The sequence below is a fragment of the Vigna umbellata genome, chromosome 11, assembly GCF_029865625.1.
Source record: "Vigna umbellata cultivar VRB3 chromosome 11, Vumbellata_1.0, whole genome shotgun sequence".
NCBI lineage: Eukaryota > Viridiplantae > Streptophyta > Magnoliopsida > Fabales > Fabaceae > Vigna > Vigna umbellata.
In genome coordinates, this window is record NC_142175.1 from 16641487 (window position 1) to 16713575 (window position 72089).

At 38.9% G+C, this 72089-nt stretch overlaps 2 protein-coding genes, 1 non-coding gene and 1 pseudogene across 4 annotated transcripts; 3 read left to right on the forward strand and 1 right to left on the reverse strand.

Annotated features, from left to right (window-relative positions):
- Positions 1-19184: 19184 nt before the first annotated feature.
- Positions 19185-22385, forward strand: LOC148191043 (uncharacterized). Of its 2 annotated transcripts, XM_088102350.1 has the most exons (2): positions 19197-19603; positions 19910-22385. In XM_088102350.1, the coding sequence occupies exons 1-2, from the start codon at positions 19197-19199 to the stop codon at positions 22383-22385; spliced, it is 2883 nt and encodes a 960-aa protein (XP_087958476.1). The 2 variants fall into 2 exon arrangements, with proteins under 2 accessions (XP_087958477.1, XP_087958476.1); XM_088102351.1 differs by having other exon boundaries at positions 19185-22385.
- A 1849-nt stretch (positions 22386-24234) lies between these two features.
- On the forward strand, positions 24235-27449 carry LOC148191044 (uncharacterized). The gene is made up of 11 exons (XM_088101266.1): positions 24235-24530; positions 24606-24812; positions 24902-25144; positions 25245-25680; positions 25873-26067; positions 26152-26386; positions 26469-26636; positions 26711-26818; positions 26899-26974; positions 27171-27266; positions 27342-27449. Exons 1-11 carry the CDS (start codon positions 24240-24242, stop codon positions 27447-27449), a joined length of 2163 nt encoding a protein of 720 aa, XP_087957392.1. The 5' UTR covers positions 24235-24239.
- A 13432-nt stretch (positions 27450-40881) lies between these two features.
- Positions 40882-42703, reverse strand: LOC148191045 (uncharacterized; annotated as a pseudogene).
- On the forward strand, positions 41984-42091 carry LOC148191046 (small nucleolar RNA R71). The gene has a single exon (XR_015783135.1). It is a non-coding gene; the product is annotated as a small nucleolar RNA R71 (small nucleolar RNA).
- Positions 42704-72089: the final 29386 nt, after the last annotated feature.

Consider the following 72089-nt stretch of genomic DNA (forward strand, 5'->3'; position numbering starts at 1 on the left):
GAAATTGATAACCCCAACAACATACTCATCCATCTAATTCGTTCAAGTGTTTATGTTCATCTTGTCCATTGATCAAAACCCATGCATACATGTTTACTTATTGTCTTTTGCATTTAGAACCTATAATCAATTGTTCACAAGTCTCAAATAATCAACAAATCATATAACTAACTAGGCCGTGAGTCCTTTGGGAAAACGATACTTGGTCTTACCTAGTTTTATTACTTGATACGATTCGGTCACACTTGCCGATTGTTACACAAGTTTGTGGTGCTGTTTTTCGGTGTTCATAAATTTGTCATCTTGGACGAAGTTGACAAAGCGGATGAAGTGGACGAAGTTGGCGAAGTGGGGAAAGTGTAGGAAGTGGAAGAAATGAGTAAGTGCAGGAAGTGAACGAAGTTGACGAAGTGGAGGAAGTGGAGGAAGTCGAGGAAGTGGAGGAAGAGGAGGAAATGGATGAAGTGAACGAAGTCGACGAAGTGGACGAAGTTGACGAAGTGGACGAAGTTGACGAAGTGGAGGAAGTGGAGAAAGTGAACGAAGTGGACGATGTGGAGGAAGTGGAGGAAGTGGACGAAGTGGAGCAAGTGGACGAAGTTGACAAAGTGGACGAAGTTGACGAAATGGGGAAAATGGAGGAAGTGGACGAAGTTTAGGAAGTTGAAGAATTAGAGTAAGTGGAGGAAGTGGACGAAGTTGATGAAGTGGAGGAAGTGGAGGAAGTGGAGGAAGTGAACGAAGTGGGGGAGTGGAGGAAGTGGACGAAGTGGATGAAGTTGACGAAGTGGACAAAGTGGACGAAATGGAGGAAGTGGATGAAGTGGAGCAAGTGGATGAAATTGACGAAGTGCGAAGTGGGGAAAGTGGACGTAGTGGAGGAAGTATAGGAAGTGTAGGAAGTTGAAGAATTGGAGTAAGTGAAGGAAATGGATGAAGTTGACGAAGTGGACGAAGTGAAGGAAGTGGAGGAAGAAGAGGAAGTGGAGGAAGTGGAGAAAGTGAACGAAGTGGATGAAGTTGACGAAGTGGACGAAGTTGACGAAGTGAACGAAGTTGACGAAGTGGACGAAGTTAACGAAGTGGAGGAAGTGGAGAAAGTGGAGGAAGTGGAGGAAGGGGACAAAGCTGACGATGTGGACAAAGTTGCCTAAGTGGACGAAGTTAACGAAGTGGAGGAAGTTGACAAAGTGGAGGAAGTGGAGAAAGTGGAGGAAGTATAGGAAGTCGACGAAGTGGACGAAGTGGATGATGGACAAATTTATGAACACCAAATTATGATGTCACAAACTTGTTTTTCAATCGGCAAGTATGACCGAATCGTTCAAGTAATAAACTTGGTAAGACCAAGTATCGTTCTTCCCAAACGACTCACGGCCTACTTTAGTTGTGTGGGTTACTGATTAGTTAAGACTTAAAGACAAAATATTTGGATTTTTATATATGCAAAAGACGAAAATTAAATATGTATGCATGAAGTTTTTGATCAATGGCAAAAAGCAAAAGATAAACACTTTCAATGAAATAGATATATGAATATGTTGTTGGGGGTCAATTTCATCTTATCCACTCTCATATATTTTAGGAATCCAACATTCAAATCATCATTGTTAATGCCACTCTCTAAAGTACCTTTCAAGAAGGCTTCTCCCTAATCACGAGTTCATACAATTCCTAGCATTCCTAATGATCAGTTCATAAGTGCAGGAGCTTAACGACAACCAATATCATATTGGGAGAAATTCCCCGGATCTAGACTTCCCCGTACGTGCCCATATCGACAAAACCAATAATCATGCATCGAATGAGTTAAACAATGCAAGCATTAAGCAAAGAGGAAAAACCCTAACTAATGATGAAAGAAAGCATAAGTCTTAATTAAAAGATGTAAAAACAGATTCCATATATGAGAGCTTCACAAGATTACATTGATTCCCCAACAAACATACAGAGTTTAGTTCACCATATTCATGGTGAACCTAGATGAATTACAATGAAAGAATGAAAGAATAAACCCTAAAAAGGTGAAGAGGAAGCCTCAGCATCCAAGATCCTCCTTCAAAGGGGTGGAAGAGAGAGTGTTTGCTTCGTTCCAGCCAAAGATACCTAACCCTAGGAAACCCTAAAGCTTAAATACCATTCGTAAATTACAAAAAATTAGGTCCAAGCCCATTAAAGTGCCGCTCAGCGGTAAGTGCGTGTCTTGTTTTCTCCCCTCAGCGGCCATTTTGCCCCTCAGCGGATCTCCCTTGAGTGCCTAAGTGCCGCTCAGCGGTAAACTGCCGTTGAGCGGTGACTTCGGCTTCTCCTTTTGCACTTTTTGATGTCTTTTCTGATTACATCTCTCTCCTTCTTCACTTCTTTCACCAAATTCACCTTAAAACCTGCACAAAAACACTGAAATCAAGCATAAACCTGTCCAGCTCTCTTATTTCTAAAAATATGAAGAAAAGCATGATTTCAAGCTAGTTTCTAAGTGTAAAGGTTGCTTTTAGTGTCAATTTTAATCATAAAAATAACAGTTTTTCAACTGTTATCAGTGGACAAAGCGGACGAAGTGGACAAAGTGGACGAAGTGGACGAAGTTGACGAAGTGGACGTAGTGGACGAAGTGGAGGAATTGGAGGAACTGGAGGAAGTGGAGGAAGTGGAGGAAGTTGAGGAAGTGAACGAATTGGACGAAGTGGACGAAGTTGACGAAATGGAGGCTGTGGAGGATGTGGAGGAATTTGACGAAGTGGAGGAAGTGGAGGAAGTGGATGAAGTGGAGGAAGTAGGGGAGTGGACGAAGTGGACGAAGTGGAGGAAGTTGTCGAAGTGGACGAAGTGGAGGAAGTGCACGAACTGGACGAAGTGGATGAAGTGGAGCAAGTGGACAAAGTTGACGAAGTGCGAGGTGGGGAAAGTGGACGAAGTGGAGGAAGTATAGGAAGTGTGGGAAGTTGAAGAATTGGAGTAAGTGGAGGAAGTGAAGGAAGTGGAGAAAGTGAACAAAGTTGACGAAGTTGACGAAGTGGATGAAGTTGACGACGTTAACGAAGTTGACGAAGTGGAGGAAGTGGAGAAAGTGGAGGAAGTGGAGCAAGTGGAGGAAGTGGAGGAAGTGGAGGAAGTGGAGGAAGTGGACGAGGTGGACGAAGTGGACGAGGTGGACGAAGTGGCCGAAATGGACGAAGTGGAGGAAGTGGAGGAAGTGAACGAAGTGGACAAAGTTGACTAAGTGGAGGAAGGGGAGGAAGTGGAGGAAGTGGAGGAAATTGACGAAGCTGACAAACTAGAGGAAGTGGAGGAAGTGGACGAAGTGGACGAAGTGGTTGGAAGTGGAGAAAGTGAACGAAGTAGACAAAGTGGACGAAGTTGACGAAGTGGATGAAGTTGACGAAGTAGACCAAGTTGACGATGCAGACGAAGTTGACGAACTAGACGAAGTGGAGGAAGTGGAGGAAGTGGACGAAGTGGACGAAGTGGACGAAGTGGACGAAGTGGACGAAGTGGAGAAGTGGACGAAGTTGACGAAGTTGACGAAGTGGACGAAGTTCACGAAGTTGACGAAGTGGACGAAGTGGAGCAAGTGGAGGAAGTGGAGCAAGTGGACAAAAGTGACGAAGTGGACGAAGATGACGAAGTGGGGAAAATGGACGAAGTGGAGGAAGTCTAGGAAGTTGAAGAATTGGAGTAAGTGGAGGAAGTGAAGGAAGTGGACGAAGTTGACGAAGTTGATGAAGTGGAGGAACTGGAGGAAGTGGAGAAAGTGAACAAAAGGGATGAAGTGGACGAACTTGAGGAAGTGGACGAAATTGACGAAGTGGACGAAGTGGAGGAAGTGGACGAAATTGACGAAGTGGACGAAGTGGAGGAAGTGGACGAAGTTGTCGAACTAAACGAAGTGGTGAAAGTAGACGAAGTTGAGCAAGTGGACGAAGTTGACGAAGCGGATGAAGTGGACGAAGTTGACGAAGTGGGGAAACTGGAGGAAGTGGAGGAAGTTTAGGAAGTGGAAGAAATGGATTAAGTGGAGGAAGTGGACGAAGTTGACGAAGTGGAGGAAGTGGAGGAAGAGGAGGAACTGGAGGAAGTGAACGAAGTGGATGAAGTGGATGAAGTGGACGAAGTTGACGAAGTGGACGAAGTTGAGGAAGTGGAGAAAGTGGACGAAGTGGAGGAAGTGGACGAAGTTGACGAAGTGGAGGAAGTGGACGAAGTGGAGGAAGTGGAGGAAGTGGGGGAGTGGACGAAATGGAAGAAGTGGAGGAAGTGGAGGAAGTGGAGGAAGTTGACGAAGTGGACAAAGTTGACGAAGTTAACGAAATTGCCAAAGTGGACGAAATGGACGAAATGGAGGTAGTGGATGAAGTGGAGCAAGTGGGTGAAACTGTCGAAGTGCGAAGTGGAGGAAGTGGAGGAAGTGCACGAAGTGGACGAAGAGGAGGAAGTGGACGAAGTGGAGGAAGTGGACAAAGTCAAGGAAGTGGACGAAGTTGACGAAGTGCGAGGTGGGGAAAGTGGACGAAGTGGAGGAAGTATAGGAAGTGTGGGAAGTTGAAGAATTGGAGTAAGTGGAGGAAGTGAAGGAAGTGCAGAAAGTGAACAAAGTTGACGAAGTTGACGAAGTGGATGAAGTTGACGACGTTAACGAAGTTGACGAAGTGGAGGAAGTGGAGAAAGTGGAGGAAGTGGAGCAAGTGGAGGAAGTGGAGGAAGTGGAGGAAGTGGAGGAAGTGGACGAGGTGGACGAAGTGGACGAGGTGGACGAAGTGGCCGAAATGGACGAAGTGGAGGAAGTGGAGGAAGTGAACGAAGTGGACAAAGTTGACTAAGTGGAGGAAGGGGAGGAAGTGGAGGAAGTGGAGGAAGTTGACGAAGCTGACAAACTAGAGGAAGTGGACGAAGTGGACGAAGTGGACGAAGTGGTTGGAAGTGGAGAAAGTGAACGAAGTAGACAAAGTGGACGAAGTTGACGACGTGATGAAGTTGACGAAGTAGACCAAGTTGACGACGCAGACGAAGTTGACGAAGTAGACGAAGTGGAGGAAGTGAAGGAAGTGGAGGAAGTGGACGAAGTGGACGAAGTTGACGAAGTTGACGAAGTTGACGAAGTGGACGCAGTGGAGCAAGTGGACGAAGTGGAGCAAGTGGACAAAAGTGACGAAGTGGACGAAGATGACGAAGTGGGGAAAATGGACGAAGTGGAGGAAGTCTAGGAAGTTGAAGAATTGGAGTAAGTGGAGGAAGTGAAGGAAGTGAAGGAAGTGGACGAAGTTGACGAAGTTGATGAAGTGGAGGAACTGGAGGAAGTGGAGAAAGTGAACAAAAGGGATGAAGTGGACGAAGTTGAGGAAGTGGACGAAATTGACGAAGTGGACGAAGTGGAGGAAGTGGACGAAATTGACGAAGTGGACGAAGTGGAGGAAGTGGACGAAGTTGTCGAACTGAACGAAGTGGAGAAAGTAGACGAAGTTGAGCAAGTGGACGAAGTTGACGAAGCGGATGAAGTGGACGAAGTTGACGAAGTGGGGACACTGGAGGAAGTGGAGGAAGTTTAGGAAGTGGAAGAAATGGATTAAGTGGAGGAAGTGGACGAAGTTGACGAAGTGGATGAAGTGGAGGAAGTGGAGGAAGTGGAGGAAGTGGAGGAAGTGGAGGAAGTGAACGAAGTGGATGAAGTGGACGAAGTTGACGATGTGGACGAAGTTGAGGAAGTGCAGAAAGTAGACGAAGTGGAGGAAGTGGAGGAAGTGGAGGAAGTGGACGAAGTTGACGAAGTGGAGGAAGTGGACGAAGTGGACGAAGTGGAGGAAGTGGAGGAAGTGGGGGAGTGGACGAAATGGAAGAAGTGGAGGAAATTGACGAAGTTGACGAAGTGGACAAAGTTGACGAAGTTAACGAAATTGCCAAAGTGGACGAAATGGACGAAATGGAGGAAGTGGATGAAGTGGAGCAAGTGGGTGAAATTGTCGAAGTGCGAAGTGGAGGAAGTGGAGGAAGTGGACGAAGTGGAGGAAGTTGACGAAGTGGAGGAAGTGGACAAAGTCAAGGAAGTGGACGAAGTTGACGAAGTGCGAGGTGGGGAAAGTGGACGAAGTGGAGGAAGTATAGGAAGTGTGGGAAGTTGAAGAATTGGTGTATGTGGAGGAAGTGAAGGAAGTGAAGAAAGTGAACGAAGTGGATGAAGTGGACGAAGTTGACGAATTGGACGAAGTTGACGAAGTGGACGAAGTTGACGAAGTGAACGAAGTTAACGAAGTGGGCGAAGTTGACGAAGTGGAGGAAGTGGAGAAAGTGGAGGAAGTGGACGAAGTGGACGAAGTGGACGAGGTGGACGAAGTGGACGAGGTGGACGAAGTGGACGAAATGGACGAATTGGAGGAAGTGGAGGAAGTGAAGGAAGTGGACAAAGTTGACTAAGTGGAGGAAGTGGAGGAAGTGGAGGAAGTGGAGGAAGTGGAGGAAGTGGGGGAAGTGAAGGAAGTTGACAAAGAGGACGAAGGGGACGAAGTGGACGAAGTTGACGAAGTGGACGAAGTTGACGAAGTGGAGGAAGTGGAGGAAGTGGAGGATGTGGAGGAAGTGGAGGAAGCTGACAAACTAGAGGAAGTGGAGGAAGTGGACAAATGGACGAAGTGGAGGAAGTGGTTGGAAGTGGAGGAAGTGAACGAAGTAGACAAAGTGGACGAAGTTGACGAAGTGGACGAAGTTGACGAAGTAGACGAAGTTGACGAAGTAGACGAAGTTGACGAAGTAGACGAAGTTGTAGAAGTAGACGAAGTTGACGAAGTAGACGAAGTTGACGAAGTGGAGGAAGTGGAGCAAGTGGAGGAAGTGGAGGAAGTGGACGAAGTTCACGAAGTGGACGAAGTGGAGGAAGTGGACGAAGTGGAGCAAGTGGACGAAAGTAACGAAGTGGACGAAGATGACGAAGTGGGGATAATGGACGAAGTGGAGGAAGTGTAGGAAGTTGAAGAATTGGAGTAAGTGGAGGAAGTGGACGAAGTTGACGAAGTTGATGAAGTGGAGGAAGTGGAGGAAGTGGAGAAAGTGAACGAAAGGGACGAAGTAGACGAAGTTGACGATGTGGACGAAATTGACGAAGTGGACGAAGTGGAGGAAGTGGACGAAGTTGACGAACTGGACGAAGTGGAGAAAGTAGACGAAGTGGAGTAAGTGGACGAAGTTGACGAAGCGGATGAAGTGGACGAAGTGGGGAAAGTGGAGGAAGTGGAGGAAGTGGAGGAAGTGTAGGAAGTGGAAGAGATGGAGTAAGTGGAGGAAGTGTGATGTGGGCTCTCGCAACCCATACAAATTAGATTGCATATAAGGAATGCAGTATAGCTAGGAATTGACTCCTAGGTCGTCTCTCAAGGACCAATTTTGCGGTTCGAAAATCGAGTCTAACACAAAAAAAGGGGGGGGTTTGAAAAGGTTTTGCAAAAAGTAAAGAACTCAATAAAGACACAGATGCAAACAAACTAATTTAAGCTAGCATGGTAATTAAACTAGCACTATTAAAAGCCTTAGACAACATTCAAACATCAAACACTGTTACAAACTGATTAACAAACACAGTTAAAAATAATTAAATGCAACACTAACTCAAACACATAAACTCAACCTATTAATTAAATTAATTAAAAACCAAAGAAACCAACAAGCCTAATTTAGTCGTAGCAAATTACTTGTCATAATGGCAATTAACAAATGAATTTAAAAGTCCAATTGGCCAAAGAAAGAGCACATGGCCGTGAGTCACCATGCACCCAAGTCAAACTTCAATTTCACCTTAAATAAGCCACAAAATGTGTTGACTTCTTCTCCCATGTGCACCAGTTTTCAAGAAATTAAGCATGTGCCTTCCACACTCTCCAAGACCGTCCCCTCTCTCCTTCCATGCAGCAAAGAAATGATTTTATAACCCAAAGCACACAATTTACGTGAACCACCAAGTGGAAATGCCAAAGAATGCTTCAAAGACAAATGTGCAAATGGAAGATACCATGGGTGCTCCTACCAATGTGCCAAGTAAGCTAAATCAAATGAAAACAAACTCCAAAAACCTCCATGTCTCATTGCAATTCACGGCTGGAACAAGCAAAGGCCAAATCTCAAAGTGGAAACATTCCTTGGGTCAAAACAAGCATCTTTTGTGTTGGTCCAAAAGTGGTAAAAATTAAATGAAGCAATTTCCTCTCTCCTACAAACTCCAAACGGTTTTTCTTCAAGAATTATGCATCCAAAAGCTTTCTTCCACTCTTCAATACAGAGAACAACTTCAAGAAACCAAAGTTAAAGTTGCAAATGAACACAAGAACAATAAACCCAAACTTCTACTCATCAACCCATCTTCAACACTACCATTTCTTCAAGTTTCTTTGCAAAAACGAAAATAATACTTAGACCATCAATTCCAGTTCTGTCCAGCCTCCATAACATCACCAAGATCGGATCCCAACCTAGTCTCAAGCATCAAAACCGAAAAATGCAAGGAAAGAGTTAAACCCACAACACCCACACATCATCTTAAGCTCTCTTCAACCTAAAACTACATAGAACTTCATTTTTATCATCCAACCATATAGAATGAGATAAAAAATGAGAGGAACAACAGCAAAGGGAGAAGAAACCGAAATATAAAGTTACTCAAACCCAACATCCACCATGGAAATGCAAAGACAAGCTCCAAAACTCAAACTCCAAGCATCAAGAACAAGCAAATGGAAGTGGAAATGAATAGTTTTTCACCCCCAATAAACTAAGACAACCAAGAGTAAATTAAGAGAAGAAGAAAATCTGCATCTTGCTCATTGAAATGGCAAAAAACGAGACACCCAAGTCAAGCTCTCCATAAGAGTGTTCATACAAGAAACCCTAAGAGAGAAAAGCTCAAAACATGAAAAAAATGAAGTGTGTAAGAGTTTTTTTTTGTGTGGTTGGCTAAGGCTCTCTAAAATGTCGAGAGTTTTCTTCCAAATGGGGTCCACAATCAATTAAAAACCCTAACCAAAAAGGCACATGTCCTATGATGGACAAATTTGTAAGCACCAAAATATGATGTCACAAACTTGTTTCACAATCGGCAAGTATGACCGAATCGTTTCAAGTAATAAACTTGGTAAGACCAAGTATCGTTCTCCCAAAGGACTCACGGCCTAGTTTAGTTATGTGATTTGTTGATTAGCTAAGACTTAAGAACACAATAATTGAAGTTTAATATGCAAAGACGAAAATTAAATATGTATGCATGAATTGATCAATGACAAAGACAAAAGATAAACACTTTCAAGGAAATATATGAATGAATATGTTGTTGGGGGTCAATTTCATCTCATCCACTCTCATATATTTTAGGAATTCAACATTCAAATCATCACTGTTAATGCCACTCTCTAATGTACCATTCTAGATGGCTTCTCCCTAATCAAATAGTTCATACAATTCCTAGCATTCCTAATGATTAGTTCATGAGTGCAGGAGCTTAAAGGCAACCAATATAATATTGTCAGTATAATATTGGGAGAAATTCCCCGGATCTAGATTTCCCCGTACGTGTCCGTATCAACAAAACCAATAATCATGCATTAGAATGAGTTAAACAATGCAAGCATTGAGCAAAGAGGAAAAACCCTAACTAATGATGAAAGAAAGCATATGTCTTAATTCAAAGATGTACTCAACAAATCCATATATGAGAGCTTCAAGAGATTACTTTGATTCCCCAACAAACATACAAGGTTTAGTTCACCATATTCATGGTGAACCTAGATGAATTACAATGAAAGTATGAAAGAATAAACCCAATAAAGGTGAAGAGGTAGCCTGAGCATCCAAGATCCTCCTTCAAAGGGGTGAAAGAGAGAGTGTTTGCCTCGTTTCTGCCAAAGATGCCTAACTATAGGACGTGCAAGCCCTTATATACTAATCTAGAGTTACAAAAGATTACAAAAGTCCAAGCCCAAAAAGTGCCGCTCAGCGGTATTTACCGCTCAGCGGTGATTGCGCGTCTTCTTTCTTCCCCTCAGCGGCCATTTTGCCCCTCAGCGGTTCCAACGTCACCTCTTGAGTGCCGCTCAGCGGTAGTTTGCCGCTGAGCGGTGCCTTCGACTTCTCCTTTTTGCACTCTTTCTTGTCTTTTCTAATGTCCTCTCTCTTATTCTTCACTTCTTTCACCAAATTCACCTCAAAACCTGCACAAAAACACTTAAATCAAGCATAAACCTGTCCAGCTCTCTTATTTCTGAAAATATAAACAAAAGGCATGATTTCAAGCTAGTTTCTAAGTCTAAAGGTTGCTTTTAGTATCAACTTTAAGCATGAAAATAACAGTTTTTCAACTGTTATCACAACCCCAAACTTAGAACTTTGCTTGTCCTCAAGCAAATAAAATGTAACTCCATCTTCAACCAATTCATATGATGGTTCACTCATTCAAAATCCTCTTTTCAAGATAAGTAATAACTTCACTCAAACTTAAGACCAAGAGTTCAATCAAGATGTGCACATGCTTTAGTGTTCACAAAGTCATTTAAATTCCAACAAATGCTATTTTTCATGAATGATCAATCAATTAAGCATGGATGTTTATGTGCTTATGGAATATTTCCTCACTAGGTAAAGTGTTTCACTCAACACACAAGTGTATAAGAGGTAAAGTGTTTCACTCATTCACTCCACTATCACAATGTCACATGAATCAACTTTGCCTTTCATTTAACCACAATCAAATACATTCACAAGCATGCATCATCACAAGGACTTTTCAATGGCTTATAATGTGGCTGGGCTAACAAGAAAATTGGTTTTTCTGAATCACAAAATCCTTGAGTTAAGAGAATCATAACAACACAATCTTCTTATTCATTCCCAACTTTCTTTTGCCTTTGCTTTTGCATTTGCATTGAGCTTTGCTTCTTTTTCTTTTCTTTTCTTTGCATATTCTTACTTTTTAGCTCTTAGCTCAATGCTTTTTCCTTTTTCATGTTTCCCCAATAACCCCAAACTTGAACATTTAACAATACCACACAAGATCTTCTACTTAACTCAAGGTAAAGATTTTCAATCAAGGGTGTTCAGTGTATATTTAAGGCTAAGGGTTCAAAGGATAGAACACAACGTGTTCTCTTTTAGAAGGCTAACTTTATGAATTTGGCCAATAAAAAGGGTTTCAAAAACACGGCCTTTGATCATATGATGCAAAACAAGCAATTGATTCAATCATAGAAAACCTGGGCAAAGTCATTCATGCTTTCAAAGTAATAGCATTCAACAATAACAACTCTGGAGCTCAAAACCTCACATATAAGCTCATTCACATTTGACATGCACATCCTGCTTAATTTCACAATCACAATCATGATATTACACATTTGTTCACAAAGCTTGTGAATCACCTATATAAGCATTTTTAATGTGCACATCATCTCAACATCAATTAATCATAAGCATCATTCAGCATTACTTATCACACAATCACAGTTAATAGCAAACCATCACAAGAAACCAGGTTTCAAATAGAGTACATCAAACCCTAATCTAAAAACAAAAACAAATAAGTTCAGAAAACTTAAACCACAAAAGCATAATCATATGATAGCATTCATCAGTAAATGCTATCTCAGCTCCTCATCAGTCTGAGCTGTCCTCTGTATCTTCCTCTTCTTCCTCTTCATCATCTTCATCAAATGCATCCTCCTCCTCAGCTTCATCTTCATCCATGTCTCGGGCTGAAGCTTCAGCTGCTTCAGCTCCTCCATGCCATGGTTCTTCTGGCCAAGCTACCACATTATGGAATTCATCCATAGTCCACCTGTGTGCTGGAGAGGTATCATACATCCCCACTATCATCTCAGCCGTGGCCACCTGCCCTCTGTGGATGGACTGCAACTGAGCACCTATAAGAGACATATACATGTCCCTCATCTGGAATGGTTCTGCCTCATGAGTATCAGCAGAAGTCCTGCTCTGTGCTGGCCTTCTCTCTCTACGAGCCTGGCGTGGTGGCACTGGCTGGGCTGCCTCCTCACCTCCACAGTACTGTCTGTAATAGGCCTCATCTATAGCTTTTCTTGGCCTCTCAAATGGTGGAACAGAAGTATCCACCCCAGCTAGCTTGCAAAGGTGAGTAATCAAGGAGGGATGTCCTAATGGTGCTTTGTTGTTTGAGGTGTTGGCGCACATACTAATTTCATCAGCTATCACCTGCCCAATATTAACATTTAAGCTTCTGATAGCACAGTAGATGAATAGTGCCCTGCTGAGAGTAATATCTGACACATGTGAACATGGCTGAATGTTGGCATGAGAAAACGCCATCCAATACTTTGCAAGAGGAGTCAAATCTGTCCTCCTAATATTAACCACTGAGCCAGATCTATTCCTTTGGAAGTGTCCTCCAGGTATGCACAATACTCTCTCAACATCCTCAAAGTCAGCACCTTCCTCCATGCTAAGAGCAAACTGACATTGCTCACCAGCCCACACAGTATCCAGAAAGTTATTGATGGAGTCAGGATCATACCTGATAGCATGGCCTCTAACATAGCCCAAATAATTCTCAGCTGGATAATCACCAATCTTCTTTGCATTGGTGTAGAATTCTTTCACCACAGCTATGTTGGCAGGTGATGGATAAGTGGCTAGCTTCCCCCAATCATTCCCTAACACTTGCTCCCCAAATTGAGGAGCAAAGTTAGGTATCATTCCAACCTTTCTCTCCATTAAAAGTCTCCTGTCCTGAACCACCCTAAAGTGCTTCTCATGTTTCCTAGAGAGGAACCTGCCATTATGGGGCTGCTCTGGTTCCTTTTCCTTTCTCTTGGTTGCCATGGTTTTCAATCTCTTTCCTGAAGAAGATGCCATTCCTGCATTCAATCATAAATCCAAAACCACAGAACATGATGTTAATCATTAGTAAACACAAAACAAAACTCCTTTTGAAGCTAAACCACCGCTGAGGGCCAGAATTTCCCCTCAGCGCCACCAGTGCCACATTCAAACACGCAACAAACCAGAAAAAGCAAATCTGGCAGAGTGCCGCTCAGCGGTAAATGCCGCTCAGCGGTAAATGCCGCTCAGCGGTGATCTGCAGATTTTTGCAAATCTCGTTTTTAAACTGTCCTAACTCCACCCAAATGCAATTTTCAGTTTTCCAGTTCATAATCAAGCAGTTTAATCGGTTCAAACATCAAATATATCATCAAATCATGCATAGAAATCAAAACCCCTAAATATTCATGCTTTGACAATCACATTCAATTTCAAGAACCCTAGAATGAACAAAATGCATTTTACTTACTTGGGTGGAGATGCTAGATGATATGAGAATGCTTCCAAACTAGAATGCTCTCTTCCAACCCCAAACTTTGATAGCACACTAGTGAAAAAGTGAATAGAAGAGAGATTTTCTTAAGAGGGAAGAGTGAAAAGATGTGGAAAACCTAGGAGAAGGTGTGTGGAAGTGTTTGTGCAGAGAGAAGTCTGGAAATAAACCCTAAAACGCAGCTTGGGGTATAAAAATACCCTAATGGGCTCGGGTCCCGCTAAGGGGAACTAAAGCCCAGTCTGCGAGAGTACCGCTCAGCGGTAAAATACCGCTCAGCGGCACTTTCGTGATGTGCTCCTCTCCTTCTTTTCTTGACCTACGTGCCTTCCCTACATGTCCCTCATAGGTTCCCTGCAATTCAATGTTAAAAATGCTTATGCAAACCCTAACTAAAATAAACAAACAAAAACAATCAATCAACTGGGTTGCCTCCCAGGTAGCGCTTGTTTAACGTCACGAGCCTGACCCAAATTCCACCAGCGCCCATCAGTAGATGCAAAATTTTCTTACCAACACCCATCAGCAGGTGTTACAAACCTAGCATCCTTCAGTAGATGCTTAACCACCTAGCATCCTTCAGTAGATGCTGGATCCAACAAAAATATTTACAAAACTAATGTTCACAAATTAAAAATTACAAAACCAAATCAAAAGTTTTTAAATTCACTGGGTTGCCTCCCAGCAAGCGCTCTTTTAATGTCATTAGCTTGACCCAGTAAAGCTCAAGTTCCTTCTTCTTTTTCTTCTTCTTACTGAACTTCTTCAGAAATTTGATCAAACCAGGAACCTGTTGCAATGTCTCAATCATAGGAACTTTAATCTCCAATTTCTTGAAGATTTCCATAAAGCACTTAAATTTCTTTTCCTTCCTATGATTCTTCTTTAGATGAGGATGTGATTTTTCATGTGATTTCTTCTTCTTTCCTCTCATCTTCTTTTTCTTCCTTTTTCTCTCCCTAAATTTTCTCTTTTTCTCTTCTTTTATTTTTTTCTTCCTTTCTCTTTTTCTCCTCAACTTCTTTATCTTCACACAAATTTTCTTTCTCTCTTCTCTCTCAACCAATTCTTTTTCTTTTTCTTCATCTTTATCTTTCTCACTCAACTCTTCTTTCTCTTTTCTCTCTACCCTTTCCTCATCTCCCTCTAATTTTTCCTCATCAAGAATCTTGTCACTTTCAGTGATAATGACTTGCCCTTCCTCCTTAAGGTTAACATCAGTATTAACATCATCATTTAATATCTGACTAATGTGACGAAGTTGCATCTCCATTCTTTTACATGATTCTTCAATGCTTTTCTGAGTAGAGTCGGAATTTTTCAAAAATCGTTGAAGGGTGTCCTCCAACCTATCCAAACTTCCTGATAGAAAGGGTTGTTGCTGCCATTGTTGTTGTGGTTGGTTCTCAAATTGTCCAGCAGCTTGCCAAAATTGGCTTTGATCCATGCTTGAGTGAGGTTCCCACCATTGGTTGAGATTACTTTGGTAGAATTGAGTGCCCCTATAGTTAAACTCTTGACCAAATTGCATTCTGCAGACATTAGGCACAAAACCCTAAAAACAATTGTTAGCACAAAAAGATAGAGAAAAGAAAAAAAATCAAAGGATATAATTGAAAAGATAAGAAGATAGGAAATAAAAACAGAAAAATAAAAACATAAAATAAAATAAAATAAAATAAAATACAAACAGAAAATAAAATAAAATAAAATAAAATATAATCTAATCAAATAAAATAAAATCAAATAAAAACCGAAAAATAAAAAACAAAAAATAAAAACAGAAAACAGAAAAACAGAAAACAGAAAAAATAAAATAAAATCAAATAAAATACAAACTGAAAAATATAAACAGAAAAATAAAATAAAATAAAAATTCGAAATTTAAAATAAAATAAAAAAAATAAGTCAAAGATAATCAATAATCACACAAATTAACCAGTTAAACCACGAGTCCCCGGCAACGGCGCCAAAAACTTGATGGCTCTAATTTGTAAGCACCAAAATATGATGTCACAAACTTGTTTCACAATCGGCAAGTATGACCGAATCGTTTCAAGTAATAAACTTGGTAAGACCAAGTATCGTTCTCCCAAAGGACTCACGGCCTAGTTTAGTTATGTGATTTGTTGATTAGCTAAGACTTAAGAACACAATAATTGAAGTTTAATATGCAAAGACGAAAATTAAATATGTATGCATGAATTGATCAATGACAAAGACAAAAGATAAACACTTTCAAGGAAATATATGAATGAATATGTTGTTGGGGGTCAATTTCATCTCATCCACTCTCATATATTTTAGGAATTCAACATTCAAATCATCACTGTTAATGCCACTCTCTAATGTACCATTCTAGATGGCTTCTCCCTAATCAAATAGTCACTAGTAGAAAAATGACATTTTATAACAAACCTATTATAACGGACAAAAATTATCCATCATAATAGGGAGATATTATAACGTAGTTTTTTAAATCAGTTATAATATGAGACGCGGTGGCAAATTTGTAAATAAGTTTAAGACATATTATAACGTAGTTCTGAAAATCAGTTATAATATGAAAAGCGGTGGCAAACTTGTAAATAAGTTGAAAACCTATTATTGATGTATTATAACGGACTTTTAGAAATCAGTTATAATATCTCAGGATCCCTCTCACTCTCGTTCCTCTTTTCACGCTCCCTCTCACTCTCATTCCTCTTTTCACGTTCCCTCTCACTCTCATTCCTCTCTTCCTCTTCGTCTCATTTCTCTCTTTACGTTTTCTCTCAGTCTCATTGCGTTCGTCTCATTCCTCTCTTCACGTTCCCTCTCACTCTCATTCCTCTCACGCTCCGCTGCCTCTTTCCGCTCACGCAGCTCCGCTGCCTCTTTCCGCTCACGCAGCTCCGCTGCCTCTTTCCGCTCACGTAGCTCCGCTGCCTCTTCCTCGAATTCTCTGAAGTCTAACCAAGTAGGTTTTATGTTTTTCCCTAATTTGTTATGTTTTTCTTCTATTAATTTCACTAATTTCTCAGATTGGTGGGGATTGTGTTTCGTTTGGTGGAGAAATTAGCGGCGTTAACACGAGAGAGAGGTGGAGGAGGGAGCCTTATCCACAGCGGGGATTGGAGAATTTTGAAGGTAATTATAGTTCACATTCTTCTCTGTAACACTTTTCCCCTCTTTTTATCCTGTTAATTTAGTTTTCATTGATTCTTGAAGAACAAAAAATCGTGTTTTAAGTCTCGTGTGTATTGGGCATAGTAATGTTGAACTGTATTCTTCCATTATCTCTGCTACTCTTTCTCTCAACTGCCCATGCTTAAATCAATTTGCTCACTCCATATTGATTTGTATTAAATTTTATACACTCTCCATTTACTGTTATAATAATTTGTACGTATTTTTATTTGATGAGCTTTGTCTTCACGATTTTCTTAAACCTTAGAACAATTTGACATAATAATTTGTTCAAGAAAGGTTGTCTCTGGAGAAGGATGTGAGCAGTTTGTATCAAGAAAAATCGAAGAAAATATAATTATTGAAAAAAACCAAGATACAAAAAAAAATTAATAAAAGAAAAGTTTGAGAAATAAATAAAGAGATTTCTACTTTTATGAAGAAATGAAAGGAAGTGGGAAATATTACTTTGAAATAAAAATAAAAAAGGTTTTCTACTGTTGTTGGAGTATAAGTTCTTTCTTTCTTTTCCTACTTAGCTATTTATTCTTCATAGTTGAGGGGACATTAAAGTTGAGACGAAGCTATGTACGTTTAATGTAGGAAACACAACAAAGCAACTCAATGTGTAGCTTTCACAAATCTGAACTTACAACCACTGCATTGGCATATGCTTGGATATATTAAGCTGTTGTCTCTCCACCTTTACTTTCATCCCCTTTCCTACAACACTCTCCAATTAAATCAGATTTGGGTCAATTAGCTCTTCAACATGATGTTATCATGTCCATATCCCTCCACACCTTACGAATATTCGTCAAATATATACATTGTACCTGTGATTCATCCACTAACGTAAGTGTGTAATATTAATTTAAGAGTAATAATTGTGTTTAAGCTTAATAATATATTAAAGCAAGATTAAAAGAAGAGTTAGGTAAGATGTTTAAGATTCCAATAGATAAGGTATATATCATTACTGTATTATCAAACAATTCTTCTTCTTTTTAAGCTAGTTGATAAAATAAAAAATACTATAGTAAGTTAGTTTCTAAGTTGATATAGTAACTAAGATTTTTGTTATCAAAATAATTGATGGTTCCTTTCAAATAACTATTTCAGACAAAAAGGGTTGTATAGTAGACTGCTTAGATACATATGCACGATATTACTATAGCATCCTCAATCCCATGGGAAGCTGATTTTTTCAGTTTGTATTTGTTGTGACTTATAATGTGAGATGATATTTCAGTTCTAATTTAAATTTTATGCTTTGTTCTCTACAGGAAGACAATCAAGTTGTTCAGTGATTTCCACACCTTTGCCATTATTATTGCTTCAACTTGGTTAATGTAAGATTTTTATTTCAGTTTATTTTAGCCTTTTTTTATTCATATATGACTCTAGAGATTTCTTTTGCTCCCTTTAGATTAAATTTATCAGGAAAACTTCTTTTCGTATGTGTGTCCTTTCACAAAATTCTCTGTGATTAATTTAATAACTAATGTGTTTGATAAGTTAGGTGAGATGTGACAGTGGTTTAGTTTAACACCAATGGTGCCTATAATATACACAAAAGTAATGGAACAAATTGCACAGAGCTTTCCTTTGAATTTGTTCCTTTGAAGAAGAATGGGAAAACAGAGGAGTCTATATATATATAGGTTGTGTGATGATACTTTGAAGTAAAGTCTGTTGGGAGTGTTATTGCAGGGCACACTGAGTAGTAGTAGTAGTCTTCAAGTATATTTTTCTTGCTGCCTTTACATCAAAGCATAATACTAAGTCATATGCCTTTGATTATTAATATATAAATGTGGCATAAGATTGTGTATGGAAGAGTTCCTTTTACAGGAGCAGGAGAACCTTCACATGTAGAATGATTTTTTATACGCCAAGAATACTTTTATTTTCATGAAGATAGCTAAAGTGATTGCATATTATTTACTTATAACTAATATTTATTATATGAAAAGTCGGCTTCAAGTATGGTAGTCTTGGATTTTGCTTTGAGCAGAAACTTGGTTATGATAAGCTTCTTTATTATGTAAAAATATACTTTTACCCACATAATTCTTTTTTATTTATTTGATTTTTTATATATTTCACTTTTTTTAAAAAAAATAATTACAAAAATTCACTCTTTATAATTTTTTTACTCTTATTAAATATAAATGTGTGATAATCTATTATTATTTTTATTTTTTAAGACTCATAACGGTTATGATGTTAAACTTGTTCGATACAATTTGATCATTCTTCAAAGTAATGGAACAAATTTTAAAATATCTTTTTAGAAAATAAAATAAATCTTTTAGTATTTTCGAAATTTAGAATATAGTATTTAAAAGCTAAAAGCATGCTTTTATTCAAATTTAAAGAATAAAATATATTTTAACATTTAGAAGATAAAATATGTGGTGATGGTTAATGATTGATGTGTGAATAATAGGAGGTAGGTGGTATGTATGATTATGTGCGTATGATAGCATTCCTATATATTGTCTTTAATTTATTGTCTTTTAGGAATAAGAGTAGTATGAGGGTCATTGAGAATGAACACAACACAAAAAAATAATCTTAGAGGTTTTCATAAACGTTATTAAATAACATTTATAGTGTTTTTGAGTTGTAGCGGTCTACAAAGCCTAACGTTGTTAAATAAACGTTAAAGTGTCACCACTTTCTTGGTTTCAGTTCATTGGCACAGAACGTTAGTATGGACCGAAGTTGGATAAAATCTAAACGAACAACCGAAGAATATGAGAGAGGAGTGGAACAATTTATTGAGTTTGCTACGAGGAATGTAGCAAATAATAATGGAAGATTTTATTGTCCATGTGTGAATTGCTTGAACGAGCGGAGACTACCCATTGCAGTAATACGAGAGCATGTTTTGTGTGATGGGTTCCTAAGGAGCTACACCAAGTGGACATGGCATGGTGAATTAGTAGAAGTGCCAATAGCACATGTGTCTCAAACTGAAGCAGAAGAAGTGGATTTGGTTATGGAAGATGGTTTGGAGCAAATGATTCGTGATGTTGGAGATGATGTCTTTGCACGATCACATATGTATGAAACTTTGTGTAGTGATGCAAAAATGCCTTTGTATTCAGGGTGCATTAAGTACACTAAATTGTCGGCAATATTAAAACTATTTAATGTGAAGGCAAGAAATGGGTGGAGTGATAAGAGTTTCACCGAATTGCTTGAGTTAGTGAGTGACATTCTTCCTGAAGGTAATACGATGCCAACATCTAATTATGATGCGAAGAAGATATTATGTCCAATGGGTATGGAGTATAAAAAGATTCATGCTTGTCCGAACGATTGTGTGTTGTACAGGAAGGAATATGAAAAGTTACATCAGTGTCCACATTGTGGGTTATCAAGATACAAGCAAAAAGATGGTGACTTCGAAGATGATGTGAGGAAGGGTGTTCCAGCAAAGGTGTTGTGGTATCTTCCCATAATTCCAAGGTTTAAAAGATTATTTGCTAATGTCAAAGATGCAAAACTCATTAGATGGCATGTAGATGAACGTAAAAGAGATGGTCAAATAAGACATCCAGCTGATTGTAGTCAATGGCAGACAATAGATTCAATGTTTCCATATTTTGGAAATGATCCAAGAAACCTTAGACTTGGACTTGCTACAGATGGAATGAACCCGTACGGTAACTTGAGTAGTAGACATAGCTCATGGCCTGTCATGTTAGTGATCTACAACTTACCGCCTTGGTTGTGCATGAAACGTAAATACGTCATGTTATCTTTAATGGTTTCTGGTCCACGACAACCAGGAAACGACATTGATGTTTATTTAAGCCCGCTAGTTGAAGATTTGAAAATGTTGTGGGAGGAAGGCGTTGATGTGTTCGACGGGTACGCAGGCTCCACTTTTAAGTTGCATGCCATGTTATTTTGTACAATCAATGACTTTCCAGCATATGGTAATTTGAGTGGGTATAGCACAAAGGGTCACAAAGCATGCCCTATATGTGAAGAAGGCACATGTCACCATCAACTTAAGCATGGAAAGAAAACGGTTTACATTGGACATCGAAGATTTCTTAGTGCAAACCATCCTTTTCGTAAATTAAAAAAAGCATTTAATGGATGTCAAGAAAATGAAATAGCTCCAACGCCTTTAAGTGGATTAGAAGTATATGAACGTGTAAAGGACATAAATGTTGTGCTTGGCAAGACAAAAAAGCAAGCCACAACTACAAACATATGGAAGAAAAGATCAATCTTCTTTGATCTCCCATATTGGAGGATGCTTGATGTGAGACATTGTATAGATGTCATGCATGTAGAGAAAAATGTGTGTGACAGTATTATTGGAACACTCCTTAATATTCAAGGCAAGACAAAAGATGGTATGAAGAGTCGCTTGGACTTGGTTGAAATGGGAATAAGAGAACAATTAGCTCCACAATCTCATGGCAAACGAACATACTTGCCTCCAGCATGTCACACATTATCTAAACAAGAAAAGAGAAGTTTCTGTGAGTTTTTACATGGTGTGAAAGTTCCGCATGGTTACTCTTCCAATGTGAAACGACTTGTATCTATGAAGGATTTAAAATTACTTGGGTTAAAATCTCATGATTGTCATGTTTTAATGCAACAACTCCTACCAGTGGCGATTCGAGGAATATTGCCTAAGAATATTAGATATGCATTAACTAGATTATGCTTCTTTTTTAATGCCATTTGTAGTAAAGTTTTTGAGCCTGCATGGTTGGACTATTTGGAGAATGAGGCTAAAGTTATATTATGTGAGTTGGAAATGTATTTCCCTCCATCATTTTTTGATATCATGGTTCACTTGATTGTACATTTAGTAAGGGAAATTAGACTTTGTGGACCTGTGTTCTTGCGATGGATGTACCCAATTGAGCGATACATGAAGATATTGAAAGGGTACGTCAAGAACCAATATCGTCCTGAAGCATCAATTGTTGAAAGATATATTGCAGAGGAAGCTATTGAGTTTTGTACAGAATACATATCAGAAATTGAAGCTATAGGGGTACCTAAAACTCGCCACCATGGAAGAATTGCTGGTAAAGGTACTCGAAGTGCAAAAGTGGTGACATTGGCACGACATGAAGTTATCCAAGCACATTTTTATATCTTGAATAACACTGACATTGTCCAACCCTACCTAAGTGCTCACAAAGACATTGTAAAGAGAGATAATCCACGGATGCCTGAGAAGTGGTTGATTAATGAGCATAACAAGACTTTCTTAAGGTGGTTCAAAGAAAAAGTTCAAATTGATAATACAAGTTGTGATACATTGAAATGGTTAGCATGTGAGCCAAACTTTGATGTCATATGTTGGAGTGGATATGATATTAATAATTGTTCATTTTATACAAAATCTGAAGATGATAAAAGTACTATGCAAAATAGTGGAGTTATGGTTGTGGCTGAATCAATGCATTTTTCTAGCTCAAAGGATAAACATCCTATTATGGCTTCAATGTGTTACTTTGGTGTAATTGAAGATATATGGATGATTGATTATACAAGTTTTAGAGTTCCTGTTTTTAAATGTAAATGGGTTGATAGTAATAATGGTGTTAAAACTGATGATTTGGGTTTTACCTTAGTTGATTTACATAAGGCCAAATATACTGATGAGCCATTCATCATGGCATCTCAAGCAAAACAAGTTTTTTATGTCAATGATCCTTCTAACAAAAGATGGTCAATTGTGCTCCAAGGAAGAACTACACATGGTAGTCATCCAAATGACGGTTCAACACTTGATATTTATGAGACACCATCTTTCTCCACAAATATACCAACATTGGATGTTGATACCGAAGTTGATGATGTCCATGCCACACGTGATGACCATCATGAAGGGTTATGGGAGAATATTCCAACATAGTGGAGAAGGTTTTTGCTTTCTTTCCCTTGCTTTGTTGTCTCACCAGCTTTTGTCAATTTTGTTACTTCTTTCTCTGTTGGAAACAAGGAATTATCCAACTTTCTATTTCTTTTTACTGTTTATGTTGTCACCAATTTATAAATGATTCATTGTATATAATTACCCCATAGCTTTATTAATTTTTCATGATTAATTGTATATAATGTGGTTAAAGGCTTTATCAGTTGTCATTTTCTGGATCAAGATTTAGTTATATCTTCCTCAGTAGTTTGCTTAATCTTTATCCCAACATCATTAAAAAATTGCTAAATTTCTTTATTTTGAGTATGATAGGCCTTCCAAATTAACAAGTATTATGTTCAAACCTGAGATATAGATAAAATCAGAATTTCTATTTGTGCTTCAATATATTCAACTTTATTCACAAATCCAGGTCACCTAGTAAAGGATTGAACCTTTCACATCTTCTCTCACAAATCCAGGTCTTACTATTTGAGATGCTGCCATTGTTGATGCTGCCATTACGAGACTTGAAGAAACGTGTACCTTGTTGATGCTGCCATTGTTGTTGCAAGAAATCTGTGACCTTTTTGAAATTTAACACCAGTTTTTAATAGGTGAGTTCAATGCTCTTTTGTCAACGTTTTTCTACAACTTCTACAACTTCACTGCTCATATAATATAGGACACATTTCTGGTCTTTCACTTTCAGATTGGGAACGAAACTCGCCATTATTTACTTGATAATATTATGTTCAAAAGAGAGAAAGTAAGAGGGTTGATGCTTGTCTATTAATCTGTGCTGATCTAGTCAATAATCTGGACTTTAGGTTGTTTGTCTACTTTTCTTACTTCACTATGTTTGTTTGTTTCTTTTGTTGTTTGAGATCCTAGATGGAGTGCTAATGTTAACTAAATGGCTTCAACAACTCAAAAGGGGGATTAATTTGGTTGTGAAGCCAAGATTATTTGAAAAATCTTCCTCTTTTGAAAGTGTTTTATATATACATACTGGATTGGAGGTGATATTAAGGGCTGCCTATAGTACAATTTCACCTTCTTAAATCACAAATTTATAATTCTTGAAGGAGTTGTTTAATTCATACAAGTTTACAAGTGTCTAAAGCCATTGATCTATATTCAAATTCTGCTCTGGAACATGATATCTTCTGCTGGATCTTCTGTCAATGAAGTAACTAAGAATGCAATAAATAACTAATTGGGTATGTGAGAGACCAATACTGTGAAGTTACTTTCGAGGGCAAGCTACTTTGTGTGGAGAAGGGAATGAATTAGAAATGCTAAGTAAATTTTCCTGTTGCTGGTTTAGTATAAAAAACGAAAGATGATTTTTAAGTTCTATTAGATGTGTAAATAATAGAAGGGAAACGTCGCTGTGATAGACTATGTTTTAGAACCCAGTCCACAACAAGCTTACGGTTGCAAGCAACAGAAGCATGCAAAAGTGCCTGCACAAAAGGACAAAGAACGTAAGCCTCATATCAAATTCACTTGAATGAGGAAATTCAATACATACCCAAAGTCATTGGCTTATCCTCACAAATACTACATCCTTTTTAGATTGAAAAGAATGGGATTGCACAAGAAAAAATAACATGAAAAAGCAATTCAATATATTTTGCGTTTGTAAGTCATAATTTATCACTAGTGATGTTATAACTCCCTATAAATTCTGAAAAACCAATGCTTCGTTTTAGCCATTTTTCTTACTTTTCCTTATTTTCTTAAGGTTCTGTTGCTTTGCCTTAGTATACCAAATCCAGGTTTCCATGCATCAGAATCCTTGGTGTATTCAATTAAATTTTATTTTCAATTTTTTGTTAAAACAGGTTTATGGCTGATCCATCTACACCTACACCACCACAAAGTGAGGACCAAAGTCAATCGTCTACCCAACCCAAGTGTAGACGTGCGACTAGGCTAAAAGACTTGACTGTTAGTCGTAATGCTGATCAGAAATTGCCCATTCAATTTGATATGAGTACAGGAAAAGTTATTGGAGACAACCGTGCAAGATTCACTAGCTTTGTGGCCTTACTTGGTAGAAGTAAGGTTAGTATTCTTATTGACAAATGGGACCATGTTCCTGAAGAAGTGAAGAACCAAATATGGCAAACTATCATGGTATGAAAGTCTTAACTTAACTTCCACAATTATTAAAAAATTTGTAAATATAACATTCATGTACTTATTATTTAGCTAACATATGACGTCCCAAACAACAACTTATTGAGAAGTAAATGGATATCATATGCTGGGCAGCGGTGGAGGGGTTTTAAGACTGACCTTACTAGTCGGTATATTTATGGTAAGTTAAGTCACAAGAATCCTTGTGAGATATATCAGTTCCTTGATGAGGAAACGTGGCAGGCTTTTCGGGACAAACGATTAGAACATGTCTTTCAGGTAAATTTAATGTTTTATTTATAATTTGAGATTCATTTTTTCTGTTTCATAATTTGTTATTAATTGTTTATGTCACATGTTTGAAATAGGAAAAGAGAAAAGTTGCACAAGACCTTCAAAAAAATAATCTCCACCCACACAGATTGTCTCGTGGGGGATACGATAGGTTAGAGGAGATTATGATCCATGAGGCCTCTTCCTTAGCTACCGATGATGGGTCAGATTTGAGTAAGATTTCTCCACCTCCACGTCATGAGAAATGGAAGAGAGCTCGCACTAAGCCATCAGGAGAATACACTTCTGAAGAAACTCGACTTGTAGCGGAGAAGATTGTTAGAAACTCATAATAAGCCTAATTTTAATTTTAATGTCTTTAGATATCTTTTTTGGCATATATTCTGTAATAGATGAACTAAAACACTATTTTTTCAGGATGACTTAGTGGAGAAAAGGTCTCAAGGGTCATTCACTCAAGAAGGCCGAGATGACATATTAGCGGTTGCCATTGGACGTCCGGAGCATCCAGGATATATCCGTGGTGTTGGACGAGGGGTAGGACTCAAGCAATTCTTTGGTGGTCCTACTCGAAAGGTTACTTTAGCACAACTTAGTGAATCCGATAAAAAGGTGTTAAGAAATGAGTTTAAGAAAGAATTGTTCCCAGAATTGAGAGATGAGTTATTATCAGAAATCAAATCAGAGATAGCATCCTTAGGATTGACTATTCAAGGTCCACCAAAGGGGGCTTCCCATGTTGCTAGCACAAAGGGGAGTTGTCCTCTTCCTGAGGAATCAGGGGATGGTGTTGATGTCCCTGTTGATTGTGAATTGTATGTTGATGATCCCCACTGGCATTTGGTGGCTCTAGGTAAATTGTTGAATCATTGAAATCTGTATCCACATTCCTGATATTGAATCATTTTGAAAATTGCATTTAGCCTTTGAACCACAATGTTGTCTATACTTGCAGCCTCTCTATACTTGTTGCCTCTCTATATATGTGCTAAGTAAGTCATTTATACCATTTTACTCAACAATTGTCATCTTTTTTGTATCTTAGGTAAAATATATAATTTGGGAAGCACCATCCACCACGAGGCTATTAAAGATGATATGTTGCGAGTGGTGGTTGTAGATATTAAAGATTCTTCTGCTCGTGTTCCTTTGCCTAGTGAAGAGGTTCAAACAGTGGGGCAAGCTCCAGGAAATTTTATCATTTGGCCAGCCAGATTGGCAAAGCCAATTTTAGTAAGAATTTATATTCATATTTGCCTTAATTACTTATGTATTTGTTGTATTTGGATGCATATAATATTGGACTTATTTTGTGGTCAAATATAGGACGTTTCTAAGAATACAAACATTGTTACACCTCCTCAACCACAATTGTCTCCTCTCCAACAACTTGGTGCAGCGGTAGTCACAATGGGGAATAAAACTATTGAGATAGATATGCCTTCTGAACTCACATGCAAGACTACTACCACCACTTTATATGTATGTCATAGGGATATTTGTGAAATTGTCATTGGTAATGATCTCCTCTCTACAACAGTTCTACAACTTTGGAATTTGTAAGTAAACCTTCACAAACCATGGAAATACTATCATATTGCATTCGTGTATTTATTTGAACATTATTTGTTGATATTGAAGGTATTTGCATCACCTCTGCATCGAGAGAAGGAATGCTACTATCTATGGATTTCTTGATCCTGTTATAATTCAAACGGTAGGAAATAAATCAGAGGAGGTGCAAAAGTACTTGATAGAAATGTTTGAAAAAGCTGGTAAAGAGGTCTATTTAGCACCTTACTTGCATAAGTAAGTACATAATTTTTTAATTTTTCATGAGTAGTTTAAAAGTTTCTTTTAATTAATATTATTCTAACTTGTAGGGGTCATTGGCAATTGCTAGTTATTGTTCCTGATCGTTCTCTTGTAGTTCTCTTATGTTCCTTGCATAAGAAAGCTAACACATTGTCCATCAAAAATATATTAGAGGCGTAAGTTTTCCTTTTTATTTTGATTCCTTCCTATATTATTATTATTATTATGATGTGATGGATGTCAAACTTTTGTATAGGTCTTTGGAAGCTCATTCAAGGTTGCGGGGTGTTCCATCTATTTCTAGGAAGAAGATGCAAATAATCACACCTAATGTAAGAGAAGTTCACCTTCTTTGTTTTGTGTTTTGTGATTGTTATTTTTATGACCAATTGGTTCTGTTGTTGGTTTTGTGAAATTTGGTTTAGCAAAATATACAGAGCTACATGGTGCAAAGGCTAGCTAGAGTATAATCTGATATTTTGTGTCTTTGATTTGAATGAGTCTTCATTATTTGTATTTAATTTGCAGTGTCGACGTCAATTGGGCAGCTATGAGTGTGGGTATTATGTAATGAAACACATGCATACCATTATTTGTACAAACATTATTGAATCATGGAATAAGGTATTAAAATACTAACTAAATACTTATCCAACTATTCATTACAATATTGTTTTAACTCTATTATTTTATTTGTAGATCTTTAATGATTCATCTCCCATGGAAGCTGCAGACATGGAAGAAATTAGAAGGAACTGGGCTTCTTTTATTTTAAGTGTTAGTAGAAACTTGGCTACACTTAAATAGTGTATGTACATTAATGTAATATTTTGGATCTAATATATAGACTCATGTATAAATGATGTATTAAATATTAGACTATTTAATATTTGAAATGAATTCTATTTTGTTAGTTTCAATAAATTTGTTTATTTAAAGCTATATTTATTATAAATGGATTGGATGAGATGATAATACAGGAATATTATTATAATTTCATTGGATGTCAAATTTAATAATCAATTTTTTTTTTAAAAACATTTATTATAACGTACTAAGCAATGTATGATATGGTATGTTGATCACATATTATAACGTACAATAATATATACGTAATAATATATAACATATTATAACGTACAAAATTTTCTACGTTATAATATCTTCCACCTATTATAACGGACAAATGCAGAATTTGTTATAATAAACTGCACATATTATAACGTACATCAGAAACTACGTTATAATATGTTGAACATATTATAACGTAAATTTTTGCTACGTTATAAAATGTGCAGACTTACTATATCGCCCAGAACTATATCCCCAGTAACTACGATATAAAATGTCATTTTTGTACGTTATAAAAAGTCATTTTTCCACTAGTGAGTTCATACAATTCCTAGCATTCCTAATGATTAGTTCATGAGTGTAGGAGCTTAAAGGCAACCAATATAATATTGTCAGTATAATATTGGGAGAAATTCCCCGGATCTAGATTTCCCCGTACGTGTCCGTATCAACAAAACCAATAATCATGCATTAGAATGAGTTAAACAATGCAAGCATTGAGCAAAGAGGAAAAACCCTAACTAATGATGAAAGAAAGCATATGTCTTAATTCAAAGATGTACTCAACAAATCCATATATGAGAGCTTCAAGAGATTACTTTGATTCCCCAACAAACATACAAGGTTTAGTTCACCATATTCATGGTGAACCTAGATGAATTACAATGAAAGTATGAAAGAATAAACCCAATAAAGGTGAAGAGGTAGCCTGAGCATCCAAGATCCTCCTTCAAAGGGGTGAAAGAGAGAGTGTTTGCCTCGTTTCTGCCAAAGATGCCTAACTATAGGACGTGCAAGCCCTTATATACTAATCTAGAGTTACAAAAGATTACAAAAGTCCAAGCCCAAAAAGTGCCGCTCAGCGGTATTTACCGCTCAGCGGTGATTGCGCGTCTTCTTTCTTCCCCTCAGCGGCCATTTTGCCCCTCAGCGGTTCCAACGTCACCTCTTGAGTGCCGCTCAGCGGTAGTTTGCCGCTGAGCGGTGCCTTCGACTTCTCCTTTTTGCACTCTTTCTTGTCTTTTCTAATGTCCTCTCTCTTATTCTTCACTTCTTTCACCAAATTCACCTCAAAACCTGCACAAAAACACTTAAATCAAGCATAAACCTGTCCAGCTCTCTTATTTCTGAAAATATAAACAAAAGGCATGATTTCAAGCTAGTTTCTAAGTCTAAAGGTTGCTTTTAGTATCAACTTTAAGCATGAAAATAACAGTTTTTCAACTGTTATCATCCTACAAATGGGTCTTTTTACAAAATTGCCCCTAAAAGGGTCCAAAACACCTAATTCTAATTAAGGGCTTCTAGAAAACGAAATTACAACTTTAATTAGAATCTAAATGACTAAATGTTGAGCCTTTGAGTGTGTCACGCCATATCCCAATGCTCCAGATGATTTTTCCACAACTTCCCTGCAACCAGAAATGCACTTAATCAGCTCAGAAAACCCAAATTAGCACAATTACGAATTTCTGACGAAATTAAGCAGAATTCGGAAAACGGGGAAATAACAAACAATTAAACACAATTCCCTGGTTGATTTAAGTGCAATAAACTAAATATAGTTCAAGAAATAACAACTCATCAAAATAGATCACACTTAGTCTTTTGCACTCCTAGGCAAAACCAAGACGAAAACTAGGGAACTACTCAAACATCAGGGAGGTGACACAGACTCGACAAACAAACAACAAAGACTCCAAAACAGAAACACAGTTGCACAATTCTCACAAAACTTGGACAATAAAAGGTATAGGTAGAATCCCACACTGAGTCAATGAAAGCAAATACTTAAAGAATCATCCAAACAGTTCAGTACAAGGAAAACAGTCAATCAGTTCAAGAGATGAATCAAAAGCAACAGAGCCTCACAGATGCACACAATCAGTGTTTCTCTCACGTGTTTAAGGTAAATCAATGTCACTCAATGCACTCAAGGAAGCAAACACAAATAGACTTGGCAAGCCTCTAATATCAACACTCAAGTACATACGCATGTTCAAATCAAAAGGTCTTTTCATGGTCGTAATGGGGCCAAGGACAAGGGAGGATATATCTGGATAAGAAGCTACAAACCATAAGGAACAGAGGAGCAATGGGGAACAAGTGTAAACACATTCAAACACACCCACAACCTCTAATTCCATCCTCTTCTTGACTCCATTATTTTTTTTTCATTTTTCACTGTTTTTCTGCTCTCTTTTTTTTTATTTTCATCCTGTCTCTTTTTTTACTCTATTCAGCACACAATTTCAAGAGACAAGATACACCACATATTTACAAAAACACGATAAGAAGAGGACTCACTAGCCAATTCATCTGAAACTCCCAGGAGAACACACTTATTCCCAAAACAATTCCAAAGCTCCAAAATTCCCTAAGGCTAAGGTAATAATGCTTTTTCACTTAGGGCTGATGTATGAGCTTCAAAACAAAGAAATGAGGAAAAACATAGGCTCAAAAGGGTTATCAACGGATCAAAACAGGGTAGCCTCATCTGGCTCTAGAGGCTCAACAACAAAATGCCTTTATCACTTTCAAACATGCGTATCAATCAAGAATCATCAAAAAGAGTCATGCCAAGTCATATGTGCAAGCAATCAAGAGACATATCACACACAAGAAAGATCATCAAATGGCTCAAATCTTACACAGGTAATATGGTCACCATCAATTCAACTCTAAAACATCATGATCATCTTCCAAGCAAAGAAAAGCAAGGAATCTAACAAATCAGAGTATCAATGAAGTGAAGGAAAACTGACAACCTAATCACAATCCAGAATTCACGAAAAGCATGCAAAACTGTACACAAAACACAACAAACTACATAAAAACCGAAACATGAATAGAGAAACAACCTCCCCTAATAGACCACACTTAAACGACACAATGTCCTCAGTGTGTCACAATCAGCAGATCAAACAATCAGAACAGTCATCAGATATCGACAAAGTGCAATAAAAGTGAGGAGGGAAGGAGAAAAGAAACTCCCTGAGTCAGATGGGAGGGTAGGTGGGGTGGACCAAAGATGTCGCCTCCACCACTGCATCCAACAAAGAAGGATTGCTGAGGAAAGGCTTCAATCTATGCCCGTTCACCTTGAAGCTTTTAGCTGCAGATGGACCTTGGATCTCTACTGCACCATAAGGATAAACATTAGTCACAACAAAAGGTCCAGTCCACTTTGATCTCAACTTACCACCCATGAGGCCGAGTCTAGAGTTATACAACAAAACCTGTTGGCCAACCTCGAAGTCCTTTCTAACAATGGAGCTATCATGGAACCTCTTGGTCCTTTCTTTGTAGAACTTCGAGTTCTCATAGGCCTCCAATCGGATCTCATCCAATTCATTCAGTTGCAACTTCCTTTCCTCTCCAGCTTGGTCATTGGACAAGTTACAAGTCTTCACAGCCCAATATGCCTGATGCTCAATCTCAACTGGTAAATGACATGCCTTTCTAAAGACAACCCGATAGGGAGACATCCCAATGGGTGCTTTGTAGGCAGTCCTGTGGGCCTAAAGAGCATCGTCCAATCGATTACTCCAATCTTTCCTGTTGGGCTGGACAATCTTCTCCAAAATCCTCTTAATCTCCCTGTTGGAGATCTCAGCTTGCCCATTTGTTTGGGGGTGGTAAGGTGTAGAAACTCTGTGCGTCACCCCATATTTCTTGAGCAAAGCTTGCATGGATCTGTTGCAAAAATGGGTTCCCTGATCACTAACAATTTCTTTAGGCACTCCAAACCTGCAAAAGAGGTGAGATCTAACAAAATCTACAACAACCCGAGCATCATTAGTCCTGGTGGCTCTAGCTTCCACCCATTTTGAAACATAATCCACAGCAAGGAGAATATAAGAGAAACCAAAAGAAACAGGAAAAGGACCCATGAAATCTATACCCCATACATCAAACACCTCACAGAACAGCATAGGCTATTGAGGCATCTCTTGTCTCTGTGAAATTGATCCTCCTGCTCTCTGACAAGGCTCACAAGTGCTGCAAATCCTCTCCGCATCTTTGAAGATGGAAGGCCAATAGAAACCACAGTCAAGCACCCTGCGAGCTGTTCTCTGTATCCCCAGATGACCACCAGGTGAGGAGGCATGACAAAACTGCAGGACCGAGTCAATCTCATGGTCCGGAATGCATCTCCTAGTAACCTGGTCATTGCACAACTTCCACAAATATGGGTCATCCTAAACATAATACTTAGCATCACTCTTAATTTTAGCAATCTGAGCACGTGATGCTAAGGGAGGAAAAACAGAAGCAACCAAATAATTTACAATGTGTGCAAACCAAGGAGTGGGGTGAGAATAAGAAATCATCAACAAACTCTCATCAGGAAAGTCATCCTGGATGGGCAACACATCAACTTCATTCCCAGCTTTCTCAATCCGGCTGAGGTGGTCTGCAACCAAATTCTGTGCTCCACTCCGGTCTTCAATCTGCAAGTCAAACTCCTGGAGTAGTAGCATCCACCTAATCAATCTAGGCTTTGACTCAGCCTTTTTCAACAGAAACTTTAGAGCTGCATGGTCAGTATACTGATAACAGTTGAAAAACTGTTATTTTCATGCTTAAAAGTGATACTAAAAGCAACCTTTAGACTTAGAAACTAGCTTGAAATCATGCATTTTGTTTATATTTTCAGAAATAAGAGAGTTGGACAGGTTTATGCTTGATTTGAGTGTTTTTGTGCAGGTTTTGAGGTGAATTTGGTGAAAGAAGTGAAGAATGAGAGAGAGGACATTAGAAAAGACAAGAAAGAGTGCAAAAAGAGAAGTCGAAGGCACCGCTCAGCGGCAAACTACCGCTGAGCGACACTCAAGAGGTGGCGTTGGAACCGCTGAGGGGCAAATGGCCGCTGAGGGGAAGAAAGAAGACGCGTAACCACCGCTGAGCGGTAAATGGCGCTGAGCGGCACTTTTTGGGCTTGGGCTTTTGTAATCTTTTGTAACTCTAGATTAGTATATAAGGGCTTGCACGTCCTTTAGTTAGGGATCTTTGGCAGAAACGAGGCAAACACTCTCTCTTTCACCCCTTTGAAGGAGGATCTTGGATGCTCAGGCTACCTCTTCCACTTTATTGGGTTTATTCTTTCATACTTTCATTGTTATTCATCTAGGTTCACCATGAATATGGTGAACTAAACCTTGTATGTTTGTTGGGGAATCAATGTAATCTCTTGAAGCTCTCATATATGGAATCTGTTGAGTACATCTTTGAATTAAGACATATGCTTTCTTTCATCATTAGTTAGGGTTTTTCCTCTTTGCTCAATGCTTGCATTGTTTAACTCATTCTAATGCATGATTATTGGTTTTGTCGATACGGACACGTACGGGGAAGTCTAGATCCGGGGAATTTCTCCCAATATTATACTGACAATATTCTATTGGTTGCCTTTAAGCTCCTGCACTCATGAACTAATCATTAGGAATGCTAGGAATTGTATGAACTATTTGATTAGGGAGAAGCCATCTAGAATGGTACATTAGAGAGTGGCATTAACAATGATGATTTGAATGTTGAATTCCTAAAATATATGAGAGTGGATGAGATGAAATTGACCCCCAACAACATATTCATTCATATATTCCATTGAAAGTGTTTATCTTTTGTCTTTGCCATTGATCAAAATTCATGCATACATGTTTATTTTCTGTCTTGCATTTTAAACTCAAATATTTCGTTTGTAAGTCTTAGTTAATCAAGAAACCACATAACTAAACTAGGCCGTGAGTCCTTTGGGAAGAACGATACTTGGTCTTACCAAGTTTTATTACTTGAACGATTCGGTCATACTTGCCGATTGTGAAACAAGTTTGTGACATCATATTTTGGTGCTTACAAATTTGTCCATCAAGTTTTTGGCGCCGTTGCCGGGGACTCGTGGTTTAACTGGTTAATTTGTGTGATTATTGATTATCTTTGACTTATTTTTTTATTTTTAATTTAAATTTCGAATTTTTTTAATTTTATTTTATTTTTCTGTTTATATTTTTCAGTTTGTATTTTATTTGATTTTATTTTATTTTTCTGTTTTCTGTTTTTCTGTTTTCTATTTTTATTTTCTGTTTTTTATTTTTCGGTTTTTATTTGATTTGATTTTATTTTAGGTTAGATTAGATTAGATTTTTTTTTAGGTTAGATTTTATTTTTATTTTTTTTTAGATTAGATTTTATTTTATTTTATTAGATTTTATCTTTTTATCTTTTTAGGTTAGATTTTATTTTATTCTTATTCTATCTTTTAGGTTAGGTTAGATTTTATTTTATTTTATCTTTTAGATTAGATTTTATTTTTTAGATTAGGTTTTATTTTATTTTATTTGATTCTATCTTCTAAATCTCTTATCTTCTTATATCTTTTCAATCTTTATTTTCTTTTCTCTATCTTTTTGTGCTAACAATTGTTTTTAGGGTTTTGTGCCTAATGTCTGCAGAATGCAATTTGGTCAAGAGTTTAATTATAGGGGCACTCAATTCTACCAAAGTAATCTCAACCAATGGTGGGAACCTCACTCAAGCATGGATCAAAGCCAATTTTGGCAAGCTGCTGGACAATTTGAGAACCAACCACAACAACAATGGCAGCAACAACCCTTTCTATCAGGAAGTTTGGATAGGTTGGAGGATACCCTTCAACGATTTTTGAAAAATTCCGACTCTACTCAGAAAAGCATTGAAGAATCATGTAAAAGAATGGAGATGCAACTTCGTCACATTAGTCAGATATTAAATGATGATGTTAATACTGATGTTAACCTTAAGGAGGAAGGGCAAGTCATTATCACTGAAAGTGACAAGATTCTTGATGAGGAAAAATTAGAGGGAGATGAGGAAAGGGTAGAGAGAAAAGAGAAAGAAGAGTTGAGTGAGAAAGATAAAGATGAAGAAAAAGAAAAAGAATTGGTTGAGAGAAAAGAGAGAAAGAAAATTTGTGTGAAGATAAAGAAGTTGAGGAGAAAAAGAGAAAGGAAGAAAAAAATAAAAGAAGAGAAAAAGAGAAAATTTAGGGAGAGAAAAAGGAAGAAAAAGAAGATGAGAGGAAAGAAGAAGAAATCACATGAAAAATCACATCCTCATCTAAAGAAGAATCATAGGAAGGAAAAGAAATTTAAGTGCTTTATGGAAATCTTCAAGAAATTGGAGATTAAAGTTCCTATGATTGAGACATTGCAACAGGTTCCTGGTTTGATCAAATTTCTGAAGAAGTTCAGTAGAAAGAAGAAAAAGAAGAAGGAACATGAGCTTTACTGGGTCAAGCTAATGACGTTAAAAGAGCGCTTGCTGGGAGGCAACCCAGTGGATTTAAAAACTTTTGATTTGATTTTGTAATTTATAATTTGTGAACATTATTCTGGACATTATTTTGTTGGATCTAGCATCTACTGAAGGATGCTAGGTGATTAAGTATCTACTGAAGGATACTAAGTTTGTAACACCTACTGATGGGTGTTGGTGAGAAGATTTTGCACCTACTGATGGGTGCTGGTAAGTTTGAAACACCTACTGATGGGTGTTGGTGGATTTTGGGTCAGGCTCGTGACGTTAAACAAGCGCTACCTGGGAGGCAACCCAGTTGATTGATTGTTTTCTGTTTGTTTATTTTTAGGATTTGCATAAGCATTTTTAACATTGAATTGCAGGGAATCTATGAGGGGTATGTTAGGAAGGCACTTAGGTCAAGAAAAGAAGGAGAAGGGCACATCACGAAAGTGCCGCTGAGCGGCAATTACCGCTGAGCGGTACTATCGCAGATGGGCTTAAGTTCCCCTTAGCGGAACCCGAGCCCATTGGGGTATTTTTAAACCCTAAGCTGCGCGTTTTTATATTTTCAGGCTCTTCTCTGCACACACACTCCCACATACCTTTTCCAAGGTTCTCCACATCTTTTCCCTATTCCCTTTTAAGAAAATCTCCCTTTCACTCACTTTCTCACTAGTTTTCCATCTAAGTTTGGGGTTGGGAGAGAGCATCATTGAAGGGGATGATTTCTTCATTGTGGTTTACTAATGCTTAACAATGTATCTGTTGGTTTTGTGAATTATGTTTGATGTAGGGATGGCCTCCTCATCGGGCAAAAAGAATCAAGACTATAAGATTCAAGAAGAGGAAGATACAGAGAGCTCGGACTGATGAGGAGCTGAGATAGCATTTACTGATGAATGCTATCATATGATTATGCTTTTGTGGTTTAAGTTTTCTGAACTTATTTGTTTTTGTTTTTAGATTAGGGTTTGATGTACTCTATTGAACACCTGGTTTGTTATGATGGTTTGCTATTAACTGTGATTGTGTGATAAGTAATGCTTGATGATGCTTATTGATTGATTGATGTTGAGATGATGTGCACATTAAAATGCTTATACAGGTGATTCACAAGCTTTGTGAATAAATGCATAATATCATGATTGTGATTGTGAAATTAAACAGGATGTGCATGTCAAATGTGAATGAGCTTATATGTGAGGTTTTGAGCTCCAGAGTTGTTATTGTTGAATGCTATTACTTTGAAAGCATGAATGACTTTGCCCAAGTTTTCTATGATTGAATAAATTGCTTGTTTTGCATCATATGATCAAAGGCCGTGTTTTTGAAACCTTTTTTATTGGCCAAATTCATAAAGTTAGCCTTCTAAAAGAGAACACGTTGTGTTCTATCCTTTGAACCCTTAGCCTTAAATATACACTGAACACCCTTGATTGAAAATCTTTACCTTGAGTTAAGTAGAAGATCTTGTGTGGTATTGTTAAATGTTCAAGTTTGGGGTTATTGGGGAAACATGAAAAAGGAAAAAGCATTGAGCTAACAGCTAAAAAGTAAGAATATGCAAAGAAAAGAAAAGAAAAAGAAGCAAAGCTCAATGCAAATGCAAAAGCAAAGGCAAAAGAAAGTTGGGAATGAATAAGAAGATTGTGTTGTTATGATTCTCTTAACTCAAGGATTTTGTGATCCAGAAAAACCAATTTTCTTGTTAGCCCAGCCACATTATAAGCCATTGAAAAGTCCTTGTGATGATGCATGCTTGTGAATGTATTTGATTGTGGTTAAATGAAAGGCAAAGTTGATTCATGTGACATTGTGATAGTGGAGTGAATGAGTGAAACACTTTACCTCTTATACACTTGTGTGTTGAGTGAAACACTTTACCTAGTGAGGAAAGATTCCATAAGCACATGAACATCCATGCTTAATTGATTGATCATTCATGAAAAATAGCATTTGTTGGAACTTAAATGACTTTGTGAACACTAAAGCATGTGCACATCTTGAATTAACTCTTGGTCATAAGTTTGAGTGAAGTTATTACTTATCTTGAAAAGAGGATTTTGAATGAGTGAACCATCATATGAATTGATTGGAGATGGAGTTACATTTTGTTTGCTTGAGGACAAGCAAAGTTCTAAGTTTGGGGTTGTGATAACAGTTGAAAAACTGTTATTTTCATGCTTAAAAGTGATACTAAAAGCAACCTTTAGACTTAGAAACTAGCTTGAAATCATGCATTTTGTTTATATTTTCAGAAATAAGAGAGCTGGACAGGTTTATGCTTGATTTGAGTGTTTTTGTGCAGGTTTTGAGGTGAATTTGGTGAAAGAAGTGAAGAATGAGAGAGAGGACATTAGAAAAGACAAGAAAGAGTGCAAAAAGAGAAGTCGAAGGCACCGCTCAGCGGCAAACTACCGCTGAGCGGCACTCAAGAGGTGGCGTTGGAACCGCTGAGGGGCAAATGGCCGCTGAGGGGAAGAAAGAAGACGCGTAACCACCGCTGAGCGGTAAATGGCGCTGAGCGGCACTTTTTGGGCTTGGGCTTTTGTAATCTTTTGTAACTCTAGATTAGTATATAAGGGCTTGCACGTCCTTTAGTTAGGGATCTTTGGCAGAAACGAGGCAAACACTCTCTCTTTCACCCCTTTGAAGGAGGATCTTGGATGCTCAGGCTACCTCTTCCACTTTATTGGGTTTATTCTTTCATACTTTCATTGTTATTCATCTAGGTTAACCATGAATATGGTGAACTAAACCTTGTATGTTTGTTGGGGAATCAATGTAATCTCTTGAAGCTCTCATATATGGAATCTGTTGAGTACATCTTTGAATTAAGACATATGCTTTCTTTCATCATTAGTTAGGGTTTTTCCTCTTTGCTCAATGCTTGCATTGTTTAACTCATTCCAATGCATGATTATTGGTTTTGTCGATACGGACACGTACGGGGAAGTCTAGATCCGGGGAATTTCTCCCAATATTATACTGACAATATTCTATTGGTTGCCTTTAAGCTCCTGCACTCATGAACTAATCATTAGGAATGCTAGGAATTGTATGAACTATTTGATTAGGGAGAAGCCATCTAGAATGGTACATTAGAGAGTGGCATTAACAATGATGATTTGAATGTTGAATTCCTAAAATATATGAGAGTGGATGAGATGAAATTGACCCCCAACAACATATTCATTCATATATTCCATTGAAAGTGTTTATCTTTTGTCTTTGCCATTGATCAAAATTCATGCATACATGTTTATTTTCTGTCTTGCATTTTAAACTCAAATATTTCGTTTGTAAGTCTTAGTTAATCAAGAAACCACATAACTAAACTAGGTCGTGTGTCCTTTGGGAAGAACGATACTTGGTCTTACCAAGTTTTATTACTTGAACGATTCGGTCATACTTGCCGATTGTGAAACAAGTTTGTGACATCATATTTTGGTGCTTACAAATTTGTCCATCATATACACAATAACAGGTGATCCAAGAAAATATGACCTAAACTTATCAAGGCCAAAAACAATTGCCAACAACTCTTTTTCAGTGGTGGTATAATTTGCTTAGGCAGCATCCAAAGTGCGTGAAGCATAGTGATCACTCTCGGCAGCTTGTCAATTTTCTGTGTCAAGACAGCCCCCAATGCATAATTAGACACATCACACATGAGCTCAAATGGGGTTGTCCAATCCGGTGCCTGAATGATAGGGGTAGTGGTTAAAGCTTCCTTCAGGCAATCAAATGCCTGCTTGCATCTGTCATCAAAAGCAAAGTCAATATCCTTCTGTAGCAGTTTGGACAAGGGGAGCGCCTTCTTGCTGAAATCTTTGATGAAGCGCCTGTAGAAACCTGCATGTCCAAGGAAAGATCGCACCTTTCGCACGCAAAAGGGGTAAGGCAACTGCGAAATCACAGATATCTTAGCAGGGTCTACCTCTATTCCCTTTTCAGAAATGATATGCCCTAGAACCAAACCTTGTTCAACCATGAAGTGACATTTCTCAAAATTGAGAACAAGGTTTGTTTCTATGAATCTTTTCAAAACTTTTTCCAGACTGTCTAAACATGCATCAAAAGAGGATCCATACACAGTAAAATATCCATAAACACCTCTATGCAACTCTCAAGAAAGTCGCTAAAAATTCTAAGCATGCACCGTTGAAAGGTACCAGGGGCATTGCATAGACCAAAGGGCATCCTCCTATAGGCAAAAGTGCCAAAGCGGCAGGTGAATGTGGTTTTCTCTTGATCCTCAGGCGCAATATTTATTTGAAAGTAACCAGAAAAACCATCAAGAAAACAATAATGAGATTTACCTGCCAGGCGCTCCAGCATCTGATCAATGAATGGAAAGGGGAAATGATCTTTCCTGGTTGCTTGGTTGAGCCTCCTATAGTCAATGCAGACTCTCCAACTGTTCTGCACTCTAGTTGGGATAAGCTCATCCCTCTCATTCTTCACCACAGTGAGGCCAGTTTTCTTGGGCACAACATGGATGGGGCTCACCCACTGACTATCTTAAATAGGGTAGATGATCCCAGCTTGCAAAAGCTTGGTCACCTCCTTCTTGATGACGTCCATGATCACGGGGTTTTGCCTTCTTTGTGGCTGTCTCATTGGCTTTGCCCCATCTTCCAAAAGAATTCTATGCATGCATGTGGATGGGCTAATACCAGGTATGTCAGCCAAACTCCAACTAATGGCCTTCTTGTGCTTCCTCAGCACACCAAGCAACTTCTCCTCTTTAACAGAATCAAGGGAGGTAGAAATGATCACCGGTTTATTCTCATCATCCTCCAAGTACACATACTTGAGGTTATCCGGGAGCTGTTTCAGCTCAAGAGTGGGTGCCTGCAAGTCAGATTCAAGTGTACTTCCTGCAACGTGGTTAATGCATTCTGACTCTAAAGAGTGTACAGGTAAAGGCAAAACACTCATCCCATCACAGTCCAAATCAATGTCCATCACAGATATGTCAACAACATCATCAATATCATGCATAGCATCAATATCCTGGACATCACAATCCTCATCAAATCCACAACATTATAAACATCATTCTCAAATCCTGATTCGAATCCAGATTCAATGCATGAATGCAAAGAAGATAGAAAAGAATGTTTCTTCTCATGTAAAGAATGAAAGTCATCAACAACAAATTCATCAATAATGTCATCCAATCCATCGATCCTAAACAGAGAATGGTCCTCAGCTGGAAATTTCATTGCATCAAGGATATTAAAATGAGCAACAATATCAGCAAATTCCATAGACAAAGTTCCAGCATACACATCAATCTTAGTTCGGGCAGTTTTCAAGAATGGCCTGCCTAAGATAATGGGAGCGGATCCATGAGAGAATCCCTCCTCCATTTCCAAAACATAAAAGTCAGCAGGAAAAATCAATTCACCAACCCTAACCAAGACATCCTCTATGAAACCTGTTGGGTGGGTAACACTCCTATTGGCCAACCCACACCCGTGGTTTGCAAAGGACTAAGAGACAAAGATGCATATATAGACAAAGGCGTGACATTAACAGAAGCACCCAAATAAAGCATGGCATTCTCAAATTTATTGTTTCCAATCACACAAGGAATGCAAAATATACCTGGGTCCTTGCACTTTTCAGGAATGTGCGGGACTGACTTACCAATAAGCGTAGATACATTCCTTCCCATGCTAATCCTCTCATTGCCCTTCATCTTCCTCTTGTGTGTGCACAGCTCCTTCAAGAATTTGGCATACTTCGGTATCTGCTTGATGGCATCGAGTAGAGGTATGTTCACCTCTACCTTCCTGAAGGTCTCCAGAATTTCCCTATTCACCTCTTCCATCTTTTTGCTAGGAAGTGCCCGTGAAGGGAAAGGAAGAGGAATAGGTCAGTCAACCAATGGAGAAGGTGCGGCAGCGGTAGTGGTGGAAAAGGGAGAAGATCCACCTGAAGAAGAACCACCGGCTGGAGAAGAAGATCCACCCACCTCAAATGCTCTACGTGGACCGTCATGGTTGTCCTGTCTAGGACAAGTGGCAAGCACGGGTGTAGGTGTAGAAGCGGGCTCTAAAGGCACAACAATCTGCTTCCCTGATATGAGGGTTATGGCACTCACATTCCTTGGATTCTGCACAGTCTGGGATGGCAACTTATCAGAATTCTGAGACTACGCCTGGTTTATCTGAGTAGCCATCTGACCCATCTGGTTAGTGAGACTCTGTATGGAAGCTCTAGTCTCCTGCTGAAATTGCATGTTATCTTTTTGAAACTGCAGGTTTTGCATAGTCATCTGTCTCACTAACTCTTCCAATAAAGGTTCAAACGAAGTGGAAGGGTGGGTAGCTAGTTGGGCAGGTGCCTCTTGCTGCTGCTGTTGTTGCCTCTAGTGTTGTTGCATAGGTGGAGGCACATATCTATTAGGTGCTCCAACATTCTGGAAAGGTGGTGCCTGCTGTTGATGCTGTGGCGCATTGTTCCATCTAAGATTGGGGTGATTCCTCCACCCTGGGTTGTACCTGTTGCTGGACAAGTCATGATTTTGCTGTTGTGACTGCCTATTGTTGTAGATGTTCGTAGCATAAGCCTGAGGCGCATCAGAGGCAGCAGGGTGCTGCAAAGAAGGACAGGCATCTGTATAGTGGTCACTAGAAGGACAAATAGCACATAGTCGTGCAACAGATGCAGATGGAGCTGCAGATCTTTGGTTGGTAGTCAAGTGTATCACCAACTTCGCAAGAGAGTTAATCTTGCCTTCCAACTTGGTTTCAACAGCTGATAAAGACTGAGCAACAACATCATGTACACCCTTCACCACAATGGCATCATTCCTGGTGCTAAACTGCTGGGAGTTAGAGGCCATGTTCTCAATCAATTGCCTGGCCTCAGCAGGTGTGGTGTCTCCAAGAGCTCCACCACTGGCAGCATCAATCATACACCGATCCATGTTGTTCAAACCCTCATAGAAATACTGGATAAGGAGTTGTTCAGGTATCTGATGGTGGGGACAGCTAGCACAAAGTGTCTTGAATCTCTCCCAATACTCATACAAGCTCTCTCCACCAAGCTGCCTAATCCCAGTTATGTCTTTTCTGATAGCTGTGGTCTGGGATGCTGGGAAAAATTTCTCCAAGAACAGCCTCTTCAAATCATCCCAGCTAGTGACGGATCTAGGCGCCAAACCATACAACCAATCCTTAGCAACACTTTCCAATGAATGAGGGAATGCCTTCAAGAAGATGTGCTCTTCAGGAACATCATGTGGTTTCATAGTGGAACAGACAATGTGGAATTCCTTCAAATGCTTATGTGGACTCTCACCTGCAAGACCATGAAACTTGGGCAACAAATGGATCAGTCTAGTCTTGAGAACAAATGGAACGTCCTCATCAGGATATTGGATGCACAAGCTTTCAATATCGAAATCAGGTGCAGCCATCTCCTTGAAAGTCCTCTCACGAGGTGGAGGTTGTGCCATATTGTTCTCAGTGTGAAAAAACAATAGAATCAGAATCAGAATCAAGTGCAGATGCAACAAATGCAGTAGATGCAGTATGCACAAAGTACTCAGCAGTGGGATGCACAATATCTAATGGAACAGACTCAAAAACAAACTCTAAAGACAAATTCCTACAATGCCTAATTAACCTATGAAACGTCCTATCAATCTCAGGATCAAAGGGTGGTATGAATCCAGGATTTCCTCTAGTCATGCACTAAATCACCACACCCTGTAATCATGAAACAATAGCACAAAAAATTCAAACCACAAAAATCAACACAAGATAGCAAAACGACACTATCACAAACACAACACAACAAAAATCACACAACACAGACACAAGACTCAAAACTGAACCGTTGGTCCCTGGCAACGGCCCAAAATTTGATGTGGGCTGTCGCGACCCATACAAATTTGATTGCATATAAGGAATGCAGTATAGCTAGGAATTGACTCCTAGGTCGTCTCTCAAGGACCAATTTTGCGATTCGAAAATCGAGTCTAACACAAAAAAGGGGGGGGGTTTGAAAAGGTTTTGCAAAAAGTAAAGAACTCAATAAAGACACAGATGCAAAAAAACTAATTTAAGCTAGCATGGTAATTAAACTAGCACTATTAAAAGCCTTAGACAACAAGCAAAGGCCAAATCTCAAAGTGGAAACATTCCTTGGGTCAAAACAAGCATCTTTTGTGTTGGTCCAAAAGTGGTAAAAATTAAATGAAGCAATTTCCTCTCTCCTACAAACTCCAAACGGTTTTTCTTCAAGAATTATGCATCCAAAAGCTTTCTTCCACTCTTCAATACAGAGAACAACTTCAAGAAACCAAAGTTAAAGTTGCAAATGAACACAAGAACAATAAACCCAAACTTCTACTCATCAACCCATCTTCAACACTACCATTTCTTCAAAGTTTCTTTGCAAAAACGAAAATAATACTTAGACCATCAATTCCAGTTCTGTCCAGCCTCCATAACATCACCAAGATCTGATCCCAACCTAGTCTCAAGCATCAAAATCGAAAAATGCAAGGAAAGAGTTAAACCCACAACACCCACACATCATCTTAAGCTCCCTTCAACCTAAAACTACATAGAACTTCATTTTTATCATCCAACCATATAGAATGAGATAAAAAACGAGAGGAAAAACAGCAAAGGGAGAGGAAAACGAAATATAAAGTTACTCAAACCCAACATCCACCATGGAAATGCAAAGACAAGCTCCAAAACTCAAACTCCAAGCATCAAGAACAAGCAAATGGAAGTGGAAATGAATAGTTTTTCACCACCAATAAGCTAAGACAACTGATGGACAAATTTGTAAGCACCAAAATATGATGTCACAAACTTGTTTCACAATCGGCAAGTATGACCGAATCGTTCAAGTAATAAAACTTGGTAAGACCAAGTATCGTTCTTCCCAAAGGACTCACGGCCTAGTTTAGTTATGTGATTTCTTGATTAGCTAAGACTTAAGAAAACAATAATTGAAATTTTAATATGCAAGACGAAAATAAACATGTATGCATGAATTGATCAATGGCAAAGACATAAGATAAACACTTTCAATGGATTAAATGAATGAATATGTTGTTGGGGGTCAATTTCATCTCATCCACTCTCATATATTTTAGGAATTCCTCTTTCAAATCATCATTGTTAATGCCACTCTCTAATGTACCATTCTAGATGGCTTCTCCCTAATCAAATAGTTCATACAATTCCTAGCATTCCTAATGATTAGTTCATGAGTGCAGGAGCTTAAGGCAACCAATATAATGTTGTCAGTAAAATATTGGGAGAAATTCCCCGGATCTAGATTTCCCCGTACGTGTCCGTATCAACAAAACCAATAATCATGCATTAGAATGAGTTAAACAATGCAAGCATTGAGCAAAGAGGAAAAACCCTAACTAATGATGAAAAGAAAGCATATGTCTTAATTCAAAGATGTATTCAACAAATCCATATATGAGAGCTTCAAGAGATTACATTGATTCCCCAACAAACATACAAGGTTTAGTTCACCATATTCATGGTGAACCTAGATGAATAACAATGAAAGTATGAAAGAATAAACCCAATAAAGTGGAAGAGGTAGCCTGAGCATCCAAGATCCTCCTTCAAAGGGGTGGAAGAGAGAGTGTTTGCCTCGTTTCTGCCAAAGATCCTAACTAAAGGACGTGCAAGCCCTTATATACTAATCTAGAGTTACAAAAGATTACAAAAGCCCAAGCCCAAAAAGTGCCGCTCAGCGCCATTTACCGCTCAGCGGTGGTTACGCGTCTTCTTTCTTCCCCTCAGCGGCCATTTGCCCCTCAGCGGTTCCAACGCCACCTCTTGAGTGCCGCTCAGCGGTAGTTTGCCGCTGAGCGGTGCTTTCGACTTCTCCTTTTTGCACTCTTTCTTGTCTTTTCTAATGTCCTCTCTCTCATTCTTCACTTCTTTCACCAAATTCACCTCAAAACCTGCACAAAAACACTCAAATCAAGCATAAACCTGTCCAGCTCTCTTATTTCTGAAAATATAAACAAAATGCATGATTTCAAGCTAGTTTCTAAGTCTAAAGGTTGCTTTTAGTATCACTTTTAAGCATGAAAATAACAGTTTTTCAACTGTTATCACAACCCCAAACTTAGAACTTTGCTTGTCCTCAAGCAAACAAAATGTAACTCCATCTCCAACCAATTCATATGATGGTTCACTCATTCAAAATCCTATTTTCAAGATAAGTAAAAACTTCACTCAAACTTATGACCGAGAGTTAATTCAAGATGTGCACATGCTTTAGTGTTCACAAAGTCATTTAAGTTCCAACAAATGCTATTTTTCATGAATGATCAATCAATTAAGCATGGATGTTCATGTGCTTATGGAATCTTTCCTCACTAGGTAAAGTGTTTCACTCAACACACAAGTGTATAAGAGGTAAAGTGTTTCACTCATTCACTCCACTATCACAATGTCACATGAATCAACTTTGCCTTTCATTTAACCACAATCAAATACATTCACAAGCATGCATCATCACAAGGACTTTTCAATGGCTTATAATGTGGCTGGGCTAACAAGAAAATTGGTTTTTCTGGATCACAAAATCCTTGAGTTAAGAGAGTCATAACAACACAATCTTCTTATTCATTCCCAACTTTCTTTTGCCTTTGCTTTTGCATTTGCATTGAGCTTTCACCTTTGCATTTGCATCATAGATTTTGTAAGCACCAACTATAGGAAGAAGTGAATGAGAAAATGGTGGAACAGAAGTGTCCACCCCAGCTAGCTTGCAAAGGTGAGTGATCAAAGAAGGATGTCCCAGTGGTGCTTTGTTGTTTGAGGTGTTAGCACACACACTAATCTCATCAGCTATCACCTGCCCAATATTAACATTCAAGTTTCTGATAACACAGTAGATGAATAGTGCCCTGCTGAGAGTAATATCTGACACATGTGAACATGGCTGAATGTTGGCATGAGAAAACGCCATCCAATACTTTGCAAGAGGAGTCAAATCTGTCCTCCTAATGTTAACCACAGAGCCAGATCTATTCCTTTGAAAGTGTCCTCCAGGTATACACAATACTCTCTCCACATCCTCATAATCAGCACCTTCCTCCATGCTAAGAGCAAACTGGCATTGTTCACCAGCCCACACAGTATCCAGAAAGTTATTTATGGAGTCAGGATCATACCTGATAGCATGGCCTCTAACATAGCCCAAATAATTCTCAGCTGGATAATCACCAATCTTTGACTAATGTAACGAAAGTGCATCTCCATCCTTTTACATGATTCTTCAATGCTTTTCTGAGTAGAGTCGGAACTTTTCAAAAATCGTTGAAGGGTGTCCTCCAAACTTTCTGATAGAGAGGATTTTTGCTGCCATTGTTGTTGTGGTTGGTTCTCAAATTGTCCAGCAGCTTGCCAAAATTGGCTTTGATCCACGCTTGAGTGAGGTTCCCACCATTGGTTGAGATTACTTTGGTAGAATTGAGTGCCCCTATAGTTAAACTCTTGACCAAATTGCATTCTGCAGACATTAGGCACAAAACCCTAAAAACAATTGTTAGCACAAAAAGATAGAGAAGAAGATATAGATTCAAAAGATAAAAGATTCAGAAGATAAGATAGAATAAGATAGAATAAAATAAAATGATCTTAATCAACTTGATGGACAAATTTGTAAGCACCAAAATATGATGTCACAAACTTGTTTCACAATCGGCAAGTATGACCGAATCGTTCAAGTAATAAAACTTGGTAAGACCAAGTATCGTTCTTCCCAAAGGACTCACGGCCTAGTTTAGTTATGTGATTTCTTGATTAGCTAAGACTTAAGAAAACAATAATTGAAATTTTAATATGCAAGACGAAAATAAACATGTATGCATGAATTGATCAATGGCAAAGACATAAGATAAACACTTTCAATGGATTAAATGAATGAATATGTTGTTGGGGGTCAATTTCATCTCATCCACTCTCATATATTTTAGGAATTCCTCTTTCAAATCATCATTGTTAATGCCACTCTCTAATGTACCATTCTAGATGGCTTCTCCCTAATCAAATAGTTCATACAATTCCTAGCATTCCTAATGATTAGTTCATGAGTGCAGGAGCTTAAGGCAACCAATATAATGTTGTCAGTAAAATATTGGGAGAAATTCCCCGGATCTAGATTTCCCCGTACGTGTCCGTATCAACAAAACCAATAATCATGCATTAGAATGAGTTAAACAATGCAAGCATTGAGCAAAGAGGAAAAACCCTAACTAATGATGAAAAGAAAGCATATGTCTTAATTCAAAGATGTATTCAACAAATCCATATATGAGAGCTTCAAGAGATTACATTGATTCCCCAACAAACATACAAGGTTTAGTTCACCATATTCATGGTGAACCTAGATGAATAACAATGAAAGTATGAAAGAATAAACCCAATAAAGGTGAAGAGGTAGCCTGAGCATCCAAGATCCTCCTTCAAAGGGGTGGAAGAGAGAGTATTTGCCTCGTTTCTGCCAAAGATACCTAATTCTAGGACGTGCAAGCCCTTATATACTAATCTAGAGTTACAAAAGATTACAAAAGCCCAAGCCCAAAAAGTGCCGCTCAGCGGTATTTACCGCTCAGCGGTGATTGCGCGTCTTCTTTCTTCCCCTCAGCGGCCATTTTGCCCCTCAGCGGTTCCAACGTCACCTCTTGAGTGCCGCTCAGCGGTAGTTTGCCGCTGAGCGGTGCCTTCGACTTCTCCTTTTTGCACTCTTTCTTGTCTTTTCTAATGTCCTCTCTCTTATTCTTCACTTCTTTCACCAAATTCACCTCAAAACCTGCACAAAAACACTTAAATCAAGCATAAACCTGTCCAGCTCTCTTATTTCTGAAAATATAAACAAAAGGCATGATTTCAAGCTAGTTTCTAAGTCTAAAGGTTGCTTTTAGTATCAACTTTAAGCATGAAAATAACAGTTTTTCAACTGTTATCAACAACCAAGAGTAAATTAAGAGAAGAAGAAAATCTGCATCTTGCTCATTGAAATGGCCAAAAACGAGACACCCAAGTCAAGCTCTCCATAAGAGTGTTCATACAGAAACCCTAAGAGAGAAAAGCTCAAAACATGAAAAAAATGAAGTGTGTAAGAGTTTTTTTTTGTGTGGTTGGCTAAGGCTCTCTAAAATGTCGAGAGTTTTCTTCCAAATGGGGTCCACAATCAATTAAAAACCCTAACCAAAAAGGCACATGTCCTACAAATGGGTCTTTTTACAAAATTGCCCCTAAAAGGGTCCAAAACACCTAATTCTAATTAAGGGCTTCTAGAAAACGAAATTACAACTTTAATTAGAATCTAAATGACTAAATGTTGAGCCTTTGAGTGTGTCACGCCATATTCCAATGCTCCAGATGATGTTTCCACAACTTCCCTACAACCAGAAATGCACTTAATCAGCTCAGAAAACCCAAATTAGCACAATGACGAATTTCCGACGAAATTAAGCAGAATTCGGAAAACGGGGAAATAACAAACAATTAAACACAATTCCCTGGTTTATTTAAGTGCAATAAACTAAATATAGTTCAAGAAATAACAACTCATCAAAGTGGAGGAAGTAGAGGAAGTGGAGGAAGTGGAGGAAGTGGACGAAGTGGATGAAGTTGACGAAGTGGACGAAGTTGAGGAAGTGTACGAAGTTGACGAATTTTATGCTTAAAATTGATAACAGGTAAAATGATAACAGGTAAAAAACTGTTATTTTTATGCTTAAAATTGATACTAAAAGCAACCTTTAACACTTATTAACTAGCTTGGAATCATGTTTTTTCATATTTTTGGAAATAAGAGAGTTGGACAGGTTTATGCTTGATTTCAGTTTTTTATGCAGGTTTTAAGGTGAATTTGGTGAAAGAAGTGAAGAAGGATAGATATGGAATCAGAAAAGAACTCAAAAAGTGCAAAAGGAGAAGTCGCACCTACCGCTCAATGGCAGTTTACCGCTGAGCGGCACTCAGGAACACCCGTTGGCTCCGCTGACGGGTGAAAATGCAGCTGAGGGGAAGAATCAACTTCACACGCACTTACCGCTGAGTGGCAGTATTTTGGGCTTGGGCCTAATTTTCTGTACAGTTTAGAATAGTATATAAGCTTTAGGACATTGATAACAGTTGAAAAACTGTTATTTTCATGCTTAAAATTGATACTAAAAGCAACCTTTAACACTTAGAAACTAGCTTGAAATCATGCTTTTGGTTATATTTTCAGAAATAAGAGAGCTGGACAGGTTTATGCTTGATTTCAATGTTTTGTGCAGGTTTTAAGGTGAATTTTGTGAAAAAAGTGAAGAAGGATAAAGATCGAATCAGAAAAGACATCAAAAAGTGCAAAAGTCACGTTGGCTCCGCTGAGGGGTGAAAAGGCCGCTGAGGGGAGAAAAACAACTCACGCACTTACCGCTGAGCGGTAGTTTACCACTGAGCGGCACTATTTTGGGCTTGGACCTAATTTTTTGTATTTTTAGAATAGTATATAAGCTTTAGGACGTCCTAGGGTTTGTATCTTTGGCAGAGACGAAGCAAACACTCTCTTTTCCACCCCTTGAAGGAAGATCTTGGATGCTTAGGCTACCTTCTCCTCTTTCTAGGGTTCTATCTTTCATTCTTTCATTATTGTTCATCTAGTTTCACCATGAATATGATGAACTAAACCTTGTATTGTTGTTGGGGAATCAATGTAGTCTTGTGAAACTCTCATATATGGAATTTGATTTAATGTCTTGATAACAGTTGAAAAACTGTTATTTTCATGCTTAAATTGATACTAAAAGCAACCTTTAACACTTAGAAACTAGCTTCAAATCATGCTTTTAGTCATATTTTCGGAAATAAGAGAGCTGGACAGGTTTATGCTTGATTTCAGTGTTTTTGTGCAGGTTTTAAGGTGAATTTGGTGAAAGAAGTGAAGAAGGAGAGAGATGGAATCAGAAAAGACATCAAAAAGTGCAAAAGGAGAAGCCGGAGTCACCGCTCAGCGGCATTTTACCGCTGAGCGGCACTCAGGAGCTTACGGGAGATCCGCTGAGGGGCAAAATGGCCGCTGAGGGGAAGAAACGTCTCACGCACTTACCGCTGAGCGGTACTTTACCGCTGAGCGGCACTTTTATGGGCTTGGACCTAATTTTCTGTAATTTACGAATAATATATAAGCTTTAGGGTTTCCTAGGGTTAGGTATCTTTGGCTGGAACGAAGTAAACACTCTCTCTTCCACCCCTTTGAAGGAGGATCTTGGATGCTGAGGCTTCCTCTTCACCTTTTTAGGGTTTTATCTTTCATTCTTTCATTGTTATTCATCTAGGTTCACCATGAATATGGTGAACTAAACCTTGTATGTTTGTTGGGGAATCAATGTAATCTTTTGAAACTCTCATATATGGAATTTGTTTTTACATCTTTTATTTAAGATCTATGCTTTCTTTCATCATTAGTTAGAGTTTTTCCTCTTTGCGTAATGCTTGCATTGTTTAACTCATTCGATGCATGATTATTTGTTTTGTCGATACGGGCGCGTACGGGGAAGTCTAGATCCGGGGAATTTCTCCCAATATCATATTGGTTGTCGTTAAGCTCCTGCACTTATGAACTGATCATTAGGAATGTTAGGAATTGTATGAACTCGTGATTAGGGAGAAGCCTTCTTGAAAGGTACTTTAGAGAGTGACATTAACATTGATGATTTGAATGTTGAATTCCTAAAATATATGAGAGTGGATAAGATGAAATTGAACCCCAACAACATATTCATACATATATTTCATTGAAAGTGTTTATCTTTTGCTTTTGCCATTGATCAAAACTTCATGCATACATATTTAAGTTTCGTCTTTTGCATATAAAACCCAAATATTTTGTCTTTAAGTCTTAGCTAATCAATAAACCACACAACTAAACTAGGCCGTGAGTCCTTTGGGAAGAACGATACTTGGTCTTACCAAGTTTATTACTTGAACGATTCGGTCATACTTGCCGATTGAAAAACAAGTTTGTGACATCATATTTTGGTGTTCATAAATTTGTCCATCATGTCTTATATTAAGATATATGCTTTCTTTCATCTTTAGCTAGGGTTTTTCCTCTTTGCTTATTGCTTGCTTTCTTTAACTCATTCATTGCCATGATTATTGATTTTTTCGATACGGGAACGTACGGGGAAGTCTAGATCCGGGGAATTTCTCCCAATAGCATATTGGTTGCCTTTAAGCTCCTGCACTTTAAGAACTAATTACTAGGAATGCTAGGAATTGTATGAACTCGTAATTAAGGATAGGCCTTCTTGCAAGGTGATTTAGAGAGTGGCATTAGCATTGATGATAAGAATGATGAATTTCTAAAAGTATATGAGAGTGGATAAGATGAAATTGATAACCCCAACAACATACTCATCCATCTAATTCATTGAAGTGTTTGTATTCTGTTTTTCTCCATTGATCAAAATCATGCATACATATTTAATTATTGTCTCTTGCATTAAAACCTAAAATCAATTGTTTACAAGTCTTAAATAATCAACAAATCATATAGCTAAACTAGGCCGTGAGTCCTTTGGGAGAACGATACTTGGTCTTACCGAGTTTATTACTTGATACGATTCGGTCACACTTGCCGATTGTTTAACAAGTTTGTAGCGCCGTTTTTCGGTGTTCATAAATTTGTCATCAGACGTCCTAGGGTTGGTATCTTTGGCTTGAGATGAAGCAAACACTCTCTTTTCCACCCCTTGGAGGAAGATCTTGGATGCTGAGGCTACCTACTCATCCTTCTAGGGTTCTATTTTTCATTCTGTCATTATTGTTCATCTAGTTTCACCATGAATATGGTGAACTAAACCTTGTATGGTTGTTGGGGAATCAATGTAGTCTTGTGAAACTCTCATATATGGAATTTGTGTTTTAACATCTTATTTTAAGATACATGCTTTCTTTCATCGTTAGTTAGGGTTTTTCCTCTTTGCTTAAAGCTTTCATTGTTTAACTCATTCAATGTCATGATTATTGATTTTGTTGATATGGGAACGTACGGGGAAATCCGGGGAATTTCTCCCAATAGCATATTGCCTAGACATAGGAATATGAGGCTTGGTTGCCGTTAAGCTTCTGCACTTCAGAATTAATTATTAGGGATGCTAGGAATTGTATAAACTCATAATTAAGGATAGGCCTTCTTGCAAGGTGATTTAGAGAGTGGCATTAGCAATTGATGAAAAGAATGATGAATTCCTAAAAGTATATCGGAGTGGATAAGATGAAATTGATAACCCCAACAACATACTGATAATAGTTGAAAAACTTTTATTTTCATGCTTAATATTGATACTAAAAGCAACCTTTAACACTTAGAAACTAGCTTGAAATCATGCTTTTTGTCATATTTCTAGAAATAAGAGAGCTAGACGGGTTTATGCTTGATTTCAGTGTTTTATGCAGGTTTTAAGGTGAATTTGGTGAAAGAAGTGAAGAAGGATAGAGATGGAATCAGAAAAGACATAAAAAAAGTGCACAAGGAGAAGTCGCAACTACCGCTCAGCGGCAGTTTACCGCTCAGCGGCACTCAGAAACCCACGTTGGCTCCGCTGAGGGGTGAAAATGACGCTGAGGGGGAAGAATCAACTCACGCACTTACCGCTGAGCGGCACCATTTTGGGCTTGGGCCTAATTTTCTATATATTTTAGAATAGTATATAAGCTTTAGGACGTCCTAGGGTTTGTATCTTTGGCTGAGAGACGAAGCAAACACTCACTTTTCCACCCCTTGAAGGAAGATCTTGGATGCTCAGGCTACCTCCTCCTCTTTCTAGGGTTCTATCTTTCTTTCTTCCATTATTGTTCATCTAGTTTCACCATGAATATGGTGAACTAAACCTTGTATTGTTGTTGGGGAATCAATGTAGTCTTGTGAAACTCTCATATATGGAATTTGTTTTAACATCTTATTTTAAGACTTATGCTTTCTTTCATCATTAGTTAGGGTTTTTCCTCTTTGCATAAAGCTTGCATTGTTTAACTCATTCATTGCCATGATTATTGATTATGTCCATATGGGAACGTACGGGGAAATCTAGATCCGGGGAATTTCTCCCAATAGCATATTGGTTGCCTTTAAGCTTCTGCACTTCAAAATTAATTACTAGGAATGCTAGGAATTGTATGAACTCGTAATTAAGGATAGGCCTTCTTTCAAGGTGATTTAGAGAGTGGCATTAGCATTGATGAAAAGAATGATGAATTCCCAAAAGTATATGAGAGTGGATAAGATGAAATTGATAACCCCAACAACATACTCATCCATCTAATTCATTAAAGTGTTTGTATTCCTCTTTTCCATTGATCAACTTCATGCATACATGTTTAATTACTGTCTTTTGCATTAAAAACCTAAAATCAATTGTTTACAAGTTTTAAATAATCAACAAATCATATAGCTAACTAGGTCGTGAGTCCTTTGGGAAAACGATACTTGGTCTTACCTAGTTTTATTACCTAATACGATTCGCTCACATTTGCCAATTGTTAAACAAGTTTGTGGTGTCGTTTTTCGGTGTTCCTAAATTTTTCATCACATACTCATCCATCTAATTCATTAAAGTGTTTGTATTCCTCTTTTCCATTGATCAAATTCATGCATACATGTTTAATTATTGTCTTTTGCATTTAAAACCTAAAATCAATTGTTTACAAGTCTTAAATAATCAACAAATCATATAACTAACTAGGTCGTGAGTCCTTTGGGAGAACGATACTTGGTCTTACCGAGTTTATTACTTGATACGATTCGGTCACACTTGCCGAGGGTTAAACAAGTTTGTGGCGCCGTTTTTCAGTGTTCATAAATTTGTCATCATGAACGAAGTAGACAAAGTGGACGAAGTTGACGAAGTGGACGAAGTTGACGAAGTGGACGAAGTTGACGAAGTGGACGAAGTTGACAAAGTGGATGAAGTTGATGAAGTGGAGGAAGTGAAGGAGGTGAACGAAGTGTAGGAAGTGGAGCAAGTGGAGGAAGTGGACGAAGTGGAGGAAGTGGACGAAGTGGAGGAAGTGGAGGAAATGGAGGAAGTGGAGGAAGTGGAGAAAGTGAATGAAGTGGAGGAAGTCGATGAAGTTGACTGCTGAGAGGGTCGCACCTCACACAAAAAGTTGATTGCATAAAAGAATGCAGTATTGTACTAGGAAGTGACTCCTAGGTCGTCTCTCGAGGACCAATGTTGTGGTTCAGTTAATAGATCGAACACGTAGTGGGGGGGTTTGAAAGTGATTTTACAAGGAAAATTAAATTAAATTAAAATTGGAGGAAGTTAAAGACAACTAGAAAATTAAAATCTGAAAGCAGAAAATCGAACGGTTCTAACCATAAGTGTTAAAACCGAACGGTGATACAAAAGACCGAACGGTCTAAAGCACAGACCGAACGGTGCACTATAAATTGCACAGAAGTAAAAACCATATGGTAATAACATTGAGACCGAACGGCCGCTAAAGACCGAGCGTCCTAACAAGGAACAAGATGAGCCGAACGTCACAAAGCAACGATAATAAAAAGCAGAACAAAGAAATGGACGAACGACCTCTAACAGTGAAGTTAGAGACCGAACGGTTGTGCACCTAGGCCGAACGTCCTGACATGAGACGAACGGTCGCTTCAACAACAAACAGACCGAACGGTCATACACAGAAGCATGTCCGAACGGTATAGTAAAAACTAAAGCACAAGTAAACACCGATCATTGCAAGAAGAAATCGAACGACCCTAAGAATGGGCCGAACGGTAAGCATGGAGACCGAACGACCTCCAAACCAACGAAATAGAAATGCAGGAAAGTCGAACTGAACGGTTAAAGTAATTTAAACAGCAAGGTAAAGGCCGAACGGCCCTACAGGTGACCGAACGGTATGAACATTAAGACCTAGCGGTCTCTAAACAACAATTATTATAAGCACGAACACAGAAGCCGAATGGTTCTAAAGAGTGACCGAACGGTAGACGTAAGCATAAATGAAGGAGTCGTTTGGTCTCTAACAGACCGAACAGTATGACAGTAAAGGCAGAAACAATAAACGTGCAGAATTCAAAACCCAGCAGAAACGCAATTGCAGGAACAGTAAACGCGCACAATGCAGAAACATAATTGCAGTGATTTAGAATGCACAAATTAAACTTAAGCATAAAACGCAAACCCATAAACGCAAACTTGAATGGAACCAGCGACTGAAAGCAAGCATGAACAATAAAATCCTACCATGGCAGCGTGAAAGAGATGATGAACAGTAAAACTTGCAGCACAATGAACAGTAAAAGCGTAAAATGAATAAGAAACTTGAGTGGAGAAACAGATTCAACTAGAAAGTTTCAAAGAGACTGAGTTCAATACATGAAAATGGGAAAGAAACCAAAACCTAAACCTCCCCAAAGGGGAGGAAGAAGAAGAGCTCCCTGGTTCTGAAATTACAAGTGGCGCTAGGAGAGAGTTGAGAAATCTAATTTTAGGGTTTTTATATACCCCAAAAGACCAAAATGCCCTTCTAATGGGCTTGCCCTAGTAAATGACCTAAAAAGGGGACCAAAGTCCTAAGCTTTGACCCAAAGACCTTGTTAACCGAAACTACACTCTAACACTGACGTGGCCACACTCTTTTAGTCCCAGAATATGATTACTGCTAATAACTTCATCTGACCGTTCGGTCACAACTAGATGGTCGTTCGGTAAGCAATGGTCTGCAGGCTCAGGAATTGATCCGTGCAGACTTCCTCAAACCGTTCGGTCATAAGGGGGTCGGACATGTTGTATACCGTTCGGTCGGCATGCTCTACATGTTTTTCTGATCATTCGGTGCAACACAGACTGATCGGTGGATGAAATGCAGCACGTTCGGTAGTGACTTTGGCAAACCGTTCGTTGACGCTCAGTTTGTAGTGGTCGGCCTAAGTGCAAGCTTCAACAGACCGCTCGGTAGTCATTCACCGCCCGTTCGGCTAAGTCATCAGAAGACCGTTCGGTCATGACTCTCAGATTCGGTGACCGTTCGGTATTGAACAGACCGTTCGGCCAAGCCTAGGTGTGCACTAAGTTTTTCAAACAGTGAGTGCCCGTGTGCTTTTTCTTTCCAATCGTGCTTCCAAAAATCCTGGATGCTTGAGTGCACCGTTTCAGCAAAATCAATCCCACTTCGTCCACCAACGTATCATCAGCCATAACCTTCCATTCTCTCCGTCCGTGTACGTGGCCTCTTCTTCCAAAATGCTAAAAGAAAAACATCAAAAATGAAGCACCTCGCTGCTGCTCCCTAAGCCTTGCAAGACTGAAGAAATGAGTGACCATCATCAACGCCTCTCTCTAGCAAGCTGAACTTTTCCGTGTGCACCCATGCCTTGGCTGGAACGTTCTCATGGGCCACCGCATGCTCTCTTCTTTCCAAGCACACATTTATCATTTAACCTTCAAATGTCCCAAATTATATTTCCAAAATTTTCCCTGAAATCAATAATGCAAATAATAGCCTCAGATAATTCAAATTAATTAAAATAAGAATTTCTGATGAAATTAAGCACAATTGGCAAAAACAGAAAAATACCGGACATTTAAGCACAATTCCCTGATTAATTCTAGCACACTAAACTAAGTGAAGTGAATAAAATATTGACTCATCAAAATAGACCACACTTAGTCTTTTCCACTCCTGGGCAAAATCAAGACGCAAATTGATGAGAGGGTCGCACCTCCCACAAAAGTTGTGCATAAAAGAATGCAGTATAGACTAGGAAGTGACTCCTAGGTCGTCTCACAAGGACCAATATTGCGGTTCAGTCTCAGATCAACACACGTAGTGGGGGGTTTTAATGGTGTTTTTGTGCGGATAAAATTAAACATGACTGGAAATTAAATAAAACCGTAACCAGAATTGAAAGCATTAAAGTACATGAAACATTCAACTAAACACTGCAACATATAAATATCTAAACACAATTCGAACGCGACACTTAAACTAGAACCTCAATTGCACATAATGCAGTAGTAAAATGAGCAAGCACCTAAGTTGGAAAGCGTCAATACATTTCACATAGCAGAGGGAATAAAATTTTAAATGCACGGGAGTTCAATTAAAAGCATCCACATTTGCGAAAAAAAATGAAATGTACGGTTGGGATTGAAGCAAAGAAAACAATGCTGACAGCAAATTAATATACATAATATGAAATGCATTTTTCCAAGCTCAAGTTCCCGTGAAAACAGTGTTCAAAGCCGAAATCCAAGAAGAAACAAAATTTACTCTAAGGTGGCGCTGGAACCTTGTGTGCTTCCAATAAATCAATTTACTCTCACTACCTACTCCCACCTAATCTACTTCTTCATTTCACAAAGAAAAGAAATCTCCAAAGCATTAAATCATCAAAGGAAAGTGATAACGGCTGCCAGCACGCACACTTCTTCACAGCAAATAACACTGTAATCTCATAGAATTTAAAAATAGAAATCTGGTTCAAACATGAAAATAAAAACAAGACCACATGCTCTTTAAAATTCTTCTCGGTTCCAACACAGGAAAGAAATATAAAGTCTTCTACACTACTGCAGCATCACCGTGTCTACCACTCATCTCTCAATATCCATGGCGGCTGGGGCACACCTCGACCATTCTCCGCATCTGCTCTCTAAGGTTGGCGGCTACCCACCTCCAGGTCTCCTCTTTTTCTTTCTCTACCTTACATCACTCTCCATGTCTCTGTGTCTTTTTTTTTTTTCTCAGTGAAGATGATGATCCCCCCCAAGGTGGCGGCTGGGTCTTAACTTCCCAAAAATGAAAGATGACTTGTGCCCTTTTCTCGCCCATTCCTCTGGACCAACTTTCATTTGGCTTCTTCGTGCACCTCCCTCTTTTCAACGCAACATCTGCTGCTGTGTGCTTCTTCTTTCTTCACGCACCACCTAAGAAAGCTGCCATGGACGCTCACGTTTCTGGATCAGTGCTGGATGCACCCCCAAAACTGCTTCCCAGGCCTTGGGCCGTGGTGGGCCTCACTGGACAGTGCACCCCTACATTGTTGGATGCGTGTGGAGTGTGCTGGACGTGCGTTGTCTTCCACTCTACTAGACGCTCGTTCTGGAAGTGTGCGGACGTGCTGGACGTGCGTGCTATCCGCGAGAAGCCAAATCAGGACGCTCGTTCTGGATGTGTGCGGACGCTCGTCCTGGATGTGTGCGGACGCTCGTCCTGTGTGCTGAAGCTGCTGGAATCAAGGTGCTGGACTTGCTTCTGTTGGGTGCAGGCCGTGAGCCTCTTTTTGTTCCAGCACCACTTCCTAGCTTCTCCAATCAAGCCAATCTCCATGTGCACTCCCATAATTTAAATCCACACCTCCTCACTCATTTTAGTTTAAAATAAAATTGATGTGGCATTTTCTTTTGACCTCCAAATGTCCCAAATAATATCCAACAATTTCCCTACAATTAATAATGCAAATAATTAGTCCAAATAATTCAAATTAATTAAAATAAGAATTTTTGGTCAAATTAAGCACAATTAGCAAAAACGGGAAAATACCAGACAATTAAGCACAACTCCCCGATTAAATTCGGTACAATAAACTAAGTGAAGTGAATAAAATATTGACTCATCACAAATCAAGGAATAGTTCAGAGGACATCCAGGGAAGTGACACAACTCAGCACACAGAAAACAAAGACTAACAATGACAGAAACAGAATTACACAGTTCTCAAGGAATCTGGACCAAGAAAGGAAGTAGACAATATCCAACACAAAATCAATCAGAGAAAGCAGATACTCATGAAATCATCCAAGCAATTCAAGACATGGCAAAATGATCAATCAGCTCAAGAGGTGAATCAAAAGTAACAAAACCTCACAGATGCACTATCAGTATTTCTCTCAAGTGTATAAGGTAAAGAATTTCAACTCAATGCACTCAAGAAAGAAAACACAAACAGACTTGGCAAGCCTATAAAATCAACACTCAGAAACATACGCATGTTAAAATCAAAAGGTCTTCTATGGTTGTAATGGGGCCAAGAATAGGGGAGGATAAAATATGGATGACAAGTTACAAACCAAAAGAAATAGAGGAGCAATGGGGAACAAGTGTAAACACAGTAAAATCACACCCAGACCTCTAATTCAATCCTCTTCTTGCCTCCATTATTCACATTTTTTTTTCATCATTTTTTTTTCTATCCTGTCTCTTTTCTTTTCTTTCTTTATCACTCAACAGGATCATATTTCCAAAAACAACACAAGATGAGGAACTAACTAGCCAATTCATCAAAGTCCCCCAGGAGACCACACTTGTTCCCAAAACACTTCCAAAGCTCCAAAATTCCCTAAGGTTAAGGTAATCATGGTTTTTCACTGAGGGCTAGTGTATGAGCTTCAAAACAAGGAAATGGGGGAAAGTATAGGCTCAAAATGGGTTATCAAAGAATTAAAATAGGGTAGGCTCATCTGGTTCTAGAGGCTCAATAACAAAATGCCTTTATCACCTTCAAACATGCGTATCAATCAAGAATCATCAAAAAGAGTCAAGCCAAGTCATATGTGCAAGCAATCAAGAGACATATCACACACAAGAAAGATCATCAAATGGCTCAAATCTCACACAGGGTATTTGTCACAATCAAATCAACCTCTCAAACATCATAATCATCTTCCCAAGCAAAGAAAAGCAAAGATTTCAAGCCAAGTATCAATGAAGTGAAGGTCAAGTCTACAAACTAAATAAAGTCCAGAAAGCAAGAGAAACATGCAAACTGTACACAAGACACGACAAAAATAACCTAAAATAAAAAAAAATTAACACATAAAACAAAAACTAACAAAGAAAAATCAGAATCTCCCCCAATAGACCACACTTAAACTACACAGTGTCCTCAATGTGTCATAATCATAAGATTAGAAATCAAAACAGTGAACAAATCATAGACAAGTGCAATAAAAGTAGGAAAAGGAGGAGAAGGGAAAAAGAAACCTCCCCTGGTCATGGTGGCAGTTGCCAATTTTGGACTTGCAGGGAGATATCTTCTACCACTGGATCCAGCAAGGAAGTTTTGAGGAAGAATTTCTTCATCCTCCAGATTTGATCTAGCAGGGAGATATCATCCACAGCTGGATCTAAGAAGCAAAAATTGTTGATGATCGGGTTTAGCAGGTGTCTATTGATGTTGAAACCGTTTTGAAGGCTCGCACCCTTGTCTTCAATAGTGGGTGTTTGTTGATTAAATTTGTGTGTACCTCCTGCAACATGGTTAGTGCAATGTGGCTCTACAAAAATTACATGCAGGGGTATAACACCCAATCACAGTGTAACAGGCTGAACCTCAAATATACTCTCAGAACATGAATCACTTTCAAATTCATAAACAATATCAACCACAGACTCAGATTCATGTTCAGTGCATGGAGAATAAACATACGAATTTGATATCAAAAATTGGTTCTCATCATGCAGAGAGGGAGAATTAAAAACAGACTCATCAACAATATAATCATCAACATACCTATCAACAGCATAATCATGAATAGCACAATTATCAATAGAATAATCAGTTTGAGGTATGTTTACCTCCACTTCCCTAAAGATTGGAAAAGTGGTGGAAGTGAAAATGGTCTACATGACTCAAAATTACTGCTTATACCTGCCTGGTCCTCAAAATCTTCATCAGTCTCCTCATGTGCAAGAGTGGGGCCATAGGAGGGTGGGAAAGTAGGTGGCACAATCGTAAGCTCATGACTCTACTCCCCCTCTGCTACGTGTATGACACTATCATCATCAGGAATCTGAACAGTCTGAAATGGTGATTCCTCTAAATCATGAGACTGTTCCTGATTAAGCTGAGTGGCCATCTGCCCTATCTGATCATTCAAACTCTGAATGGACGCTCTGGTCTCTTGCATGAACTCAATGTTCTGCATGGCCATCTGCCTCAGTAACTCCTTCAATGTAGGCTCGGAAGTAGAAGGCTGAGCTATTTGGGCAGGAGCATCATATTGCTGACTCTGGTATCGCTGGACTGGTGGTTCTTGATATTGATGTTGTGGAGTACTATGCCATCCCAGGTTAGGATCATTCCATCCAGGATCAATGTTGTAACCATACTGCACAGGGGAGAATTTGCTCAGAAACTGATGCTCAAGATATCCCCAATCGGTAACAGATCCTAGAGGAAGAGAGTCTTTCCAATCCTTAGCTGCTCCTTGTAATGAATGGGGAAATGCCCTCAAGAAAATGTGATCAAGAGGGACATGTGGAGGCTTCATTGAAGAGCACATGATGTGGAACTCCTCCAAATGTCTATGTGGGCATTCTCCTGCAAAACCATGAAACTTAGGGAGCAAATATATCAGTCCAGTGCTTAGAACGCAATGAATATCATCCTTTGTAGGTGGAACCGGCTCACGAGGAGAGCTCTCAGAAATTTGAGGATGAGCCACATTGTTCTCAGCATAAAAATCAGCATAATTACAATCAGAGTACATGCAGAAGGAGAATCATGATCAGAGGCACTCACAGAATAAGCACTATTCATATAACCAAAATAGGTAGACATGGAAAAAGAAAAAATACTAAAAATTACGAAACAAACAAAACACGTCAAATTTTTTTTAAATTAACAGACAAACACAAAACGACACGCATACAAAACAAACAGAACATCACAATACAAGAAAACACAACTAACACAACAAAATAGACCTAAGACCGAACCGTTGGTCCCCGGCAACGGCGCCATTTTGCTGAGAGGGTCGCACCTCACACAAAAGTTGATTGCATAAAAGAATGCAGTATAGTACTAGGAAGTGACTCCTAGGTCGTCTCTCAAGGACCAATGTTGTGGTTCAGTTAATAGATCGAACACGTAGTGGGGGGGTTTGAAAGTGTTTTTACAAGGAAAATTAAATTAAATTAAAATTGGAGGAAGTTAAAGACAACTAGAAAATTAAAATTTGAAAGCAGAAAACCGAAAGGTTCTAACCATAAGTGTTAAAACCAAACGGTGATTATAAAGACCGAACGGTCTAAAGCACTGACCGAACGGTGCACTATAAATTGCACAGAAGTAAAAACCATACGGTAATAACATTGAGACCGAACGGCCGCTAAAAACCGAGCGTCCTGACAAGGAACAAGATGAGCCGAACGTCACAGAGCAACGATATAAAAGCAGAACAAGAGAATGGACGAACGACCTCTAACAGTGAAGTTAGAGACCGAACGGTTGTGCACCTAGGCCGAACGTCCTGACATGAGACGAACGGTCGCTTACAACAACAAACAGACCGAACGGTCATACACAGAAGTATGTCCGAACGGTATAATAAAAACTAAAGCACAAGTAAACACCGATCATTGCAAGCAGAAACCGGACGACCCTAAGTATGGGCCGAACGGTAAGCATGGACGAACGTTCTCATGGGCCACCGCATGCTCTCTTCTTTCCAAGCACACATTTATCATTTAACCTTCAAATGTCCCAAATTATATTTCCAAAATTTTCCCTGAAATCAATAATGCAAATAATAGCCTCAGATAATTCAAATTAATTCAAATAATAATTTCTGATAAAATTAAGCACAATTGGCAAAAACGGAAAAATACCGGACATTTAAGCATAATTCCCCGATTAATTCTAGCACACTAAACTAAGTAAAGTGAATAAAATATTGACTCATCATGGACGAAGTGGACGAAGTTGACGAAGTGGACAAAGTTGACGAAGTGGAGGAAGTGGAGAAAGTGGAGGAAGTGGAAGAAGTGGAGGCAGTGGAGGAAGCTGACGAAGTGGCGGAAGGGGAGGAAGTGGACGAAGTGGACGAAATGGAGGAAGTGGAGGAAGTGGAGGAAGTGGAGGAAGTGAACAAAATGGACCAAGTGGACAAAGTTGACAGAGTGGACAAAGTTGACGAAGTGGAGGAAGTGGAGGAAGTGGAGAAAGTGGATGAAGTGGAGGAAGTGGATGAAATGGACGAAGTGGACGAAGTGGACGAAGTGAACAAAGTGGACGAAGTTGACGAAGTTGACGAAGTGGAGGAAGTGGAGGAAGTGGAAGAATTGAAGTAAGTGGAGGAAGTGGAGGAAGTGGACGAAGTTGAGGAAGTGGAGGAAGTGGACGAAGTGAACGAGTTGGACGAAGTTGACGAAGTGGATGAAGTGGAGGAAGTGGAGGAAGTGGAGGAACGTGGAGGAAGTGGAGGAAGTGGATGTAATGGACGAAGTTGATGAAGTTGAAGAAGTGGAAGAAGTGGAAGAAGTGGAAGAAGTGGAGGAAGTGGAGAGAGTGTACGAAGTGGAGGAAGTGGACGAATTTGACGAAGTGCACGAAGTGGAAGAAATGGACGAGGTTGACGAAATTGACGAAGTGGTCGTATTGGAGGAAGTGGAAGAAGTGGAAGAATTGGAGTAAGTGGAGGAAGTGGAGGGAGTGGAGGAAGTGAAAGAAGTAGACAAAGTGGACGAAGTTGACGAAGTGGAGGCAGTGGAGAGTGTGGAGGAAGTGGAGGAAGCGGAGGAAGTGAACGAAGTAGACAAAGTGGACGAAGTTGACGAAGTGGACGAAGTTGACGAAGTGGATGAAGTTGACGAAGTGGAGGAAGTGGACGAAGTCCACGAAGTGCATGAGGTGGAGGAAGTGCAGGAAGTGGACGAAGTGGAGCAAGTAGAGGAAGTAGACGAAGTGGACGAAGTTGACGAAGTTGACGAAGTGGACGAAGTGGAGGAAGTAGACGAAGTGGAGCAAGTGGACGAAGTTGACGAAGTGGACGAAGAGGACGAAGTTGACGAAGTGGGGAAAGTTGACGAAATGGTTTGGACAGGTTGTGCAGAGCCTGTTAAATAATTAGCTCAGATAATTCAAATTAGCTCCCAAATTGTCCCAAATTGTATTTCCAAATTTTCCTTGTAAAATAATTAGCTCAGATAATTCAAATTAGTTCAAATAAGAATTTCCGATCAAATTTAGCACAATTAGGAAAAATAGGATAATACTGTACATTCAAGCACAATTCCCCGACTAATTCTAGCACATTAAACTAAGTGAACTGAGGAAAATATTGGTTCATCAGAGGAAATGGAGGAAGTGGAGGAAGTGGAGAAAGTGAACGAAGTTCGCGAAGTGGAGGAAGTGAACGAATTGGACGAAGTTGACAAAGTGGATGAAGTTGACGAAGTGGACGAAGTGGACGAAGTGGACGAAGTTGACGAAGTGGAGGAAGTGGAGGAAGTGGAGGAAGTGGAGGTAGTGGAGGAAGTTGTCGAAGCTGACGAAGTGGAGGTAGTGGAGGAAGTGGAAGAAGTGTAGGAAGTGGAGGAAGTGGAGGAAGTGAACGAATAGGACGAAGTGGACGTAGTTAACGCAGTGGATGAAGTTTACGAAGTGGACAAAGTTGACGAAGTGGAGGGAAGTGGAGGAAATTGAGGAAGTGGAGGAAGTGGAGGATGTGGAGGATGTGGAGGAAGTGGAGGAAGCTGTCGAAGCTGACGAAGTGGAGGAAGTGGAGGAAGTGGAGGAAGTGGAGGAAGTTGAGAAAGTGGAGGAAGTGGACGAAGTTGATGAAGTTGAAGAAGTGGAAGAAGTGGACGAAGTGGACGAAGTCGAGGAAGTGGAGGAAGTGGACGAAGTGGACGAAGTGGACGAAGTGGACGAAGTTGACGAAGTTGACGAAGTGGACGAAGTGGAAGAAGTAGACGAAGTTGACCAAATTGACGAAGTGGACGTAGTGGCGGAAGTGGCGGAAGTGGAAGAATTGGAGTAAGTGGAGGAAGTGGAGCAAGTGAACGAAGTAGACAAAGTCGACAAAGTGGATGAAGTGAACGAAGTTGACGAAGTGGATGAAGTTGACAAAGTGGAGGAAGTGGACGAAGTGGACGAAGTGTAGGAACTGGAGGAAGTGGAGGAAGTGGACGAAGTGGATGAAGTTGACGAAGTGGAGGAAGTGGAGGAAGTGGAGGAAGTGGAAGAATTGGAGTAAGTGGAGGAAGTGAAGGATGTGGACGAAGTTGACAAAGTGAAGGAAGTGGAGGAAGTGGAGGAAGTGGAGAAAGTGGAGGAAGTAGAGGAAATGGAGGAAGTGGAGGAACTGGAGAAAGTGAACGAAGTTGACAAAGTGGAGGAAGTGAACGAATTGGACGAAGTGGATGAAGTTGACGAAGTGGACGAAGTTGACGAAGTAGAGGAAGTGGAGGAAGTGGAGGAAGTTGTCGAAGCTGACGAAGTGGAGGAAGTGGACAAAGTGGAGGAAGTGGAGTTGATGAGTCATTATTTCTTGAATTATATTTAGTTTATTGCACTTAAATAAACCAGGGAATTGTGTTTAATTATCTGTTATTTCCCCGTTTTCTGAATTCTGCTTAATTTGGTCGAAAATTCGTAATTGTACTAATTTGGGTTTTCTGAGCTGATTAGGTGCATTTTTGGTTGCAGGAAAGTTGTGGAAACATCATGTGGGGCATTGGGATATGGCGTGACACACCCAAAAGGCTCAACATTTAGTCATTTAGATTCTAATTAAAGTTGTAATTTCGTTTTCTAGAAGCCCTTAATTAGATTAGGTGTTTTGGACCCTTTTAGGGGCAATTTTGTAAAAAAAAAACCATTTGTAGGACATGTGCCTTTTAGGTTAGTGTTTTTGTGTGGACCCTACCCTTATTAAAAGGTGACACACGACCTTTACGGGTCCAGCCGCCACCCCTCACGGAATTTATTCTCTCATTCTACTCTTGGATTTTGGGGGAACATTGTTTTTGAATGAGAATGGAGGAGCACACGGCCGGGAGGCAGCCAACTACCATTTGCTTGTTTTTACTTTGAACAATACTTTTTAGGGAGAATTATTATCATCATCTTGGGGAATATTGGAAGAGAGCAGCCACCACAGAGAGGAGAGTGGAGCTGGAGAAAGAAAGCAAGCATGGAAGGCTACGGGTAGCAGCAGGAAAGCATATGGTTGATTTTGGAAGTGATACATTTACTCTTTGCAAGCTGGAAGCACACTTCAACCAGGGAAGAGAAGCATTTCATTCTCTTTTCTTAGACGCATGGTGATAGCAGTGTAGAAGGTTTTTCTTTTACTTTTCTATGTTGAAACGGAGAAGAATTTTGAAGAGCACATGGTCTTGTTCTTGTTTTTGTCTTCATGTTTGAACCAGATTTTTATTTTTATATTAGTGTTAAAGTGTGCATGCTGGCAGTTTTTATCATTTTCATTTGGTAATGAAATGCTTTGAGAAATGAAGAATTGATTAGTTGAAAGTTGATCGGAAGCCACGAAGAGTTGCTCACGGTGATGGGTGGTTTCTTTTAGAAAAAGTTAATTTATTTTAGTTAAAAGAACATGCTCATGGTGTCAAATTATTTCCTTTCCTTGATGAAAGAGGAGAGCACCTTGATGAAAGAGGAGAGCACGATTATTGAAGGTAAGTGGGGTCACGGCCTGGATTGGTGCAGCTACCATGTGGAGAAGAATTCATCCACTTTAGAAAGCAAAAGTGGAAAGATGGTTGGTGATTTACGTAAAGAAAGAAGAAGTGGTCTAAATGATTTATTTTTCTTTTATTTCTTTGAGTTGGTGCAGCCGCAAAGAAGCACACTTTTATTTGTTTAGGATGCTTTCAATTTTTTTTATACTAGCTTGGAGTAGTTTTAGTTTATTTTATTTGCTGCCACTTATTTTGATTCCTTTAAGTGTTCACGTTTTTTGCAATTGAGAAGTAAGGTGTGTCCACGTGAATGTGAAGCATAGTGTGCACGGTGATGGGACACGTTGAAGGATAGAAAGTTTTATTTTTTTTTAGTTAGTAATTGAATGAAGATGGTGTAGCGGTGGGCGATTTTTATTTGGGAAAAGAAGTGAAGTACGTTGGAGGAGATGTGGTGTCACGGCCAAGAGTTCATTTTTGAAACAATTTTAATTTCCAATTCTCTTGGGAGCATGCTCACGTTCACGGGTTGCATCCATATTTCTTCTTTCTTTTAGATTCATTGTTTTAATGTCTACCTTAATATTGGCATTTAATGTTTTTAGCTTAAGTGTTGCATTTTTGTAATTTGAATTGTGTTTGAAATATTTATCTATTGTATTGTTTTCTTTAAATGTTTTCATGCACTTTAATGCTTTCAATTATATTCGGTGGTGTTTTATTTAATTTCCAGTTTAATTTAATTTTACCACATCAAAGTAAAAATCTTTCACCAAAACCCCCCACTACGTGTTTGATATGAGACTGAACCCAATTTGGTCCTTGAGAGACGACCTAGGAGTCACTTCCTAGTACTATACTGCATTCTTTTATGCAATCAATTTTGGACGAAGTTGACGAAGTGGTGAAAGTAGACGAAGTGATACATCCTAGAAGATGTAGAGGAGCAGAACCGAGAGATTGGAGGCGCAAGGAGACTTGAACAGCAGCTGAAACCAATGGAACAGTAGCAGTAGCAGCTGCAGATTATGGTGTAGAATTGGAATTTCAGGAGCAGAGTGGTGAAGAAACTTAGGATGTGAAGCAGCGATGAGAGGTGTTATGGTGAATGGGAGGAGGCTAGCTTGGAGAGGTGATTCACAACTCAGAAGGCTTCCTAGATTGAAGGAAGTTGCATGGAAATCAAGCTAAAGAGACTCTTGGAGAAGGAATTTACTATGCCATTTCAGCAGAAATTCTTTACTAAAAATCCAAAAGTGATTTACAAGCTTTCCTATGAGATTTTATAGATTAATCTCAAGGCTTTAAGCAAGCAATTTTCACGTTGTAGATCTGAACCCATGTGCTACATGTATGGCTTCTAAAACACGTGAAAATTGAGTTTTATGTGAAAAAAACATTTACTAATGCAGCCCCATAGAAGGATAAGTACACCCCTTTTTGTATAGAAATGTCCTTTTTACCCTTCTCCATGTTTTGGGAAATTTGTAACATCTTCTTGTTCTCCAATTTTCCATCCAAAGATAGCAAATAGTACTTGACCTTGAGGAGAATATTCATCTTGGAGCTTTTTGGCCATTCCTCTGTGATGGGTCCTATGGTGTTAGACCTTCTTGTATCGTCCCTCCCTCTTGAGAAGGAATTTGCCCTCAAATCCAAAAGATCTTCATCTTCACTATCAAATCCTGCAAAAGGTTTAAGATCAGATACATTGAAGGTAGCATGAACACCATATTCAGGAGGAAGATCAAGTTGATATTGCATTGTTATTAATCCTCCTGATCACTCTAAAGGGTCCATCTCCTCTAGGATTAGTTAGATTTCTTAGTTGAGGAAATCTTTCCTTTCTAAGATGAATCCAAACTAAATCTCCTTCATTGAAGATTAACTCTTCTACCTTATTATGTTTCTTGGCATATTTCTCATTTTGTTGTTGAATTTGATTTTAACCCTTGATGTAAATCTTTGATAAATTAGATTTAGAAACCCCATCTTGATGAACAAAATCAATAGAATTTGGAAGGGGTATTAAATCCATGGGGTCAAAGGATTAAAACCATAAACAACTTCAAAAGGAGACAATAGTATTTCCATGAACTACTCTATTGTAGGCAAACTCAACATGAGTAGGTATCATCCCAAGATTTGTGATTTCCTTTAAGAACTACCCTTAGTAAAGTGGAAAGAGATCTATTGACTACTTCAGTTTGACCATCTGTTTGAGGATGGCAAGTAGTAGAAAAAGATAACTTAGTCCCTGATGGACAAATTTGTAAGCACCAAAATATGATGTCACAAACTTGTTTCACAATCGGCAAGTATGACCGAATCGTTCAAGTAATAAAACTTGGTAAGACCAAGTATCGTTCTTCCCAAAGGACTCACGGCCTAGTTTAGTTATGTGGTTTCTTGATTAACTAAGACTTACAAACGAAATATTTGAGTTTAAAATGCAAGACAGAAAATAAACATGTATGCATGAATTGATCAATGGCAAAGACAAAAGATAAACACTTTCAATGGAATATATGAATGAATATGTTGTTGGGGGTCAATTTCATCTCATCCACTCTCATATATTTTAGGAATTCAACATTCAAATCATCATTGTTAATGCCACTCTCTAATGTACCATTCTAGATGGCTTCTCCCTAATCAAATAGTTCATACAATTCCTAGCATTCCTAATGATTAGTTCATGAGTGCAGGAGCTTAAGGCAACCAATATAATATTGTCAGTAAATATTGGGAGAAATTCCCCGGATCTAGATTTCCCCGTACGTGTCCGTATCAACAAAACCAATAATCATGCATTAGAATGAGTTAAACAATGCAAGCATTGAGCAAAGAGGAAAAACCCTAACTAATGATGAAAGAAAGCATATGTCTTAATTCAAAGATGTACTCAACAAATCCATATATGAGAGCTTCAAGAGATTACATTGATTCCCCAACAAACATACAAGGTTTAGTTCACCATATTCATGGTGAACCTAGATGAATAACAATGAAAGTATGAAAGAATAAACCCAATAAAGGTGAAGAGGTAGCCTGAGCATCCAAGATCCTCCTTCAAAGGGGTGAAAGAGAGAGTGTTTGCCTCGTTTCTGCCAAAGATCCTAACTAAAGGACGTGCAAGCCCTTATATACTAATCTAGAGTTACAAAAGATTACAAAAGCCCAAGCCCAAAAAGTGCCGCTCAGCGCCATTTACCGCTCAGCGGTGGTTACGCGTCTTCTTTCTTCCCCTCAGCGGCCATTTGCCCCTCAGCGGTTCCAACGCCACCTCTTGAGTGCCGCTCAGCGGTAGTTTGCCGCTGAGCGGTGCCTTCGACTTCTCCTTTTTGCACTCTTTCTTGTCTTTTCTAATGTCCTCTCTTATTCTTCACTTCTTTCACCAAATTCACCTCAAAACCTGCACAAAAACACTTAAATCAAGCATAAACCTGTCCAGCTCTCTTATTTCTGAAAATATAAACAAAATGCATGATTTCAAGCTAGTTTCTAAGTCTAAAGGTTGCTTTTAGTATCACTTTAAGCATGAAAATAACAGTTTTTCAACTGTTATCACAACCCCAAACTTAGAACTTTGCTTGTCCTCAAGCAAAAAATGTAACTCCATCTCCAACCAATTCATATGATGGTTCACTCATTCAAAATCCTCTTTTCAAGATAAGTAATAACTTCACTCAAACTTATGACCAAGAGTTAATCAAGATGTGCACATGCTTTAGTGTTCACAAAGTCATTTAAATTCCAACAAATGCTATTTTTCATGAATGATCAATCAATTAAGCATGGATGTTCATGTGCTTATGGAATCTTTCCTCACTAGGTAAAGTGTTTCACTCAACACACAAGTGTATAAGAGGTAAAGTGTTTCACTCATTCACTCCACTATCACAATGTCACATGAATCAACTTTGCCTTTCATTTAACCACAATCAAATACATTCACAAGCATGCATCATCACAAGGACTTTTCAATGGCTTATAATGTGGCTGGGCTAACAAGAAAATGGTTTTTCTGGATCACAAAATCCTTGAGTTAAGAGAATCATAACAACACAATCTTCTTATTCATTCCCAACTTTCTTTTGCCTTTGCTTTGCATTTGCATTGAGCTTTGCTTCTTTTTCTTTTCTTTTCTTTGCATATTCTTACTTTTTAGCTCTTAGCTCAATGCTTTTTTTCCTTTTTCATGTTTCCCCAATAACCCCAAACTTGAACATTTAACAATACCACACAAGATCTTCTACTTAACTCAAGGTAAAGATTTTCAATCAAGGGTGTTCAGTGTATATTTAAGGCTAAGGGTTCAAAGGATAGAACACAACGTGTTCTCTTTTAGAAGGCTAACTTTATGAATTTGGCCAATAAAAAGAGTTTCAAAAACACGGCCTTTGATCATATGATGCAAAACAAGCAATTTATTCAATCATAGAAAACCTGGGCAAAGTCATTCATGCTTTCAAAGTAATAGCATTCAACAATAACAACTCTGGAGCTCAAAACCTCACATATAAGCTCATTCACATTTGACATGCACATCCTGCTTAATTTCACAATCACAATCATGATATTATGCATTTGTTCACAAAGCTTGTGAATCACCTGTATAAGCATTTTAATGTGCACATCACCTCAACATCAATCAATCAATAAGCATCATTCAATCATTACTTATCACACAATCACAGTTAATAGCAAACCATCATAAGGAACCAGGTGTTCAATAGAGTACATCAAACCCTAATCTAAAAACAAAAACAAATAAGTTCATAAAACTTAAACCACAAAAGCATAATCATATGATAGCATTCATCAGTAAATGCTATCTCAGCTCCTCATCAGTCCGAGCTCTCTGTATGTTCCTCTTCTTCTTCATCATCATCTTCATCAAATGCATCCTCCTCCTCTGCTTCATCTTCCTCCATATCTCTGGCTGAAGCTTCAGCTGCTCCAGCTCCTCCATATACTGGTTCTTCTGGCCAAGCTACCACATTATGGAATTCATCCATAGTCCACCTGTGTGCTGGAGGGGTATCATACATCCCCACTATCATCTCAGCCGTGGCCACCTGCCCTCTGTGGATGGACTGCAACTGAGCACCTATAAGAGACATATACATGTCCCTCATCTGGAATGGTTCTGCCTCATGAGTATCAGCAGAAGTCCTGCTCTATGCTGGCCTTCTCTCTCTACGAGCCTGGCGTGGTGGAACTGGCTGGGCTGCCTCCTCACCTCCACAGTACTGTCTGTAATAGGCCTCATCTATAGCTTTTCTTGGCCTCTCAAATGGTGGAACAGAAGTGTCCACTCCAGCTAGCTTGCAAAGGTGAGTGATCAAAGAAGGATGTCCCAGTGGTGCTTTGTTGTTTGAGGTGTTAGCACAGACACTAATCTCATCAGCTATCACCTGCCCAATATTAACATTCAAGTTTCTGATAGCACAGTAGATGAAGAGTGCCCTACTGAGAGTAATATCTGACACATGTGAACATGGCTGAATGTTGGTATGAGAAAATGCCATCCAATACTTTGCAAGAGGAGTCAAATCTGTCCTCCTAATATTAACCACTGAGCCAGATCTATTCCTTTGGAAGTGTCCTCCAGGTATGCACAATA

What these genes read in the sequence shown, in the direction of transcription:
- LOC148191043 (XM_088102351.1), top strand. Translation starts at nt 19,197, where the DNA reads ATGGACCGAAGTTGGATAAAATCTAAACGAACAACCGAAGAATATGAG.
- LOC148191044 (XM_088101266.1), top strand. Translation starts at nt 24,240, where the DNA reads ATGGCTGATCCATCTACACCTACACCACCACAAAGTGAGGACCAAAGT. An exon ending in GACTTGTAGCGGAGAAGATT is followed by an intron (nt 25,145 to 25,244) that starts GTTAGAAACTCA and finishes CTATTTTTTCAG; the next exon opens with GATGACTTAGTGGAGAAAAG. An exon ending in GTTCTACAACTTTGGAATTT is followed by an intron (nt 26,387 to 26,468) that starts GTAAGTAAACCT and finishes TTGATATTGAAG; the next exon opens with GTATTTGCATCACCTCTGCA.